General features: G+C 52.4%; 3 protein-coding genes and 2 gene segments (V, D, J or C); 3 read left to right on the top strand and 2 right to left on the bottom strand.

Moving 5' to 3' along the window:
• Nucleotides 1-2814: 2814 nt before the first annotated feature.
• Nucleotides 2815-3661, top strand: LOC141732865 (feather keratin Cos1-1/Cos1-3/Cos2-1-like). The gene is made up of 2 exons (XM_074562309.1): nucleotides 2815-2875; nucleotides 3345-3661. The coding sequence occupies exon 2, from the start codon at nucleotides 3347-3349 to the stop codon at nucleotides 3659-3661; it is 315 nt and encodes a 104-aa protein (XP_074418410.1). The 5' UTR covers nucleotides 2815-2875; nucleotides 3345-3346.
• Nucleotides 3662-4351: 690 nt separating this feature from the next.
• On the bottom strand, nucleotides 4352-6869 carry LOC141732615 (T cell receptor alpha variable 1-2-like). The segment is given in 3 exon segments: nucleotides 4352-4456; nucleotides 5613-5908; nucleotides 6798-6869. Coding segments are annotated over 3 exon segments (450 nt in total).
• Nucleotides 6870-21755: 14886 nt separating this feature from the next.
• Nucleotides 21756-22061, top strand: LOC141732754 (feather keratin Cos2-3-like). The gene has a single exon (XM_074562092.1). The coding sequence runs from the start codon at nucleotides 21756-21758 to the stop codon at nucleotides 22059-22061; it is 306 nt and encodes a 101-aa protein (XP_074418193.1).
• Nucleotides 22062-26653: 4592 nt separating this feature from the next.
• LOC141732614 (feather keratin Cos2-3-like) lies at nucleotides 26654-26956 on the top strand. The gene has a single exon (XM_074561883.1). The coding sequence runs from the start codon at nucleotides 26654-26656 to the stop codon at nucleotides 26954-26956; it is 303 nt and encodes a 100-aa protein (XP_074417984.1).
• Nucleotides 26957-34320: 7364 nt separating this feature from the next.
• Nucleotides 34321-35998, bottom strand: LOC141732613 (T cell receptor alpha variable 8-4-like). The segment is given in 4 exon segments: nucleotides 34321-34378; nucleotides 34690-34763; nucleotides 35293-35453; nucleotides 35953-35998. Coding segments are annotated over 4 exon segments (339 nt in total).
• Nucleotides 35999-62191: the final 26193 nt, after the last annotated feature.

Below are 62191 nucleotides of genomic sequence, written 5' to 3'. Positions count from 1 at the left end.
GATGCAGAATCTGTCATTTGGACTTGTTAAATTTCATGCCATTAATGATTGCCCAATGCTCCAATTTACCTAGATCCCTCTGCAAGGCCTTTTGTCCCTCCAGAGACGCGTCAACACCTCCCAGTTTGGTATCATCAGCAAAATTGCTCATGGCACACTCAACTCCTACATCCAAATCACTGATCAAAATATTGAACAGAACTGTCCCTAGAATTGAGCCCTGAGGAGCACCAGTGCTGACTGGTCATCAGCCAGATGTAGCCCCATTCACTACAACCCTTTGAGCCCTGCCTTTCAGCCAGTTTTTCACCCAGCACAGCATATACCTGCTCATCCCACAGTTGACTCTCCAGAACTTCTCACTTTACTTCCCAACTTTTCCAGAAGGATAGGGACACTATTAAAAGCCTTAGTAAAATTCAGAAAAACTCCATCCACCACCTTCCCTTCATCCACTAGGTGGGTGACCTCATCACAGAAGGATATCTAATTAGTTCAACAGGACTTTAGTCAAGTGACCATCTTCAACATGTATTTGTTCAATGTTTTCTTTAGACCTCCTCTTGCTGTCTACGTACTTAAAAATCCTTTCTTGTTGACTGACACAAGACGGGCCAACCCTCAACTCTCATTGAGCCTTGGCCTTTCCTGCCTTCTCCCTGCATATGTGAATCGGAGCTCTATAACCTTCCTGCGAAGCCTGACCTTCCTTCCAGAGTTTGTACAATTTCTTCTTCCTCTTCAGTTCCATGAGGTCTTCTGCCCCGTCTGCTTAGCTTGAGACACAATGGAATTGCCTGTTCCTGTGCTTTTAAAAGATGGTTCTTAAAAACTGAATACTGCTTGCAGACTCCTAAAAGCAGATTCTCAAGGCACAATCCCAGGATGAATGCTGGTTTACAAGTACATAATAGGTTCATTGCCTTCAAAGAGAAGAAACGTGAGGAGTTCGAGATGAGTGGGCAGTTGCAGGGCTACGATCATGTTGGGATCATGGAGACAGGGTGGGATGGCTCCCATGACTGGCATGTTTCAGTGGAGGGATACAGGCTCTTTCAGAAGACAGACTGAAAAGATGAGGAGGAGGACTTTCTCTTTCTGTGAGAGAGCAGCAGGAGTGCATGGAGCTCTGCCTGGCGATGCGTGATGTGCCAACCGAGAGCTTGTGGGTAAGCATTAAAGAGAAGACAGATAAAGACACACTGTAGTGGGTGTCCCCTATAGGACACCTGATCAGAAAGAACCAGCAGAAGAGACCCTCTACAGGCAGGCAGGAGCAGTCTCATGTTCACTGGCCTTGGCCTTCATGGGAAAATTCAACCACCCCAATATCTGCTGGAACAACAGCACTGCAGGACATAAGCACGTTTCCTCAAGTGCATGGATGACAACTTCATCACCCAAGTGATAGAGGATCCCATGAGGACAGGTGTTCTGCCGGACCTCATAGGTATCAAGAAGGAAGAGCTTGTTGTGGATGTGAAGATCAAAGGCAGCCTGGGTTGCAGTGACCGTGAAATGGTGGAGTTCATGATCCCAAGGGGACTGAGGAGGGTAAATAGCAAGCTCATAACCTGGGCCTTTAGGACAGCAGGCTTTGGTGCCTTTAAAGACCTGCTTGGAAAATTCCTGTGGGGTATAGCCCTGGAGGCAACAGAGGCTTAAGACATCTGGACCACTTCCTCCAAGCTCAAGAGCAGGCCATCCCAATGAGCAGAAAGTCAGGAAAGCATGCCAGGAGGCCTGCATGGATGAACAAGGAGCTCCTGGCCAAACTAAAACACACGAAGGAAGTGAGCAGAGGAAACTAGGGAGGACTCCAGGGACACTGTCCAAGCATGCAGGGATGAGGTTAGGAAAGGCAAAGGCCAAGTGGAACTGACTCTGACAACAGATGTCAAAGGCAACAAGAAGGCCTTCTCTAAGGACACAGGTGACAAAAAGGGTGTGGTCAGCAGGTCAAGGGAGGTCATCACAGAATTACAGAATGATGGGGGTTGGAAGGGACCTCTGGAAATCATCTAGTCCAACCCCCCTATCAGACCAGATTCACCTAGAGCAGGTTGCACAGGAACGCATCCAGATGGGTTTTGAAGGCCTCCAGAGACGGAGACTCCACCACCTCTCTGGGCAGCCTGTTCCAGTGCTCTGCCACCCTCAAAGTAAAGAAGTTCCTCCTCCAGATGCAGCCTCGGCAGGGCAGAATAATATCCCAGTGGTGGTAGAGGGCCCACATAACTTTGATTTTCAGCAGCATTGAAATAATGGGGGAAATAACTTTTACAGCTCTTTAATACCCATAGCTTGGGGAAGGCTGCTTAGTTTCCTGAGTAAAAGATTAAAAGAATCCATGAAACCCAGCCCACCTCCACCCTACAAGTGACCACTGGAATGAGTTGGGAGGGAAAGAAAGAGGGAAAGGCACATCCTTGGGAGACCAACCAAGGATTGCAGGGTTGGGAGTAGTTTGGCCCCTTCCTGTCAATGCAGCCACAGACCACCCCACCAGTGTGCCCCAGGCCAACATCACTTGCCCGCACTGCACCCATCCAGCACTTGAGCTGAAGCTTCTGCTATCGATGACACATTCCTGCCCCAGAAATCATGGGGTCTCACAATCCCAGCACTCAGAAGAAGCCTCCGTGAGGGATGGTGGACAGCATAAGCCAGGAAATGAGAAGGTGGCATTGGAAAAATAGCTACCCAGCCCATGTCATTAGCTGGGATGTTTTCTGTTCACCATGAGCAGCTTAGACAATTGCCACTGCCATAGAACCTACCTCTGGGCCCAGGGCAGGTCAGGGCCACCATAAAAGCCAGCCCAACTCCTTGTTCTCCCATCCACTTCTCTCTCCTCCTCCTCCTTGGGAACCAGGTCAGTCTGAAACCCATTCCCTGAGTTGTTTTCTGCTCATGCAGGTGTGTACTCCTCCCTCCTATAGCGGGCTGTGGTGCTGCTCTCCATGAGAAGGGGAAGAAGGGTGAAGATCTGAGTCAGAGAGTGTCTGGGACTTGGTTGAGGGAGCTGTTCTCTTAAGAGATAGGCAGCAGCCTCCTTGGGCCTGGAGACACTTTGCATTATCTTGAAAGAGGACTTGGCACTTGGCTGAGGTTGCCCTTCACTGCAAAGATTGGCAGCAGCCTGGTTGGGCCTGGGTGATCCTCACAGTACTGTGTCTGGTAACCCTTTTGCCTCACTGCACAGTTTCTAGCTCCTGGCTCAGCAGGTGCCTTCGACACGCTTGTGGTGGAGTGACAGACTCCTGGCAGACTGTTCCTCAAATATGTATGTGCTCTACTGCCTCTCTGCCCTCTCTCACAGGTGCGTCTGCAGCAGACAAGAGTCATGTCCTGCTATGACCAGTGTCAGCCCTGCCAACCCTGCCGGCCCTGTGGCCCCACCCCACTGGCCAACAGCTGCAATGAGCCCTGTGTCAGGCAGTGCCAGAACTCCACTGTCGTCATCCAGCCCTCCCCTGTGGTGGTGACCCTGCCTGGCCCCATCCTCAGCTCCTTCCCGCAGAACACCGTTGTGGGATCCTCCACCTCTGCTGCCGTTGGCAGCATCCTCAGCTGTGATGGAGTGCCCATCACCTCTGGGTGCTGTGACCTCTCTGGCGTTTCCAGCTGCTACTATGGCAGAAGGTGCCCCCCCTGCTAAATGCGCTGGTGACAGCCCTAACAATGACCCCCAGGAATCTTGAAGCTGTTGCCTCCGTGAGGACAGAGCACCTGACCATCGATTTCAGAGAGGCTGAGCATCCAGTGCTGCCCTTCCAAGGGAGGAAGACTGCTGGGTTTCTCTGAAAATGTGGCCAAAGTCTAACTTCCCTGCCTTATTTTCTCTCCCTTCTCCTTGTCTTCTGTTTTTTGGGATTGTAAGACCTGCAAAGCCACCATGGGGTATTTGCTGGCCCCTCTGCCTCTGTGGGACAGGCCTGTGGGATCTCAACTGCGGGCCATGGGCACAGGCTTTCAGCAGCTGCTGATCCTCTCCCTGCTCTGGCCAACTCCTCTACAAGTGAATTTCTTTCCCACTTCAGGGTCATTAAAGTTTTCTGCATGCTAACCTCTGCTTCCATGTCATCCTTTTCATGGTGGACCTTGTCTTGTATTGCCAAGGAAGAAAGGCATTGCCTTGAGTAGCAGAGGATAAGGTGAGGGCACAAACAGAACAGGAAGCAAAGGGTGGCCTACAGAGCAATGGGTTCCTTCCAGTCACTGTCCCTTGGAGCTGAGGAAGATATACTCATCTCCTCCACAGCCAGTGGGCATCAGGCCCTGTACTCCAGCATCTCTGCTCACATACTATCCCCTGGTGTCAGAGCATATCCAGCAATAGGGAGACTGATCACTGCTTTCCCTTGGAGAGTGCTCCCCAGTGCTGCTGGAGGCTCTGAGAGGCCAGCAGCTCACAGTCCTGTGCAGAAGGGGATTCCTCCTGCTCTGGAGAGCCCTGTGGCAGGAAATGAAGCTCAGTCAGAAGGTGGCCCCAGAGGATGCAGGAGTAAAGATGGTGTGAGAAAAAGCCTTCAGAACGACCCCTGACTTTCTCATCCTCATTCTCCCACTTGTCCCCTGAATGAGGGAGCATGGTCTGCACCCAAGGGCAAAGGTAGTAAGGGCAGGACACCTATACACCCTCTACTCCCTCTGTTCCCTGCACAGTCCAGCAGTTACACGGATGTGCAGGGCTAAGGGGACTCACAGGTTGATGTTGAAATCAGCATGGCCAGGCAACACACCAGGGCATTCATTCCTCTCACACACACCCAGCTCCCATCAGACAGGGCACCCCAAGGGCAGCAACCAGTGCCAAAGCCCCCATGGTTGGTCTGGGGTGCCTGGCCTGGGGTGCCTGGCCTTCTTCTAGGCATGAAGTATCTTTCCCCAAGGCCAGTTCTTCTCCTGGTAGGGCCTGTTGCTCACCTCTGCTTGGCGGGTTTTCCACCTCCCCAGCTTTGTAAACCTGGTCCAACTGCAGAAGAAATGGTGCAGGGCTGCGGGAAGCCTATGAGGTATTGCATGAGAAGGGCTCCAAGGATGGGCAGAGTGCACTGGGGAGAGCAGGTCCTCCAGATCCCAGCACATGACCATGCAACAATTGGAGGGTCCACAACGTGGTTCTGAGTATTTTCAAAAATTCTTGTAATCATGTAATTCCAGGAAGGAGCAAGAGGGAAATAACACAATGGAACCAGTTTTAAGGTGTCTCTATCTCAAGAGAAGACAAACCAAATTGGTGTCGGGGATGATGAATGTGCCTGCAGTTATTAATAGTGGTCAAAATTAATAAATCACTAACCTGTATGTGCAATGGCTCACATGTGTGCTGCTTGTGTTTTACCAGACTTCCAATGCATTGGCTACAGGAAGACTGTGCCTTCATTTAGTGTGCTATGGGAATGCTTGAGGCCATCGTTGCATAAATTGATGTGTGGAATGGACAGAAAACATTCCATCACAGGATCTTGTCCTGCAGACCCCTGGGTGTACAGGGGGAGCAGCGCTGCCAGGGGACACCTGAGGGCCCCTTCCCTCACCCTCAGCCTTGCACAGACACATCCCCTCCTTCCCCTGGTCTCTTGCACAGCCAAGGAAGCTCCCTGCACCACGGTGTCTTGCACAGCACAGAGGTACAAGGCACTGTCAGAGAGCCCAACTTCCTCCAGCTGCAGGAGGCTGTATTTCTCAGTGGTGTTCAGCACGGTGGTGAGACGGCCACTGGGCTTGCGGCCAGCAGTTGCCTGATAGGAGACCAGCTGGGGACCTTGGCCTTTCCTCTGCTGGTACCAGAGCAAGCCATTAAAGTAGGAGGTCTGGTATGTGCATGTTGTCTGGAAGGTGTCTCCCTGCTTCACTGTGACTTGTCCTTCTTGCTGGGTGACAGCGACCTGGCCCATGGTGCCTGGAAGAAAGTGAAGGTCAGCAGCTTGGCAGGGAAAGGCTCTGGGAAGCAAACCAGGAGTGGATAAAAAACCCTGGTTGTGAAGCTTCCCTCCCTTTCCCTTACCGTGCGGGAATATTCTGAGGCCTGGGGACAGCATGATAGGGAGGAGATTTGGGCAGCACCTTGGAGCTCTCAGCCCAGCATGGACCCTGTGAGAGTTGTACTGTGTCCCTGCTCCTCCTCCCTGCTCCTGTTCCTACTACATAGAGGAGCAGAGAAAAGCCTGTCAGGCCTGATCTTCATGTGCTGGGACCAGCAACCCTCCAGCAGGTAAAGGGGCCCATGCAGCTACGGCAAAAAGATTCACCCTGCTTCCCCATCCATCCCATCTCCGAGGGCTCCCAGCTCCCTGATTATATACAATTGTGAGCTTGAAAGAGGGATCCCTGGCTGTGTCAACATCCAGGAGAAAAGTGGAAGCCACGGCAGACATGTGCCAGCCAGGAGGCAGAATGGGACACCCAGTTAAAGTCAGTGGGATGAGAGCTTTAAAGTCCCTGTAAGAGCTTTGACAGGATCTACTGATTTGCACTGGAAAGGGAGACATGTGAGAGTGAGAGAGAGCGCTGAGATCTCCTGTGGTGAGAGCAGGTGGATCAGAAGAGAGAGGCAGAGAGAAAGGCATTGAAGGTGAGAGAAGAGCAGCGGAAGAGGTCTGAGGTGTCTCTCCTCTCTCCTTTCAAACAGTAAGAGCATCTTGAGAACAGAGATGCAAAACCAGAAATGTGAGCTGGTATTTCACAGTGTTTTCCTGTAATTCAAGAGTAGTTCTCTGCATGATCCTGATCAGGCTGGCAAGGGTTTCCTTGGGGGAAGAAGGATGCATTTATAGAAAGCCAGGACTTACCCAGCAGCTGCCCCAGGAAGGCCGTGAGGATGAGAGATCCGAGCTGCATGTCGACATCAACCCGCCTCTTTGTGGAGTGAGAGAGAGTCAGAAAACCCCCTCCCAGCCCCGAGATAACAGAGCTGCCGGAAACAACGCTGTTGGGGGAGCCAAGGAAGAAGCGGGGAAGAGCAGAGGTCTGTTCTTCCTGTGCCTCAGATGCTGCTTCTGGGTTTCTCCCTCCTCCAGCAGCAACACCTGTGGCTCCCTCAGCCAGTGGCATTCTCAGCATTTCCCCATGAAGAGCCCCTGTGGGCTCTGGGGGCCCCAGTTGTGGGAAGGGGCTGTTCCCAGTGAGCTCACAGTGGAGTCACCTCCCAGCTAGAATTCCCTGCTCTTCTGCACTCCCACTGCTTGGCAACTTATAAGGTCAGGGATTTCTTCCCCAATGAGGCTTAATATCTTCTGCTGTGCTCCCCAGCTCTCTTGGGACACTGCTATTTCCTTTGGGAACAGAATTCTCTTCTGTTTCTCTCACTTCTCCCCTTTCTTTTTCATCTTCCTGGGAACAATGCCTCTCCCGCAGCTCCCCACAGTTAGCAGAGGAACCCTCCTGTGCGGTAGACCAGGGCTTCTTGCCATGTCCTCTTCTGATGAGATAACCAACAGTGAGAGAGAAGAATATGGCTCCAGAACTGTTCTTAGATGCCCCAAACCCAGAGATGACACAGACAACCTATTCCTACTCTATGGGAAAGGGTGAAAGGTCAGCAGGCAACAGAATGAGGGATGAGTGGGTCACCCCCACTCTCAGAAAACACATAGGGCACCCATTGGAGTGCTGCACTGCGAGGGCTGGGGATAGGGCAGTCCTGCACCCACAGCTGAAAGGGCATGTGAAAGGGTGGGGGTACTGCAGATGAGGACTCCTACTCCCACACCTTTGCCACAGGAACTCCAGACTGATCCCATGCACCAGTTGACAGAGAGAACACCCATCCCATGGCACCCATCCCATGGCACCCAATCCATGGCAGACAGAACAAACTCTTCATTGTCGTTAAGTTAACCTGACCTGAGTAGGCCCCGACCTGTGCTGTGCTGAGCTGTATATACCACTTGCCAAACTTGGCAACACTCCAACAAACACGTCCTTGTCTTGATCTAGGAGTGAGGCACTGTGCTTTCATATAATTGTCCTTTTGCTTAACATGAAAAAATTAGTGGTTTATTTCTAAGGAAATGCCATGAAAACTCCAGAGATGACAATGCCAGTGAGTCTCGGCATGGGCAGGATTTGCACTTTTTGTGAAACCCCAACTTGAGCTCTGCCTGATGGTCTATAAATCAAGGTTCTGAGCATCCAAAAGGGCATAACATCACCTGTACCATACCACTTTACCTTCTGTGTTATCTCCAATTAACGGTATTTTTAGTCAGCACTCTGTGGAGGAAGAGTCCCATTGTACCTGTAATCTATCTACAACCATGCTCCACCTTCATCATCCCTGCAGTCACTGGTTCTTTGACCTCTAACACATATACATGCAATGAGGTCCCTCCAGTTGCTCACAGCAAGAGGTATGAGCCCGGGGACACGTTCTTCCTTCTCCAGTTGCTGGCACCCAGGCCTTGCTTACACCCCAGTCCCTCCAGCGCCTGGCACAGAGATCGACAGGGTCTGTGACCAGAGGCCGCTTCTCCAGTTGCTGGCACTGAGACCTTGCAGCACACCCTGGTCCATACATTTACTGGCACCCAGGCCTACAGTCTCCATGGCCATTAGTTGTTTGCCCAGTTACTGGCACCCAGAGCTCTCTTTCACACCAGTCGCTCCATTTACTGGCCCTCAGACCTTGCAGCACACACACATGGGAAAGGAAGGGAAGGTATGCAGAAGGATGATTAAGAAAGGATTTATGAAGAAGGCAGGGGGGGCTGTAGTGATCAGGCACAGGGCTCATCCCAACAAGTGCACTCACCAGCCCCTGCTTACTTGCAAGTACCTCCCTTTATCCTTCCTCCTCTCTATTGCCTCCTCTTGCTACACCCCAGTCCTCTCTTTTCCCCACTTTTGACCCTTCCCCAAAGCATTCTTTAATAAGTGTTGTCTAGTCCCACAGGACCCCCTCAAACACCCATAATCCTCATGCTCCTCTTGTCACTTCTTGTCACTTCCAAAGCTCAGCCTGACCCACTTCAGAGCTACACCTGCAGTTTCCAAATGGCCCATCAATTAGCAGCTGAATGGCTCTGGGCTCCCTCCTTGTCTCCCTTGTCACTTGCTGAGAGATTGGTGTCATTCTGTGCTTTTTTTTTAACACTTTCCCTTTTGCTGCTACTTCCCTTTGAAAGGAAAAGGGACTTGATCTGACAGCCATAGTGAACCAGCCACTCTCACCTTCCACACGCCTTTGCAGTGGCATCTGCTGACCTTGCTCATGTGTGTGAGTTCCTAAAGAGAGAATGTGGGCACAGAATCCAGAGGGACTCAGGGACACAGGAATTCCCTCAGGCCATACAGTCCAGCCAGAGCTGCAGGAGAGCTGTGAAAAGCAGAGGGACAGCTCAAGGGGATGAACAGGGAATCTCGTCCAGTGCTTGGCAGATGGGTCTTGCTCGCACGTCGAGGCTTTCACCGATCTCCAGATGCAGGGCCAGGAAGACATTTTCTCACCTTGTGCTTCTGTACCTGGGAAGTAAAGCTACAGAAGCAGTCATGTCTCCTACCAAGAGCCCCCTTCTCCAACAGTGGCCATTGGTGGCCATTGGTGGGAAAAGTAAGAGCTGGACAAGCAGCTGGGATGCTTCTCCTGAGCACTCACTGCTGTGTCCTGCTCAGTTTCAGTGGCTCAAAGGTGGCCCTGAGTCTGCTGTGGCAATGCACCCTCATGGCAAGGAAGGCCAACAGCATCCTGGGCTGCAGTAGCAAGAGCATCACCAGCAGGATGAGGGACCTGACCCTCAAACTCCACTCAGTGCTAGTGAGGCCCTTTGTGGAGTACTGGGTCCAGTTCTGGACTCCCCAGTACAAGAAAGGTACTGGAGTGAGCACAGCAAAATAGTGGATGGACTGGAGCATGTTTCCTCTGAGGATGGGCTGAGAGGGCTGGCAGTGTTCAGCCTGGGGAAGAGAAGGCTTCTGGGAGATCTTGGCAATGTGTGTAAATAGCTGATGGGAAGGAATGAAGAAGAGATTCTTCTCAGCCAGGCCTCCTTGGGACTCCACAGCTCTTTGGTGAAGATGATCATTAGGGTGAAAAACTAAGGGAAAGACACCAAACTGTGACCCTTACACTGTTCCAGCTTCACAAGGGCTAAAGGGAGTTTTTTCAGCACTTGGTGGTTCTTTGGGCAGTCAGGCCACAGCCAGGCTTCTCACAGCCCCCCATGTCACAAGGTGCTTGAGCTTCCTCTCAGGCAGACATAGCCTGGTGTATAAGTGCTGCCTCTCAGCTCCAGGTCACACTGCCGAAGGGGCCTGGGGCACCGGAAAATCCCTGTAGGAGCCTGAAGGAGGAAACCAAGCAGCCTGCTGTCAGGCAGTAGGAGGCAGGAGGCTGTTTTCCTCATGGGATGAAGTGTAAAGGTTTCTTCTGGATTGTGCAACGCATGGGATGTTTAGGAGAAGCAGGAGAGATGGGGAACAGGGAGACAGGGAAAAGGAAAGACCAAAGCTGTTTGGCCTGGAGCAAGCATGGGAAGACAGATAGAGACAGGGATGAGAGGGGCCAATCCCATGCAAACATGCGTCTGATGTGTGTGTTGACCTGGCCATGCCTGTTGCTCTGCCTTGTTTGTCACCTGCCAGGAGTTCCCTGGAAACACAGTCATCAAGTCCAAATAAAATACGGAGTCCAAATAAAATAAGGATCCTTCACTCAGAAGGAGTGCCTTGGAACCTCTGACCCATGTCAGAAGGTGCTTAAGCATCATTTCAGGCATAGTCTGGTGTAGAAGCGCTGCCTCTCAGCTCCGGGTGTTTCTACATCCCCTTATGGGATCAAACCCCTTATGGGATGAAGTGGAAAGTTTTTTTTTCTGGACTGTACATGACATGGCATGCTTAAAATAAGCAGCAAACACAGGAAAACGGAAGGATCAAAGCAGTTTGGGCTAAAAGAAGTGTGGGAAGACAGATGGAGAAAAGAATGAGAGGGACTAAAAGTGTGTGAACATGTGTCTGATGCATGTGCTGGCCTGGCCATACCTGTTACTCTGCCTTCTTTGTCACCTGCCAAGAGTTGCCTGGAAACACATTTCTCAAGTCCAGCTGGAACAGGGAGCAGGGCTGATCCTTCCCTCTGTGCCTCAGAAGCCTCTGCCCATGGGGTTTGACCACCTCTGTCAACTATTTGAGTCACACAGGGTTCCCAGGGACTGGCTGGAGCCCACAGTCTCTTGCCAGAGGCCTCCTGCCAGCTCTCACTCCCCTCAGACCTCCAGCCCCTGAGGGCAACTCAGCAACTCCCTTTCTGACTCACTCCTCCAGGAGGAACCTGGCATGCCTTGAGGCTGCGCTCAGTGTGTCCAGGCCAAGCATTTTGCCCTGTCTCCTGGGCACCAACTCCAAAGGTGCTGAATCCTGTCAAACAAGCTCATGGTCTCACCACTGAGCCCCTGTGGGGCGCGCTTGAAGGTGCCTCTGACCTCGACATGCCCTTCTCCTGCTGCTGGGGAGCTTCAACTCCTGACTCCACGGGATGACTTTGTAACACTAGCAAGAAGATTTGGGCAGATGTGTGGAATTCTGGAGCTGGCAGACTCAGTTTCCCATTGTATACCTGAGCTTTTAAAGAGTAACGAAATGAGAAACCCTTTCTGGCTGTCCTTTCCTAAGGCAGGTTTGACATTGGCAACTGCGCCCTGGAGTCCCCGTGGTTGCAGAGCAGACGAAAGCAGCTGCTCAGGGCTCGCTTGGCATCCTTGTGGGGAAAGTCAAGAGGCTCAGAAGAGGCCCTGTATGTTCCATGTCAGCAGTGGGCGGTCCGTGCGGCAGGAGGGAGGGCTGGGCGGCTGCCCGTGGTGTTGCGTGAAACAGGGCCAAGCGGTTTTGGCAGAAGATAAACCCCCTTGCGTTCTAACACTCCTCACCGAGGTGGGAGGCTAGGTGCGGCTAGGTTTAAATTCTGAGTGATGCCCAATTCAGCACTATCAGTCCAATCGCGTTTAATATGTATTAAACTATTACGATTTGGATACACTAATAGTGGACTGCACCTTCAGTCTAGTCCTGCTCCTGAACTAGCACAGCCTCTCTCAAGTTTTGGTCGCGTTCAGTGAGAAAGCGAAACGACTAGCTACTTAAACAGTGCAGTTTATTTAAACAACAGATATACAGGTTCTTTAGGATTGCCGGTGATAAATACACTGTCTGCAAAGCACGTGCAAATAAGGATATTGTTAAGTATACAAACGCGCGACAAAATTATAAACGATACAGCCTGGCTATAAATGTAGGGTAGAGATTCTCTAGAGAAATTTCTAAGTTCCTGAGAAAGTACTTGGTGTAATCGAAGTCTTACCCAAAGGTGTCCCTATGGGAGGGAAGAGAAGCTCAGCCCGTCAACTGATCCCGGAAGTCAGTGGTGGAATTCTTTGCGATGGTGTCTTCCCTGACATCCCCTCTCTCTTGGGCTATTTTTATATTATTCTTTTATCTTCAAAGTGGAGTTTGAGTGACTTTAGTCATATGTACTTTTATTATGATTAATGTATTCAAGGAGGAGTGTTCACACCTCAGGGGCGGATAGCCTCCAGGATGGAGGTGTGTTTTGGTACACTGTGGTGAGCAAAGTTCGCACAAAGGACAGCATTTCATCAACATTAGACGAAATGTTGGCTTGGGTAGCGTGTAGGCCGCTTATCAGTTCCGCAGTACCATCTCGTCCCCATATCTGCTATTCGTCACAAGGGAAGGCCACGGAACAAGCGCGTTCCATTCCATCCCTCGTGTAGTTTCGCAAACAACCTTGTACAGGGAATCACAGATGTTGCATTCTTCGTGTGCTAGCTGCGGCTGTATTCTACCTCAGAAGCCTCTTGATTTTATGACTTTCCTTAATGTGTGAACAATGCTGTATTTTTGTATTCTTGGCAAATTTAGTAATTATTCCACACGTGGGCAGGAGGATCTCTGCCGCCCGCCGCCCTGTGCAGAGCAGAAAGGCGCTGCTCCTGGCCGGGCGCCAGCGGGGCCGGCGGCTGCCATCGCTCCTTGCCGGGCCCCGCTGGACACGGCCAGCGCTCCCGGCGCCATTCCTGCCCCGGCGGCGGCGGCAGCGTGGCGGGGGATTTCTGTGTGCGTCCCGCTGGGAGTGCGGGGTTGCCGGGGCCGGGGCCGGTCGGGCGGGGGAAGCGGCGCGGGGCGAGGGGCCGGTTGGGGCGAGGCGGCCCCGGCAGGCGGAGCGGCAGCGCCCCCTGGCGGGCCCGTCCGGGCCGGTCCCCCCGGCCCCGACACACACGCCCGGCCCCGCCCGCGCCGGTTCCTGCCCGGCCGCAGCCCCGGCTCCTCTCCCCGTGTCTCCCAGGGCGCAGTAATACACGGCCGCGTCCCCGCGCCGGGGCCGGGCGAGCCACAGGGCGCTGGAGCGGCGGTCTGCCGACACCCACAGCCGCCCCGGCGGGTCCCGCAGCTCTTTGGAGTCTTTGAGAGTGCTCAGGAGCAGCGCGGGGCCTCGTCCCGGGAGCTGACGGTACCAGTGGATGGAGTCGTAAGGCTTTATGTTGGGGTGCGAGCAGTTGATGCTGATGCCGATGCCCTCGGTGGTCTCTGCCATCTGCTGCTGCTGTACCTGGGCTCCTCCTGCAGACGCTGCTGGGAAAGGAGAAGGAAAGGACAACATCTGTTAGAGATGGTCCAGCTCTGATGGCTCTTGTAACAGAGGAATTCTCAGGAACTGTAGCAGTGACACAGGACAGGAACAGATGGGGACATGGGCCTACCAACACAGATGGAGAGTGATCCTGGTGTGGGTGTCTGGAGGGATTAGAGAAGGAAAGGTGGGAAGCTGAAATTTATGCATGCGGAGATTAGGTAAAAGTCAGGTTAATGGATGGGAGGATGAATGGATGGCAAGAGAGAAGACCAGGAGGGGAAATGGGTGTTACAGCAAAGGATAGAGGGCTATATTGAGGACAATAAGAATTGCAGAATGAACAGGGGTGCATGCAAAGGTAGACATAAATGCAAGCAGGTCTACCAACAGAAATGATGAGGACATCAGGAAAGTAGGAAGAGGAGAGGAACAAAAGATGACAGAGAGGCAGGAGGGGGAAAGAGAGGCTGAAGAAGGAGAGGGAAGAGTTGGTGCTGGGCTCCCCGGGGAACCCGCCAGGCATAGCCCCGGCCCCATCCACCGCCGCCAGCCCCACGCACCCAGCAGCAGCACAGCCAGCCCCGCCAGCCCTGCGCCCCGGCACCGCCCCATCCCACCGCTCCGCCGTCTGCCCCTCGCTGCCCCCCACCACCCCCGACTCTCTGCTAACAACGCACCGCCTCCTGTCCGCCGCCTCCTCTCCTCTCCCCTGCGCAGCCGCCAGCTCCACCCCGGGGCTCAGCCCCTCCTCTGCGCCTCTCCGGGGCTCTCTCTGGCACGGGCAGCGCTTTGCCCAACTGGGAAATGGACTCTCCCCGTCATCCAGCAAGAAAAAGCCTGCACAGCGCCAGCTGCAGCCTGGCACAGCAGCGGGGCCTTGGCCCAGCATATGGACCAGCTTCCCAGAGCTCTCTCCAAGCCCAGGGGATGGAACCAGCAGCCACTCATTTCCTGCAGCTGGGAGTGAGGAGGCTGAGAGCCTCCCTTCAGCTGCTGCTCTGCAGCCCCAGCACAATGCCTAGGAGTTGTGTTGGGGCAGAGGGAGTGTGAGGACAAATGTGCCCATGGTTGGGCAGGGGTCAGGGAGGGCAGGGGTGGTGGGGAATCCCAGTGTCAGAATGTAGGTGAGAGGGGACCTCCAGAGGTCATCTGCATCAGCCTCTGCTCAGAACAAATCAGGTTGCTCAAGGTCACATTCAGTCCAGCCTTGAACACCTCCCAGGATGGAGATTGCACAGCCTCCCTGGGAAACCCCTTCCTTGACTCACTATTTCTTTTAGCCCACTGCTTCATGAGAACTCCCCATGTTCCAGCTGATGTCCATTGCCTCTACTCTTGTCATTGGGCACTTGTAGAGTCTAGGCCCACCTTTTCTTTCTCCTCTGAACAAGTGGTTCCTGAACCTGTTCAAAATGCTTTACCTATACACAGCTCAGTGTAGCGCCTTTGTCAGTGTTTGCCAAAGCCTTGCTGGGAGTGCCCTCCTTCCCACCTCTCATGTTGCTCATGAAATCAAGAAACAGTGTTGGTCCTACTGCTGATCCCTGAGAGACCCCACTGGAAGCATAAAATCAATTAGGTTGGAAGAAACGCTTGGGATCATTGAGTCCAACCATCATCCCCACTCTACAAAGTTCTCCCTTACACCATATGCCCTAACACCACATCTAAATGACTCTTAAACACATTCAGGGATGGTGATCCCACCACCTCCCTGGGCACCCTATTCCAGTGTCTGACCACTCTTTCTCTGAAGGATTTTTTTCCTAACGTCCAGTTTAAACATATCCTGTTGCAGCTTGAAGCCGTTCCCTCTTGTTCTATCACTACTTACCTGTGAGAAGAGACCAGCAGCAACCTCTCGACAATGTCCTTTCAAGTAGTTGTAGAGAGCGATGAGGTCTCCCCTCAGCCTCCTCTTCCTCAAACTAAACGGTCCCAGCTCCTTCAGTCGCTCCTCATCAGATTTATTCTCCAGGCCCTTCACCAGCTTCGTTGCCCTCCTCTGCACTTGCTCCAGCACCTCGATATCTCTCTCATATTGAGGTGCCCAAAACTGGACACAGTACTCAAGGTGTGGCCTCACCAGTGCTGAGTGCAAGGGGACAATCACCTCCCTCCTTCTGCTGGTCACACTATTTCTAATACAAGCCAGGATGGCATTGGCTTTCTTGGCCACCTGGGCACACTGCTGGCTCATGTTCAGCTGCTTGTCAATTAGAACCCCCAGGTCCTTTTCTGCCAGGCAGCTTTCCAGCCACACTGCCCCAAGCCTGTAGTGATGCATGGGGTTGTTCTGGCCCAAGTACAGGACCTGGCAGTTGGCCTTGTTGAAGCTCATACTGTTAGTATTGGCCCATCGATCCAATCTATCCAAGTCTCTCTGTAGGGCCTCCCTATCCTCATGCAGATCAACACTCCTGCTTAACCTGGTGTCAGCTGCAAACTTGCTGATGATACACTGTATGTCCTTATCAAGACCATCAATAAAGATGTTAAACAGAAATGGTCCCAACACTGAGCCCTGAGGAACACCACTTGTGACTGGCCGCTTGCGGGATTTAACTCCATTGACCACCACTCTTTGGGACCGTCCATCCAGCCAATGCTTGATCCAGCAGATCGTATGCTCTTCCAGGCCATGAGCAGCCAGTTTTTCCATGAGAATTCTATGCGGAACAGTATCAAATGCTTTTTGAAAGTCTAGGTAGACAATATCCACAGCCTTTCCCTCATCCAATAATTGGGTCATCTTATCGTAGAAGGAGATCGGGTTTGTCGGGCAGGACCTACCTTTCATAAACCCAGGCTGACTGTGCCTGATCCCCTGGTTGTCCATTATATGACTTGTAAAGGCACTCAAGATGATCTGCTCCATGACCTTCCCTGGTACCGAGGTCGGACTGACAGGTCTATAGTTTCCTGATCCTCCTTTCTGCCTTTCTTGTAGATGGGTGCTACATTTGCTCCCCTCCAGTCCATTGGGACCTCCCCAGTTAGCCATGACTTCAGGCAAATAGTGGAAAGCGACTTGGCGAGCACGTCTGCCAACTCTTTCAGCACTCTTGGATGTAACCCATCCGGTCCCAAGACTTGTGTGCATCCAAGTGGTGTAGCAGGTCACTGATCACTTCCTCTTTAATTGTGATGACCTCGTGCAGCTTCCCCTCCCTGTCTCCCAGCTCTTGAGACTGGGTGCCCAGGGAACAGCTCGTTCCACTGCTAAAGACAGAGGCAAAGGAGGCATTGAGCACCTCAGCCTTTTCCTCATCCTTTGTGACTATGTTTCCTTCTGCATCCAATAAGGGAGGGAGATTTTCCCTAATCCTCCTTCTGTTGTTAATGAATTTATAGAAACATTTTTTGTTATCCTTAACAGCTGTAGGTAGGTTGAGCTCTAGCTGCGCTTTGGCTCTCCTAATTTTCTCCCTGCATAGCTTCACTACATCTTTATAGTCTTCATGAGAGCCCTGCCCCCTCTTCCAAAGGTCATAGACTCTCCTTTTGTTCTTGAGGTCCAGCCAAAGGTCCCTATTTAGCCAGGCTGGTCTCCTTGCCTGCCTACTTGTTTTTCGGCACACAGGGACAGCCTGCTCCTGTGCCTTTAAGGCTTCTCTCTTGAAGTAGGTCCAGCCTTCCTGGGCTCCTATATCCTTCAGGGCAGCCTCCCAAGGCATTTTGTCAAGCAGTCTTCTGAACAGGTCAAAGTTTGCCCTCTGGAAGTCTAAGGTGGCAGTTTTACTAACCCCTCTCCTTGTTTCTCCAAGGATCAAAAACTCAGTCATCTCACGATCACTGTGCCCTAGACGGCCACCAACCTTTACTTCCCCCACAAGTTCTTCCCTGTTCACAAGAAGCAGGTCCAGGAGGGCACCTTCCCTGGTCAGCTCACTTACCAGCTGTGTGAGGAAGTTATCCTCCACACATTCCAGGAACCTCCTGGATTGTTCCCTCTCTGCTGTGTTGTATTCCCAGCAGATACCCAGGAGGCTGAAGTCCCCCATGAGAACAACGGCAAGTGACTGCAAGATTTCTCCCAGCTGCTTACAGAAAGCTTCATCCACCTCTCTGCTTTGGTTGGGAGGTCTATAGCAGACTCCCACAGCGATATCAGCTTTTTTGGCCCTTAACCTAATCCAAACACTCTCCACCCCGTCATCACTATACTTGATTTCCGAGCTCTCATAGCATTCTCTAACATACAGGGCCACTCCACTGCCTCTCCTTTCCTCCCTGTCCCTCCTGAACAGCTTGTAGCCATCGATTGTGGCACTCCAGTCGTGTGAGGCATCCCACCACGTTTCTGTGATAGCCACTATGTCACAGTTTTCCTGGTGCATCATGGCTTCAAGCTCCCCCTGTTTGTTGCTCATACTGCATGCATTGGTATAGATGCACTTCAGATGAGCTAATGATTCCAACACCTTTTTGTGAGTGTGGGCCCCATTTCCTACCAGACCCTTCTCAGGTGCTTCCATGATTTCTAAACATCTCTCCCTTCTCTCAAATGAAATGGCAGCATGACAGTCCTCACTAGTCCACCATCCTTCAAGCCCTGGCATGCTTCCCTCAGGTTTACTCCTGACAGGCCCAGTTATCTCCCCTTCCCCCCTCATATCTAGTTTAAAGCCCTGTCAATGAGCCCTGCTAACTCCTGCCCCAGAATTCTTTTCCCCTTCTGGGACAGGTGCATCCCACCTGCCACCAGCAGGCCAGGTGTCTTGTATTAGTAGCCTATGATCAAAAAGCCCAGAGCCCTGCCAATAACACCAGTCCCAGAGCCACGAGCTGACCTGTTGCCTCTTCCTGTTAATTTCCTCATTCATGATTGCCACTGAAGGGATAGAGGAGAATACAACTTGCATTCCTGATCCCTTAAGCAGTCGTCCCAAGGCTCTAAAATCTCTTCTAATCGATTTTGGGCTCCTTCTACCCACTTCATCACTACCCACCTGAAATACTAAGAGGGGGTAGTAGTCAGAGGAGTTTACTAGGGCCGAAGTTTGTCCAACACATCCCTGATCCGTGCCCCAGGGAGGCAGCAGACTTCCCTGTGAAGTGGGTCAGGAGGGCATATCGGCCCCTCTGCCCCCCTCAGGAGAGAGTCACCCACAACAATGACCCATCTGCTTTTCTTTTTGGAGACAGTTGTGATGCTGGGTCCATGGCAACTTGGTCTTTCTGACATTTCTGGCCTGGGTGTATCGTCCTCCTCTCCAACAGCCAGTTCCTCCTGCAGGACTCCATACCTGTTCTGCAAGGGTAACTGGGAAGCTGGGAGGGGCTGGGAGGGGATTCACCTGCTTCCCCAAGCAGGGACCTGTTTCCATTCCCCCCCTTCTCTGAGATCCCCTCCTACTGCCTGGTGATGAGAGGGGAAGGGGTCCTCTGATTTGTGTGGGGCCTCAACCTGTTCCCTTTCTCTCAGGGAGTGGGTCCACCAGTCGATCTCCCTCTCACATTCCCTGATATTCCTCAGCCTCTCCACTTCCTCCTTCAGCTCAGCCACCTCACTGAACAGATCATTTACCTGTTCACATCTGACACAGGTGTTGTCTCTGCTGCCCTCCATTGCAAGTGCCAGGCTCTGGCACTCTCTGCAGGAGGAGGCCTGGACACCCACGTGTTTGCATGGGACCTCTGTCTGGGTGCCCGCAGCTTTTCTAACAATAGCCTTCGACTGGGTAGCAACCATGGCTGGATCTCTACAAGCAAGTGACACCTTGTGACTCGAGGGTCAGTTGGTATGAACGCCCTCGTCCTCTGACCACCTAGAGGGATTGAATTTACCTCCTGCACTGGCAGAGGCTCGGCACCCTGCCGTACAAGCTGCAGCTAGCTGGGGCACGCACGAGCACTGGTTGCTTGCTTCCTCTGTACTCTGTTACCTCCTGAGAAAGCAATGAGCTTGGCCATCAGTTTCTCAGCTCAGAAGCACCTTCATGGAGAGGGAAACCAGCCCTGGATGAGCTCTCCCAGGAGAGCTCCCTGGTACTCATCTCTATGGGGTCACTACAGGGAAGTGGAGGACCACTCGGCTGCCTTATCTCCAAGCTGGATGTGAGTCCAGGCAGACAAACCTTCAGGCAGGGATATGGGCTCAGGAAATTTCTGTACTGTGCGTAGCCCTTGTTCGAATGAGGGTGTCTCTGGAAACCCCTGCAGGACAGCAGAGGGCTTTGGGGAGTGTGGCCTTGGATCCAATGTCCTTCCCTCCCAAGGACAGTTGCTGGGTGCTCAGACTGAGAGATTCCAGTAGGGGACATGAACATTCTGAGCAAGAACATCAAAGCTCTCATCAGTTCTTTGGCTCCTCCTGTGAAATCCTCAGAGTCTGTTTTGCTCACAGCGCAGTGATATCAGACTGTGTTCCTTTCATTCAGGACCTGTTTGCGAAAAGGTCTTGGCCCCTGCCTGGCACAGCACCAGGCCTGTGAAGAGCACAAGTACTTCCCAGAAACCACCGACACTGCTTTGGAAGAAGATCCACTCAGGGATGGCCAGCACATGGTGGGCAGGATTCCTCAGCCTTTCTCCTTCTCCAGAAAGCAATCCCCATCCTTTGAACTCTCTAGCACTGTAGAAAGCAGCTGTGTCCTGGCCTGGAGAGGCAAGAAGTGGGGACTGCCAGCCATGCTGAGGCACTCTCAGTATTGTCACATTGAATTCAACTAGGGATCAAGGTTAGAGTGGATCCATCGTTGTTGTGGCCTGAAATGGGCAGGAGTGGAGCGTGAGCTCTGCAGGGGCAGGAGAAGGAGGCATCAGGAGGCAGGGGCTGCATTTCAGTACCTCTTCCCTGGACGCATCTCCAGCAGGCTGGTGCCATCACCACTCCGCTGAGGTCGGGCTCCTTTTGACCCTGGGAGCCTGCTGCACTTCAGCACTCATGTGACTGTCCCCACCATGAGCAGCACATTCCCTTGTGATGAGGAACGCACAAGGACACACACACTCACACATTAATGCACAACAGCATCAAGTCATCCACAAATTTGTGCTCCCACACTCATCCACACAAACATGGCTGCACACAAGTGCACATAAGACAAGAAGACAAGTAGGGACACAAGCAAGCGTGGAGTCTGCCAAGGACAGATGAGGTTGTTACAGAGTTAGAACTTTCTGTGGAAGCACAAGGCCCCAGACATGCCCATGCCATTGTTTGTGTACTCACAGACTCCAGGGAGTGGGCACCATTCCAAAGCAGCCAGAATTTTTTGCTGAGGTCAGTGGTAGTCAGGACAGGTTCAAAACGTAGCAGCACAACGCACACACCTGGGGAGGCAACAACAAGTGACCACTGGAGGGAGTAGAGGAGGGAGAAAAGCGTCCTCATGCATGGGAGCCCATGGGCATCGAGCTGAGGATAGCTGAATTTTCTTCCTGAGGAAAACACTTCAAACAGCCCCACCAGAGTGACCAAGGCTGATGTCACTTGCCTGCTCTGGACCACTCCAGCACTTGAGCTGACTCTTCTGCCTTGCACTGCTGCATTCCTGCCCTGGAAATCCCGGAGTCTTTCCTTCCAGCACTAACAAGAAGCTTTCATTTGGGAATGGGCATGGCACAGATCTGGAAATGAAAAGGCAGCAGTGCAGGAAACCAAAGCATAGCCCTTATCATTAGCTGCGATGATTTGCATTCAAGATGACTGTGTGCAAAAATTGTTACCTCTGCAAAGGGTGCCTCTGGTGCTGCGGCAATGAAGGGCAGGTATAAAAGCCAGCCCAAGTCCCTGCTCTCTCGTGTACTTCTCTGGCCTCCTTCTCCTTGAGAACCAGGTGAGTCTGAAGTCTCTTTACCTCTTCCAGAGTGAGATCTCTCCTTGATGGACATCTCAGCTGATATTGGCTATGTCCTATCCTTGGCTTTGTGACTTCTTGTCATGATAGAGGGAAGAGTGGAGAAGGTCTGCTTAGCAAGAGGCTGGGATGTGGCAGAGGGATCTTTTGGTTTATGTCCAAGGAAAGGCTTCCCTGGGCCAGGCTGCTTTTTGTAGTGTAGTATATACAATGTGACTCCAGGCAGAGCTACCAACTCCCCACTCAGTAGTGGCCTTGGCTCCTTTGTGACAGGGTAACCAGGCTGCTCCTCACACACCCTTGTGCTCTCTTTCCTCCCTGATCCTCTCACAGGTGCACCTCCAGACCCTTGAGACATGTCCTGCTACAACCAGTGCCAGCCCTGCCAGCCCTGTGGCCCCACCCCACTGGCCAACAGCTGCAATGAGCCCTGTGTCAGGCAGTGCCAGAACTCCACTGTCGTCATTGAGCCTCCTGCTGTGGTGGTGACCCTGCCTGGCCCCATCCTCAGCTCCTTCCCACAGAACACCGTTGTGGGATCCTCCACCTCTGCTGCTGTTGGTAGCATCCTCAGCTGTGATGGAGTGCCCATCACCTCTGGGTGCTGTGACCTCTCTGGCATTTCCAGCCGTTACTGTGGCAGAAGGTGCCTCCCCTGCTAAAGACTCTGGGGGAAACCCCAAGGAGACACCCTGAGGAATCACAACATGGTGCTGGGCAAAGGTTCAATGTTTTCAATGCTGCTTTCAGCATAGCTGAATGATTTTGCTTTTCTCTCCCTTTTCCTTGTTTGCTTCACATCCCCTTAGCAGCAAGGTTCCCTCAAGGCCAACCTGGTGGGGACCATCTGTTTTCCTCATCCTCCATGGGGCAGGAATACAGACAGACATGATGAAGGAAAGTCTCCACAGCCAAGGGCCGCACCCTCTCAGATGACCATGTGGGGCCTCAGAGATGACCATGGAGTCATAGGGCTCCATGAACTGGCACCCCCCACTTGGAATGACTTTCTTTCCCTCTTCTGACTCATTAAAGATCTGTTGCATTCAAGCTTGGCCTCCATGTGGTCCTTTCCTCTGTGGACACTCCCCATCCTGCCAAAGGAGAAGGGGTGGAAGGGGTTGAGAGCACAAGGAAACCCTGCTCCAGTTACAGACAAATGAGCAGTTCAAACACCCTACATTGGCTTCTCTTTTGGGAAGCATCCCTTGGAGCTGAGGAAGACATCCCTAGCTGCTCTGCTGCCAGTGACCATCAAGCCTTGCCCTGCTGATATCTCTGCCCACAAATGCCCAGAAGGCAGGAGATCCTGAGGGCTCAGCAGCCCTATGAGCTCTTGAGGAAGGGTGTTCCTCTCACTATGGCTGGAGCTGCTCTGGGGTGGTGGGGTGAAGGGTGTGGGGCTCTGGAAGACGATTTGCTTGCAGAATAGAAAGCAATAATTTCCTGCTGCTGGAAGTGAGGAGGCTGAGAGCCTCCCTTCAGCTGCCGCCCTGCAGCCCCAGCACAATGCCTAGAAGCTGTGTTGGTGCAGAGGGAACGTGAGGACAAATGTGCCCATGGGCGGGCAGGGGTCAGGGAGGGCAGGGGTGGTTGGGAATCCCAGTGTCAGAATGTAGGTGAGAGGGGACCTCCAGAGGTCATCTGCATCAGCCTTTGCTCAGATTGCCCAAAGCCACATTCAGTCCAGCCTTGAACACCTCCCAGAATGGAGATTGCACAGCTCAGACTGAGATTCCAGTAGGGGACATGAACATTCTGGGCATGAACATCAAAGCTGTCATCAGTTCTTTGGCTTTTCCAATGAAATCTCCAGAGTCTGCTCTTCCGCTCACAGCGCAGTGATATCAGACTCTGTGTTCCGTTCATTCAGGACCTGTTTGCGAAAACGTCTCAGCCCCTGCCTGGCACAGCACCAGGCCTGTGAAGAGCACAAGTACTTCCCAGAAACCACTGACACTGCTTTGGAAGCGGATCCAGTCAGGGATGGCCAGCACATGGTGGGCAGGATTTCTCAGCCTTCACCTTGCCCAGAAAGCAATCCCCATCCTTTGAACTCTCTAGCACTGGGGAGAGCAGCTGTGTCCTGGCCTGGAGAGGCAGGGAGTGGGGACTGCCAGCCATGCTGAGGCACTCCCGATATTGTCACACTGAATTCAACTAAGGATCAAGGTTGGAGTGGATCCATCCTTGTTGTGGTCTGAAAGTGAGCTCTGCAGGGGCAGGAGAAGGAAGTGTCAGGAGGCAGGGACTGCATTTCAGTGCCTCTACCCTGGACACATCTCCAGCAGGCTGGTGCCATCACCACTCCCCTGCACTCAGGCTCCTTCTGACCTGGGAACCTGTTGCTCTGTGGTGCTCATGGACAGAGCAGTGGACAGTATCCCTGCCACAACCAGCACATGACCTCTTGATGAGTGACACACAAGGACACATACACACAGGCTGAGGCATGCTGGCATGGAATCATGCACAAATTTGTTCACATTTTTTCAGAAAAACCTGACTGCTTACAAGTATATACAAGACAAACACACATAGGAACTCCATGAATCATGGACTGTTCTGAGGACCCCTGGGAACTGGGCAGTTTTCAGTAGGGTGGGATCCAAACCCGGCAGTGCAACATCTGGGGAAGCAACATCAAGTGATCACCAGGGTGAACTGAGAAGGAAGAGAAGGCATACGAGGAGAAGGCTGAGATACTTAATGCCTTCTTTGCCTACATCTTCAATAGTCAGAGCAGCTATCCCCAGGGTGCTCAGCCTCCTGAGCTGGAAGATAAGGACGGAGAGCAGAACAACCCACCCATAATCCAGAAGGAAGCAATCAATGATCTGCTTCTGCACCTAGACACACATAAGTCTATGGGGCTGGATGGGATTCACCCAAGAGTACTCAGGGAGCTGGCGGGAGAGCTTACCAAGCCCGTCTCCATCATTTATCAACAATCCTGGTCAACAGGGCAGGTACCAGATGACTGGAGGGTGGCTAATGTGACGCCCATCTACAAGAAGGGTCGGAAGGAGGATCCGGGGAACTACAGGCCTGTCAGCCTGACCTCGGTACCAGGAAAGATCATGGAGAGGATCATCTTGAGTGAGCTCTCACGGCAAGTGCAGGGCAGCCAAGGGATCAGGGCCAGCCAGCATGGGTTTAGGAAGGGGAGGTCCTGCTTAACCAACTTGATCTCTTTCTATGACCATGTGACCCGCCTTCTGGATGCGGGGAAGGCTGTGGACGTTGTCTGTCTGGACTTTGGTAAGGCCTTTGACACCATCCCCCACAGCATTCTCCTGGAGAAGCTGGCAAATCATGGCACAGACAAGTGTACTCTTCGCTGGGTTAAAAACTGGCTGGATGGCTGTGCCCAGAGAGTTGTGATTAATGGGGTGAAATCGTCTTGGTGGCCAGTCACCAGTGGTGTCCCTCAGGGCTCAGTTTTGGGGCCAGTTTTGTTTAATATCTTTATCAATGATCTGGATGAGGGGATTGCGTGCACCCTCAGTAAGTTTGCAGATGACACCAAACTAGGTGGGAGTGTTGATCTGCTTGAGGGTAGGAAGGCTCTACAGAGGGACCTGGACAGGCTGGATCGATGGGCCAAGGCCAACTGTATGAGGTTTAATAAGGCCAAGTGCCGGGTCCTGCATTCCGGTCACAACAACCCCAAGCAATGCTACAGGCTTGTGGAAGAGTGGCTAGAAAGCTGCCCAGCAGAAAAGGACGTGGGGGTGCTGGTGGATGGCCAGCTTAACATGAGCCAGCAGTGTGCCCAGGTGGCCAAGAAGGCCAACAGCATTCTGGCTTGTATCAGGAATAGCGTGGCCAGCAGGAGTAGGGAAGTGATTGTGCCTCTGTACTCGGCCCTGGTGAGGCCTCACCTCGAGTGCTGTGTTCGGTTCTGGGCCCCTCTGTACAAGAGGGACATAGAAGTGCTGGATTGTGTCCAGAGGAGAGGTACCAGGCTGGTGAGGGGTCTGGAGAACAGGGCATATGAGGAGAGGCTGGGGGAGCTGGGCATGTTTAGCTTGGAGAAGAGGAGGCTGAGGGGAGACCTCATTGCCCTCTACAACTACCTGAAAGGAGGTTGTAGAGAGGTGGGTGTTGGCCTCTTCTCCCAGATGAATAATGACAGGACCAGAGAAAATGGTCTGAAGTTGCGGCAGGGGAGGTTTAGATTAGATATTAGGAAGAATAAGAATTACTTTACTGAAAGAGTGGTCAGGCACTGGAACAGCCTGCCCAGGGAGGTGGTTGAGTCACCATCCCTAGACGTGTTTAAGAAGCGTCTAGATGTGGCACTTCAGGTTGTGGTCTAGTGGCAGAGATTGTAGGTTGTTTGGTTGGACTCGATGATCTTAAGGGTCCTTTCCAACCATGAAGATTCTGTGATTCTGCGATTCTGTGAAGGGAAAGAGGACATGGCAGGTCCTCATGCACAGAAGCGTCCAGCTGAGGATAGCTGAAGATTTGTCCTGAGAACGGCACTTCAAACAGCCCCACCAGAGTGACCAAGGTTGATGTCACTTGCCTGCTCTGGAACCATCTAGCACGTCAGCTCAGTCTTCTGCCTTGCACTGCTGCATTCCTGCCCTAGAAATCCTGGTGCCTTTCATCCCACTGATCATAGGAAGCCTTCACTGGGGAATGGGCATGGAACAAACCTGGAAATGAAAAGGCAGCAGTGTTGGAAACCAAAGCACAGCCCTTATCATTAGCTGCATGGTTTGCATTCAAGATGACTGTGTGCAAAAATTGTTACCTCTGCAAAGGGTGCCTCTGGTGCTGCGGCAATGAAGGGCAGGTATAAAAGCCAGCCCAAGTCCCTGCTCTCTCATCCACTTCCCTGGCCTCCTTGATCTTGGGAACCAGGTGAGTCTGCAGTTCCTTCTCCTTCTCTTCCAAAGTGAGGTCTCTCCTCGATGGTCATCTCAGCTGACATTGGTTCTCTCCTTTCCTGTGGTTTGCATGTTCTTGTCATGATGGAGGGAGGTGTGGAGAAGGTCTGCTTAGCGAGAGGCTGGGATGTGGCAGAGGGGGTTTTGGCCCACACACTAGGAGAGAGCCACTCCGGGCCAGGCTGCTCTTTGTAGGGTGATAAAGACTGTGTGTCTCCTGGCCAAGATTCCAGCTCCCCACTCAGTAGTGGTCGTGGCTCCTTTTCTGACAGGGTAACCAGGCTGCTCCTCACACACCCTTGTGCTCTCTTTCCTCCCTGATCCTCTCCCAGGTGCATATCCACCCTTGAGACATGTCCTGCTACAGCCAGTGCCTGCCCTGCCGGCCCTGTGGCCCGACCCCACTGGCCAACAGCTGCAATGAGCCCTGTGTCAGGCAGTGCCAGAACTCCACCGTCGTCATCGAGCCTCCTGCTGTGGTGGTGACCCTGCCTGGCCCCATCCTCAGCTCCTTCCCACAGAACACCATTGTGGGATCCTCCACCTCTGCTGCTGTTGGCAGCATCCTCAGCTGTGATGGAGTGCCCATCACCTCTGGGTGCTGTGACCTCTCTGGCATTTCCAGCCGCTACAGTGGCAGAAGGTGCCTCCTCTGATAAAGATGCTGGGAAAGCCCCAGGGAGACACCTCGAGCAACTCAGAACATGGTGCTGAGCAAGGGATCGAGATTTAGGACGTGTTTGCAATGTAGCTGAATGGCTTTGCTTTTCTCTCCCTTTTCTTTGTTTGCTTTGGTTCCCCTTTGCAGCAAGGTGCCACTAATGCCAGCCTTCTGTCTCCTCTCCCTCTATGTGGCAGGCAGACAGGTATCATGCAAGAGCTCCCACACAGACAAGGACCGCAGAGCCTCTGCTGCTGCCCGTGGGGCTCCATGAACTGTTGACCCCCACCTGGAGTGACTTTGTTTCCCTCTTTGGGCTCATTAAAGTTCTGCTGCATTCAAGCCTGGCCTCCATGTGGTCCTTCCCTCTGTGGACACTCCCCAGGCTGCCAAAGGAGAAAGGTGTTGCTCTGGGGTGGAAGGGGTTGAGGGCACAAGGAGACCTGTCTCCATTCTCAGAGGAGTGGGAGGCTGGGACAGCTTGCAGGGGCTCCTCTTTTGAGCACCGTCCCTTAGAGCTGAGGAAGATATCCTGGGCTGCTGTGCTGCCAGTGACCATCAGGTCTTGTCTTGCTGTGATCTCTGCCCACAAATGCCCAGGAAGACAAGAGTCCCTGAGATATCAGCAGCCCCATGAGCTCTTGAGGAAGGGCGTTCCTTGTGGTATGGCCGCAGATTCGCTGGGCTCTCGGGGGGTCAGTAATCGGCTGCCATTCTGGGGGGAGAGGATTTTTTTGCATGTTAATCTCAGCACTTCTTGTTGGAGGAAATGTCACTTGGTAGCTACTATGGTCTGATATCCTATTTCCTGAATGAAAATTTAGATGTCTTGAGAAAAGTCTACAAGTGGAAGGATGGAAATCCCCACACCTATGTCCTTCATCAAGAGGAAATTATGGCTAATGCAGCATATCTCAGAATGACTGGAGGCCTAAAGCTTTATAAGGGCATTTCGCTTGCATCCCTGAAATCTTTTTTCCCTAGTCATGCTATTGATAACCATCCTCAACAGCAGGACAGTTGGACTTCCTAACTCTACTGCACTAAGCCTTGTAATAAGCAGAAGGTACCTCAGATTCTTCACAATGATGATACCATCTGCAATTGTCTGTGCAGAAAAGGGAGGGATGGTGTTTCTTCTGACAGATGAGGAAGCCCTTTGGCCAAAGCACCACCAGAGCCCTGCTACTGGCTCTTGGCATGAACTCTAGTTTGTGCACGTGAGAAGATCTTGGAAAGGTAGAAAAAGGACACAGGATCCATGCAGGTTTTACACTTCAAATTAAGGGCACTGTTGACAGAGATTGTTCTTTTTTCACAGTGATTTTAATCATGCTGGGGTTCTGCTTTGCAGAAGGCAGGCACTGAGCTATCGCAATCTGTGCTTCCCATTTCACTGCTGTGGCCTGTTTCGATGGCCCGTGTGTCTTCACCTACATGGGAGGCCCCTCCAAAGGGTCACTAGGCAGAGCAGTGGCTCTTCTTTACATCATTCTTACTCCCCTGCGCAACCCCTTGATTTAGACCCTAAGGAAGAAGGATGTTGTTGTGGTTTTGGACAAATTGCCCAATGGCCATTGACAGATTCTCCCCTCCCCCACCTCTCACACATGGAGAGGAGGAGAGATAAAGAGATTTATGAGTTTAGAAGAAACTAAACTACTTTAATGAAATATTAATAATAAAATAAAAAGGAAATTATGAGATAGATACAGTATATACAAAACCATATTAAGCTCCCAGGACGATGTCACCAGCAGGCACTGGGGAAGTCCCAGACTGGACTCAGTGATGTGTGCAAACTGGATTCCAAAGCTGGAGTCAGGAACACATGGATCGGGATCAAAGGCAGATGAGCAGACAGCGTCCTCCTCAGACATCGGCTATTGAAGAAAAGAGACTGACCCTTTGATGCCTCAGCTTTTCTACCGAGCGTGGGGCAGATGGGATGGAATACCCCTGTTGGTCAGTTTTGGGTCACTTGCCGTGTCCGCTCCTCCCTGCAGGTGGGATCCCTCTATGCTTTTCCGTTTCCGACCCTCCAATGGGGCAAATAACCACCGTAGCTGACCTTGGGTGTTATAGCAGTAAGTATAAGCAAGAGCCTCTCTGCATACCATTCCTTGGCACTAATTGTAAACACTGGTCTTATCACTCTGAGAAGGAACTGGTTTTGGCACAATACGCTGTTACATTCAGAGAGTTAGAAGAGGCCTAGCTAAGAAGTAAAATTAATGAACAGAAAGTTGGTTCTACTTTAGCTCAAACCAGGACAGATGTGAAAGCTGCTCTGAGGAGGTTCTAGAGTTGGTATATCTTCACATGAAGTAAACAACTGGCAGGGTACTGTCACCCTAATACTAAGATCACTGTACATCAAGGAGTTAATGATCCATGTAACCTGAGGAGGCCCTGGCCTCTGCTGTGCTGTGCTACATGCAGAGCTTGGCCTTCACAGCCGTCTTGTGCTGCACAAATCCCTTGGCCAGAGGACAAACTCAGCCACTCGATTGTAACCGATGAGCCTGTAGGCAGCTCCTGCTCGGTGCCAGTGATTGCACTACCTGCATGTCCTTGCCTCTATCTAAGTATACGGTATGAGGTTCTCGTGTAAACATTGTTTCTGTTTGAAAGCAGAAATGATGAATAGAGCTGTTTTCTTTTACGAAAATCCGCTAAAAGCTTGATGGACTGGAATGGGGTAACCCTTTCATGGGCAGGATCTGCATGGCATGCTGTGCCCTGATTAGAGGTGCCGATTTGACAGCACATAGGGCTCCTAGCATCCGAAGGACATAGGATCCTCTATACTGCCTTCTCTTTCTTCATAGTCTTAGTTTGAGAACTGGCATTTTAAGGGATACTTTTCAGAGTCTGAGTGACTTTATTCTGCGAATCAGAACAAGTGAGCAGCAAAATATTTGGTGTAGTCAGCAGGTCCCAGTGGGAAATGCCTCTGCAGAGAAAGGACAGTGAAGAAGAGACAGACCGAATGCCTGGCTGGCCCCACACACAGTCATGGGGGGCCATCACAAGACACTTGGCCTAGGTGGTTTTCCTGGTGAATTGGAAAATTGAGGAGGAATTTGCTGAATGTCCCAGCCCACCTGAAGTACTAAAGTGTTTCAAGAAACATGGGGTAGAGCAAAGAAAAGAGAAATTGGTGCTGTGCTTGGCTGATTGTACCATGCTTGAAGTGGACGTGGGGATGTTTGGAGCTGAAGCAGCAGCCCTGTGTGAGACGCAGGTGCAGCAGCACAAAGGGGTGTGGGCAGCAAGTGGTGCGGGGGTGGGGTGGGGAGCAGGTGAACATGATGGCATCCCCCTTCCCTTGAGCAAACAAGCCCAGGGAAGGGGCATCCCCTCTTCAGCATGGGGACAGGAATGAGGCCAGGGATTGGCATGAGTGGGAATGAACCCTTATGTTCTGCAGGCAGCACCCTCTCGCTACAGGCAATGACACACCCTGCACCTGCATGCAAAACACAAGAGGAAAAAAGGCCAGCACAGCTATTAAAACTGGGGAAAATATCAAGAATGCATGAACATTCCCAGGGTAGCCAAACCATGTTTTCTTCTGCTCTGCAAATGAATGTTGCTTCTGCCTTTCTCTGCCTTTTGAAGAGAGGGTATTTCCCTTCAAGTGAGTCTGGAGACAGGTTCACTACTCCATCACTTCTGATGTCCCAGCCTCAGTGTCTGTAGCCTGAGGGGAGGCTGGCTTGTCCCAGAGACATACCCTTCTGCTGCCACATGAGTGTGTCACTGTGGCACTGCTCCCTTTGCAAGGGCAGAGGCTGGGCCCAGACCCTTGAGCAGATCAACAAGGCCAGGCAGGAGCTTCCAACACTGCAGGATATATTTTTTTTTTGATTGTAATGTGGGAATTCTTTGTTGGGCTGCAGGAATGGGGATGTTCTCTAGCTTTTATCTTTTCCTTCACACGCAGACCTGAGACGTGGAGAGGCTCAATGGCTGGAAAGGCCATGACAGCTTGGAGTCTGCTGTGGCTTCTCTGTGTCTTACAGTGAGAAAGAAGCTGACTGAACCCCTGCCAAACCCTTGAGCTCACTAAAGGTGATGGGGCTGGCCAGTGACTCATTCGCTCATACTTACCTGTAGGGTCTGAAGGACTTGCCTGGAGTCCTCTCGAGGGGCTGAGAGCTGTTGTCAGGGGTCCTGCTTCTCCGTGGAGTGTGTGCATGATTGTGCTCAAGTATATGTTCCTCTGGCTGTGCTCATGTCTGCATTCGCACACACATGTGTAATACACATGCAAATATGAGTGTGCACAAATGGTCTGTGTGTGTGTGTGTGTATGTGTGTGTTTGGGCAATTGTGTCCATGAGTGTGTATGTGTTATAGCACACACACGTGCCTTCATGCAGGAGAGCATGAATGTGTGTGACTGCTCTGCGTATGTGTAATTGTGTGGGCGTAGGTGTGTGCAGATGTGTGCTTTGGTGCATGTACATCTGTGTAGAGGAGCATGAATGTCATCTGTATGCAAATGCATGCGTGCAGGAGCATGCATACATATAAACATGTATGTGTGTGAATATCTGTGTGTACCTGTTGGTGGGGGGAGTGGCCATGCATGTTGCTATGGACATGGGCTCCTTTGGAAAAGTGTGTGCACACACCTCGTTATAAGTGCACAGGAATGAGTTGCTCTTCGGGTGTGTGTAAGCTGACGTGTGTGGTTGTGCTCATGTGTGTTTGTGTGTGCACTGAAGGGGAAATTCAACTTGTAACTGCTCAGCAGTGGTAATTTGTGACCAAGGAATGACCTGCCACAGAGGGCACAAAGGCCCAAATGCAGCAGGGGATAAAGTGACTGGCAGCAGGAATGCAGAGACAGAAGGACTCTCTGGAAGGGAGAGCAGTTTCCCTTGGTGATGAGATGAGAAACAGCTGCAGCATTGTCTTGTAGCAACCGTGGAATGGGAATGGTGAGTGGCCACCTTTGGGCAGCAGAGCTAGTGCTGGGGGATAGACCCAATGTCAGGCTGAGGTGTCCCATGCACCATTCACAGGACTGGTGCTGCTGCCAGTGTATGTAAGGAATCGGCTTCTGACACATATTTCCAGACTCCTTGTAGAACTGCTTATGGTGGTAGGACTCTGGCCAATACATAAGCATGTGTTTCATTTGCCTCAACTGGTACAATAAAATTCCTCAACTGCAGACATATTTGTATCTGCATGCCTGTGAGTGTGCATACCTCGGTGTGCATATGGCTGTGCATGTGTGTGCACCCATGAGGGTAAGTCAAAGGTCTTGATGAAGTCAAGGTACACCCCAGGCAGTGCCCCTCCCCTTCCCACAGTGCCTGTCACCGTCTCATGGAAAGCAGTGAGGTTGGTGAGGCATCATTTGCCCTCAGTAAAACCATGTCAGCTGCTCCCAATTCCCTTCTTGCCTTTCATGCATTTAGAGAAGGTTCCTGAGAGTATTGTCTCCATCTTCTTTCCAGGGACTGAGTAGAGGCTGTCCGGTCCGATCCTTGAACACTCTTGGATCCCAAGTGATCCCATGAACTTGTGTTTGTCCATATGGTAGTAAAAGATCCTTAATTCCTTATTCTTCTACCTTGGGTGCTGCTTCATTCCCATAGAGTCTGTGGGGAGGTTAAGGGATGTGGTTGGCCTGAGGAGAAACCATACCAGTAAAATGTGAGGTGAAATAGAGACTAGGTATGTCAACCTTTTACCTGTCATTTGTCACCAAGTTGCCATCCTCACCAAGGAATAAGCCCACATATACTTAGCCTTCCAAGCACACCCATCCTATGGTGAAACCCCATGTCCAAGGTACTCGAGGATAGTGGTGGAAGGGTGGAAAGGCTGAAGCTGGGCACATTACTCTCACTCAGCTGTATCTCCCCTTCCCACCAAGTGCAGATCAGTCTCCCCTCAACCACACTGATGCCTTGGACACAGGACTTGCAGAAGATGCAAGTCCAACACCTGTGTTGTGATCCTGGACAGCGTAGACAGCTTCTCTTTGGGAGAGAGTCTTCTCAACTAACTCCAGATGCGTAGAGACCTGTATAAGTGTGTGTATGTGTGTGTGTTGTCTAGTCTACCAGCTGTCTAGTCCCCCTTGTCAACAGAAGAAAAACAGGTGTTTGGAAGGCATGGATTGCCTGCTGTGTATGAGACAGGATGAACTGAGGCTTGGCAGTGTCTATTTCTCTCTGCTAATGATCAATGAAGCTTCAATTCTAATGCTCCCACCTCCCTCTGTTCCCTCCTGGGTAAACTCAGAATGCCTCCCAGTGCTCTAAAGACCACCACTTGGAAAGGCTCACAAACCCCATCCAGAAGCAGCTCTCCAACAGAACACTGGAGGAGTGGTCCTCCCACACGTTTGTATCCCAGGGTGCCAAGTGCCTCATTTTGTCAGGGATTCACCTGTGTCCCTAAATAATTCCCAGCAGCTGGCTCACTGCTTTAGGAAAGGGGCATGTATTTCTCAGTTTAGTTTGACATTTTCTGGAAGGATTTATGCCCCACTCTTGGGGCTGTTTCAGAGAATCATGCTCTGGTTCAACAGAAAATTTGGCAAGTTCTGGTATCTCAAAAGCCATTACTTCTAACAGAAGCCAGTCAACAAAATTTACACTCCTCTTCCTTCCCACTATACAGTATCAGAAGGTACTTTGTTCTTTCTAATTAAAAATATGCAAATCACTATGCTTCATACTAGATGTGGCAGGACATTTCCACATCTGAAACTCCACATCAGCTTTTAACAGTCCATCGTGCCACTCATTTTGGGCTTTGTTGTGGAAACACTTCAATGAGATTGGCAAAGTCCCCAAACTGCAGAACTGTGAAAGGCTGGCTGGGCAGCAACTCTCTCCTCTCACTCCTTGGGAGGACGTCAGCACTTCCAAAGGGCACTTGCTTGTCCCCCTTCCAATTTTCATTTGAGGCATCATGTTCTCAAAGCTCTTCTTTCTGCACAAGGACACTGAAGGGGGTCCATGTCACCACTTCAGAAGGAGGAGGCATCAAGATGGCAGACACACCTTTAAGATCAGTGTGGGACTGATTTCACCTGAGTGTAGAGCTCTCCATTGAGATGATTGAATCCATACTGAACATCCTCTCCTCCCTTCTGGAAGCAGTGGTGCTTCTGGAGGTGATTTTCCTGTGTCCACCTGTCCTGGGCACTTGGCTCTTAGACCTTCAGCCAGGCCCAGGCACCAGTGCCAAGGACAGGCTGATGCCCGCCCCTGTCAGCTGTGCTCTCTTTCTCAGGGGCACTTGGGAAAATCCCTGCGACAGCCCACTGAGGCTGGAGAAAAGAACCTGAGCCTGGGTGTGTCCTCAAGTAGCCATCACTGTTTGTCATTCCTTGCTTTTGGGGGAGAACTGTGTCTGTGGAGTGTTGAAGCACTCTGCAGCCCTGGAGAGCAATCAAAAGCAGGATCAGAAATGTCCAAGGGACCTCAGACACAAAGGAGTGTGGGACACTGAAGGCTGCTGTCAACTCCCCATCAACACTGCCTAAAGCCCTCTGAGATAAACAGGGGCATTCAAAGCCTGCAACAGGGCTGTCAGAGCAGACCCACATCACTTGGGAGAGGCAGGCCATCCTGCAGCAGTACTAGGACAACTACAATCTAGCCTAGGCTTTCTCAGGTGCAGTGGATGATGCTTCATGAGCAACCATTGTGTTCCCTATGGAAGCAAATGAGATCACTGGGATGTGGTTACCAGTTGTTGGACAGAGAAACCAGCATGAACTCAGGGACATAGGGGTTCCTCCCAGTTGAGCACTGGTGGTTTTCCTGAGAAGGAAAAGAGACATGAAAAAGAGTGGGACCACTCTCTGGCAGTGGATGAGTGCAGGAAGGGTTTAACCAGAGAATCTTGTTCAGCATCTGGCTGATGGGTCTTTTACACTTGATGACACTCAGATGCAGGGCAAGGAAGGGCTCTTCCCTTCCAGAGCTACTCATTCTCCAGCTGTGGCCATCAGTGGAACCACAGGGAAAGGGAAGAAGCACACAAGCTGATAGGTTACTTGCCCTGAGGACTCATGCCACTGTACCAGCTATTCTAAGCAGAGGGCATTTACAAGCCTGGTTTGGCTTCTTTATGGTTTAGCCTCCAATGGGCCTGCCCAAGTCAGGTTTCTTGGTTCTATTCATCACCAAAGACCCTGGATCTAGACACAGCTGTAAAAGTCACATTGGCATGTGCTTCACAGCAGCACAGGCTGGGGAGGCAGAGGCCCATCCTCACTAGAGCCCCAAGTGCCACTGCTGGGCAGGCTGAGCTCAGAGCCCCATGCAAGCGAGCTCTGTACTTGCTCACCCATAGCAGCATCTGAGGGGACTGTGTCTGGTGCTGCTTGTACCAGAAGATGTAGGGATTGGAATCGCTGGTGGAGAAATTGCAGTGCAGCGTTGCCTTGTGTCCCACCTGGATGGTCATTTCTGCTGGGAACTGGAGCACAGAGTCCTTTTGGGCATGACCTGTAAAGCCAGAAAAGGCTTTCAGCTTTGCTTGCCAATGGACCTGTCTATCACTTCATCAGTTTGCTCACTGTCCCCACTGTCCATCTCACTTTTCCTTGCCTCAGAAATGATGAGCTGTTTGCCCTTGTTTGTTCTGCAGCTTCTTGTTTGTAGCCATCCCTATAGAGATTGGTAGCATTGTATCCAATACATGGAGCAAAGAAGCTGCTCTATGCCACGTTGGTCCATTCCCCAGCACCTTTCCCTCTTTTCAGGCTTAATATGTATTAGCAGCACATTCAGGAATGCTGAGCAGCTGCAAAGTTCAGGTGAGGTCTTGTTCCTCCTTTGACGCCCATTACTCCTGACATCTCCCAGATTATTTGCTGTACCCATATGCAGCCCCTGATCTCCCTACAGAAACACTCTGAGGCATCAGCGCTCACATCTCCTCCCTTCCACCACCAGATGCACAAACTCTTGCCTCAATCTCCCCAGCCTGAAAGTCACATCTCACCAAAGTCAGCCAGTCCCACCAGGGCTGACAGGAAAATCAGGACCATGTCACGCTCTCTCTTCAGGGGGTGCCCAGGGACCTGCGAGCATGAGGGACCTGAGGCTTGCACCTTCACCTCTTCTTCTACCTCTGCCCGATCAAAGAGGCCTCCAAACCACAGCCCAGAGGGTGGAGCAAAACTCTCTCCCTCCTGCTCCAGCCAGGCCTCTTTGGGCCTGTCCCCCGACCTCTACCACAAGGCAGCCCTCTAGAGACATAAAAGAACCATGGTTTGAGTAGTGTCCATCTAAGGGACAGGGATCCCTCGAGAACTTCTCCTGACACCCACCACCTAGCCAGCTGCACAGTCCTGCACCCAGCTCTGCAGGAGAGAGACAAGGTAACCCTGCACCCACCCATGTCCACCATGTCCCTGGGACTAACAAGGACTCTCTCTCACTCCGCGATGCCCACGGTCCCTGCTTGCTTGTCTCTACCTGGATCTTGCTTCGGAGAATATCCGGTCTGTGAGGTATCGACATTAAACTTGTTCTTTGCCTTTCATCTGTGCTTTTGTGGTTGTTCCTGCATCCTGCCTGCATCGTCTCACACACACTGTATCAGTTGTGTCTTTCTGTTCTAAGAGAGCCTGGCGACATGAGTGGGGTGGAAGAGATCCCCAGCCCCTGCCCGTGGAGCAGCAGCAGTGGGCGGTCCGTGCGGCAGGAGCGAGGGCTGGGCGGCTGCCCGTGGGCAGGAGGATCTCTGCCGCCCGCCGCCCTGTGCGGAGGGGAAAACGCGGCTCCTGGCCGGGAGCCAGCGGGGCCGGCGGCTGCCATCACTCCTTGCCGGGCCCCGCCAGACACCGCGACCGCTCCGTGCGCGATTCCTGCCCCGGCGACGGCAGCAGTGTGGCGGGGGATTTCTGTGTGCGTCCCGCTAGGAGTGCGGGGTTGCCGCTGTCGGGGCCGGTCGGGCAGGGGAGGCGGCGAGGGGCGAGAGGCCGGTTGGGGCCGTTTGGGGCGAGGCGGCCCCGGCGGGCGGAGCGGCAGCGCCCCCTGGCGGGCCCGCCCGGGGCTGTCCCCCCGACCCCGACACACACGCCCGGCCCCGCCCGCGCCGGTTCCTGCCCGGCCGCAGCCCCGGCTCCTCTCCCCGTGTCTCCCAGGGCGCAGTAATACACCGCCGCGTCCCCGCGCCGGGGCCGGGCGAGCCACAGGGCGCTGGAGCGGCGGTCTGCCGACACCCACAGCCGCCCCGGCGGGACCTGCACTGGTTTATCTCCGGTGAAACCTGTCACAATATGATGCGGTGCCTGGTCTGGAAGCTGACGATACCACTGAACGTTCATGTTCCCCTGAATATTGGGGTGTGAGCAGTTGATGTTGATGCCGGTGCCCTCGGGGGTCTCTACCGTCGGCTGCTGCTGTACCTGGGCTCCTCCTGCAGCTGCTGCTGAGAAAGGAGAACGAAAGGACAACAACTCTTAAAGATGGTCCAGCTCTGATGGCTCTTGTAACAGAGAAATAGTCAGGAAGAATGGCAGTGACACAGGTCAGGAAGAGATGGCAACATGGGCCTATCAACACGAATGGAAAGTGACCCGGGTGTGGGTGTCTGAAGGCATGAGAGAAGGCAGGGAGGGACATTGAAATTTATGCATGCAGAGATTAGATAAAAGCCAGATGGATGGATGGATGGCAAGAGAGGACCAGGAGGGGAAGTGGGTGTTACAGCAAAGGACAGAGGGCTATATTGAGGACAATAAGAACTGCAGAATGCACAGGGGAAGGAAAGGGTGCATGCAAAGGTAGACATGAATGCAAAGCAGGTCTACCAATAGAAATGGTGAACACATCGGGAAAACAGCAAGAGGAGACTCGTAGGCACAAATGATGGCAGAGAGGCAGGAGGGGGAAAGAGAGGCTGAAGAAGGAGAGGGAAGAGTTGGTGCTGGCTCTCCGGGGAACACGCCGGGCACAGCCCCGGCCCCATCCACCGCCGCCAGCCCCACGCACCCAGCAGCAGCGCGGCCAGCCCTGCGCCCCGGCACCACCGCATCCCGCCGCTTGCGCCTCGCTGCCCCCCGCCAGTACCCAACTCTCTGCTCCGGACGCTCCGCTCCGCCCCCTCCCCTCCCCTCCCCTCCTCCGCCAACTCCACCCGGGGCTCAACTCTGTGCTGGCGCCGCTCGGGGGCTCACGTGGGCTCAGAGCACTCACAGGCTCTTCCCGGCACAGGCAGCACTTTGCCCAACTGGGAAATGGACTCTCCCCGTCCTCCAGCAAGAAGAAGCCTGCACAGCGCCAGCTGCAGCCTGGCACAGCAGCGGGGCCTTGGTCCAGCACATGGACCAGCTTCCCAGAGCTCTCTCCAAGCCCAGGGGCTGGAACCAGCAGCCACTCATTTCCCGTGGCTGGGAGTGAGGAGGCTGAGAGCCTCCCTTCAGGGGCTGCTCTGCAGCCCCAGCACAATGCCTAGGAGTTGTGTTGGGGCAGAGGGAATGTGAGGACAAATGTGCCCATGGGTGGGCAGGGGTCAGGGAGGGCAGGGGTGGTGGGGAATCCCAGTTTCAGAATATAGGTGAGAAGAGATCTCCAGAGGTCATCTAGACCAACACCTGCATTGAATAGTTCCCATTATACCAGGCCACTCCAGGATGGAGATTGCAGAAACCCCCAGGGAAATCCATTCCTGTTCTCAACTTGTTTAGCACGTTAGTGAATTTGAGCTCGCCATGCTCCAGCTACTGTCCATTACCTCTACTCCTGTCATTGGGTGCTTCCAGAGTCTAGGCCACCTTCTCGGTTTCCTTGAAACAGGTACTTCATGGACCTGCTGGGAACAATTTGGCTTACAGAGATCAGTGTCCTGCCTCTTCCCTGTACTTGGGTGTCATCCCCAAACTTGCAGGAAGTGCTGACCTTCCCACTACTGTTCATGAAAACACTAGGAAGTGTTGGTGCTACTGCTGATCCCTGCGGGACCCCACAAGGTCGTGTCTGCCAGCTGGGCTTTGCACCACTGCTCACAGCTCTTTCTGACTGACATTCCACTCTTACCTTACCATCCTCTTATTGAGCCCAATTACCTCCAATTAGGTCATAAAAAGGACAGGAGAGGCTGTCAGAGGTCCTGCTATACTCTAGATACTCATCTCCACTGCCTTTTCTTGTCCACAGTGCTCATCACCTCCTGAGAATGCAATGAGCTTTGCCCTCAACTACACTAGAGTCTCAGCTCAGAAGCAGCTCCACAGAGAGGGAAGTCATCCCTGGCTGAGCTGTCCCAGCAGAGCTCCCTGGCAATGAGCTCACCAAAATACATGAAAGGGAAGGGGGAAGCCTTGGCTGCACTGTCTCCTGGTTGGGCCTGAGTCCAGGAAGACAAACATTCGGGAGGGGAGATGGGCTCAGGAACTCCATACACCCTTGACACCCCGTGTCGGAAAGAGGGTCCCTTTTGGAAACCCTGTAGGACAGCACTAGGCTTTGGTGGATGTGGCCTCAAATCTAATGTCTGTACCCTCCTGCGGCAGTTGCTGGGCACTCAGACTGAGATTCCAGTGTGGGACATGAAGGTCCTTGTAGGCTGAAAGACCAAAGCAGTTGTCAGCTCTTTGGCTTTCCTTGTGCAAGCCACAGGGTCTGTCCTTCCACTCACCAGTGACCTCAGGCTTCATGTTCCTTTCATTCAGGACCTGTTTGATCCAAGGTCTCAGCCCCTGCCTGACATGGCATCAAGTCGATGTGCTGCAGAAGCCCATTTGGCATTGACATGGACATGAGAGAGGACCGTGTCCCACCCCAGACACCACCGACACTAGTGTTCATTATGGGCATGAACATCAAAGCTGTCATCAGTTCTTTGGCTTCTCCTATGAAATCCACAGAGTCTGTTCTTCCAATCACAGCGCAGTGATATCAGACTCTGTGTTCCTTTCATTCAGGACCTGTTTGGGAAAAGGTCTCAGCCCCTGCCGGGCACAGCACCACGCCTGTGAAGAGCACAAGTACGTTTGGCATTGGCTTGGGCATGAGAGAGGGCTATGTCCCATCCCAGACACAGTCAATAGTGCTTTGGAAGCAGATCCACTGAGGGATGGCCAGCACATGGTGGACAAGATCCCTCATCCTTTCTCCTTGCCCAGAAAGCAATCCCCATCCTTTTGAACTCTCTAATACTGGGGAAAGGAACTGTGTCCTGGCCTGGAGAGGCAGGGAGCGGGGACTGCCAACCCTGCTGAGGAGCTCCCAATATTGCTAATATGAATTAAACTAAGGAGTCAAACAGGAGTGAAACTGTTCTTGTTCTTGTTCACCACTCAGCTGCATTCAGGTGTCTTCTGAATCTGGGAATCTGCTGCTCTCTGGTGCTCATGGAGAGAGCAACAGAGAATGTCCCTGTCATGAGCAGCATATTGCTTCTTGAGGAGGGACACACAAGGACACACATGCCATGAAGTTATACACTAATTTGTGATTCCACATTCATCCACACTAACACAGCTGCTCATAAAGCACAGAGGAGAAGAACAGATGTAGGAACACACCCAGGTGTGGATCCTGCTGACTGTGGCTTTACTTGTGTACTCACAGACTGCACAGAGTGGGGACGGGTCAAAACAGGCCACAGTTTTTTTCCTGAAGACAGTGTTAGGCAGGATGGGGTCAAAAACCTAACAGCACAACGCACACACCTGGGGAGGCAACAACAAGTGACCACCGGGGTGAGCTGAGGAGGGAAAGAAAGAGATGGATGTGTCACTTCCTCATGTGCGGGTGCACTTGGGCTTCCAGATGAGGATGGCTGGAGCTTCTTCCAGAGAACGACACCAAACAGCCCCATTGAAGTGACCCAGGCTGGTGTCACTTGCCTCCTCTGGAACCGCTCAGCACTTGAACTGAGTCTTCTGCCTACACTGCTGCGTTCCTGCCCTGGAAATCCTGGGGCCTTTCATCCCAGTGATCACAGGAAAGTTTGATTGGGGAATGGGCATGGTACAACTCTGGAAATGAAAAGGCAGCAAGTGCAGGAAACCAAAGCACAGCCCATATCATTAGCTGTGATGGTTTGCATTCAAGATGACTGTGTGCAAAAATTGTTACCTCTGCAAAGGGTGCCTCTGGTGCTGCGGCAATGAAGGGCAGGTATAAAAGCCAGCCCAAGTCCCTGCTCTCTCCTGCACTTCTCTGGCCTCCTTCTCCTTGGGAACCAGGTGAGTCTGAAGCTCCTTCTCCTTCTCTTCCAAAGTGATATGTCTCCTCGATGGACCTCTCAGCTGGTATTGCCTCTGTTCTCTCTGTGTCCTGGAGCTCCTTGTCATGCTAGAGGGAAGTGTGGGGAAGTTCTGCAAAGAGAGTAGCTGGGATGTAGCTGTGGTGGCCCTGATTTACAAATTACGAGACCCTCCATGGGCCAGGCCCCACTTTGTAGACCATCGATGACGATGTGGCTCCTTGGCACATATTCCGTCTCTCCACTCAGTAGTGGCCTTAGATCCTTTGTGACAGGGTAACCAGGCTGCTTCTCACCCACCCTTATGCTCTCTTTCCTCCCTGCTTCTCTGTCAGGTGCACCTCTACCCTTAGAGACATGTCCTGCTACAACCAGTGCCTGCCCTGCCGGCCCTGTGGCCCAACACCTCTGGCCAACAGCTGCAATGAGCCCTGCATCAGGCAGTGCCAGAACTCCACCGTTGTCATCGAGCCCTCTCCCGTGGTGGTGACCCTGCCTGGCCCCATCCTCAGCTCCTTCCCACAGAACACCGTTGTGGGATCCTCCACCTCCGCTGCCGTTGGCAGCATCCTCAGCTGTGATGGAGTGCCCATCACCTCTGGGTGCTGTGACCTCTCTGGCATTACCAGCCGCTACTATGGAAGAAGGTCCCTCCTCTGATAAAGATTATAGGAAAGCCCCAAGAAGAGGCTCCCTGAGGAACTCAGAACACGGTGCTGGGCAGCGGATTGATCTTTTGAATGTTGTTTTCAACACAGCGGAATGGCTTTGCCTTTCTCTCCCTTTTCCTTGTTTGCTTTGGATCCCCTTGTCCCCCTAATGCCAGCCTGCTAGGGACTGTCTGTCTCATCTCTTTCTGTGGGCCAGGATGACAGACATGATGTGGGAACTTCTCCATAGCCAAGGACAGCAGACTCACAGCTGCCCTTGGGGCTCCACACATTGGTGGCCTCCATGTGGAGTGACTTTGTTTCCCTCTTTTGAATCATTAAAGTTCTGTTGCCTTCGAGCCTGGCCTCTATGTGGTCCTTCCCTCTAGGGACACTGCCTGGCTTCCAAGGGAGAAGGGATGGAAGGGACTGAGAGCACAAGGAGACCTGTCTCCATTCTCAGAGGAGTGGGAGGTTGGGACAGGTTGCAGGGGCTCCTCTTTTGGGAACCATCCCTTGGAGCTGAGGAAGACATCCCGGGCTGTTCTGCTGCCAGTAAGCATCAGGCCTTGCCCTGCTCTGTCTCTGCTCATGGGTGCCCAGGGAGGCAGGAGGCCCTGAGGGGGCAGCAGACCTATGAGCTCTTGAGGAAGGGTGTTCCTCTTGCTATGGCCGGAGCTGTGCTGGGGTGGTTGGGTAGTGGGTGTGGAGTTCCAGAAGATGAAACTGCGCACCCAGCACGCGGGTAGCCTACGTGGGTCACCCAGGGCGGCACCGCAGTGCAAGCGAACGAACAAGGAGCAGCATTTCGTACGGTGGGTCACTGGAAGCCTTGAGTCTAAGGTAAGCAGAAGCTGGGCAACCACAAGCAGAAGAACATCGGCGTGCAAGGGCACCGGCTCAGGGCGCGAGGGAAGCAAACAGCAGAGATCCTCCATCTCCCGGTACGAGAAAAGAACATGGCCGCAAAACAGTCAAAAGCTTCTGCGAGGAAAAACATGGGAACTCAGACTGAGCTCCTCTGCGAGCATGTGGCTGTGCAGGTCTCGGGCTGTAATGAATGCCTGAGTCTGGCACTGCTCCCACAGGGTTCCAGAGACACTGTGTGCATACGGTGCGATCAAGTAAATGATCTGCTCAGGAAGGTGGTTGAACTGAAGGAAGAGGTAGAAAGGTTAAGAAGTATTAGGAACTGTGAAAACGAAATAGATTGGTGGAGCCATACCCTGAGGCAAAGGCAGCAGAAAGAGGCTCTATCAGAAGTGGATGATCCACTTCCCTCCTGTCACCAGGCAGAAGGAGAGGACTCAAGGGATAAGGGGGAGTGGTGTCAGATCCCTCCTCGGAGAGGTAAGCGAAACCTCTCACGGCCCCCCTCACCATCCCAACTGCCCTTACGTAATAGGTATGAGGCTCTGGAAATTGAGGACCAGGCGATTGAGGATGGAGGAGCTGATCCATCCAGTGAAATGCACAGTGCTCATCACTCACCCCCACGCCTCAGGAATCCTCAACAAAGAAAGAAAGAAGGGTTATTGTAGTAGGTGACTCCCTTCTGAGAGGAACAGAGGGTCCTATCTGTAGACCGGACCCATCCCACAGGGAAGTCAGCTGCCTCCCTGGGGCCAGAATTAAGGACATACGGAGGAAACTCCCTTCCCTGGTCCAGTCATCAGATTACTATCCGCTACTGATATTTCAGGTAGGCAGTGACGAAGTAGGTACCAGAAGTCTGAGGGCAATGAAGAATGACTTTAGGGCCCTGGGACGGCTGGTTAAGGGATCGGGAGCACAAATAGTGTTCTCCTCTATCCCACCATTTGCAGGGGTAGACGAGGGGATAAATAGGAGGAGCCAGCAAATTAACTCCTGGCTCTGCGACTGGTGCGTCCGGCAGGACTTTGGCTTTTTTGAACATGGGCTGATCTACAGGAAACCAGGCATGCTGGCATCAGGCGGGGGAAGCCTAACCCGAAGGGGAAGAAAGAGACTGGGACAAGAATTAGCAGGGCTTATCCATAAGGCTTTAAACTAGGTTTGATGGGGGATGGGGACGAAACCAGGATCACAAAAGTGGTGCCTGGGAGCAACATAGCACTGCTCATGGGTAAAAGTGATAGCAGGGTCTTGCAGCCTGCCTCAGCGATGGTGGGGGATAGTGAATTGTGTGGCAGCATAGACACAAGGAGTAGTGATAATTTGGTAACTACAGTAGTGTCCGAGAATGACCAGGTGCAAATCAGGGCCTGTCCCCCCAAGAAAGTGGTAGGACAATTAACCCAACTGAAGTGCATCTACACTAATGCACGCAGCATGGGGAATAAGCAGGACGAGCTGGAGGCCATCGTGCAGCAGGGAAACTATGATGTAGTCGCCATCACAGAAACGTGGTGGGATGACTCACATAGCTATAGTGCTGCCATGGATGCCTATAGGCTCTTCAGGAAGGATAGGCAAGCAAGGAGAGGCGGGGGTGTGGCCCTGTATGTCAGGGAGTGTTACGAATGCTTTGAACTAAATGATGGTGATAATGGGGTTGAGTGTTTATGGGTAAGAATCAGGGGCAGGGCTAACAAGGCAGATATCGTAGTAGGAGTCTGTTATAGACCGCCCAATCAGGATGAGGAGGCAGATGAAATATTCTGTAAACGGCTGGGAGAAGTCTCAAGATCGCGAGCTCTTGTCCTCGTGAGGGACTTCAATTTGCCGGACATCTGCTGGGAATACAATACAGCAGGGAGGGAACGGTCTAGAAGGTTCCTGGAATGTGCTGGGGATAACTTCCTGACACAGCTAGTGAGAGAGCCAACTAGGGAAGGTGCCCTGCTGGATCTGTTGTTTGTAAACAGGGAAGGTCTTGTGGGGGATGTGAAGGTTGGAGGCTGTCTTGGGAACAGTGACCATGAAATGATAGAGTTTTCGATTCTGCGAGAAGCAAGGAGAGGGGTCAGCAGAACTGCTACCTTGGACTTCCGGAGGGCGGACTTTGGGCTTTTCAGGAGCCTGTTTGACAAAGTCCCCTGGGAGGCAGTCCTCCAGAGCAAAGGAGCCCAGGAAGCCTGGATGATTTTCAAGAAGGAAGTCTTAAAGGCGCAGGAGCAGGCTGTCCCCATGTGCCAGAAGACAAGCCGTCGGGGAAAAAGGCCGGCCTGGCTAAACAGGGAGCTAGTGTTGCAACTTCGGGAAAAAAAGAGGATCTATGGCCTCTGGAAGGAAGGGCAGGCCACTCAAGACGACTACAAAGAGGTAGTTAAGCTATGTAGGGAAAAAATCAGGAGGGCCAAAGCCCAGCTGGAGCTAAACCTGGCTTCTGTTGTCAAGGACAACAAAAAAAGTTTCTATAAATATATTAGCAATAGGAAGAGGACTAAGGATTATCTCTGTCCTCTAGTAGATGGGGCCAGCAACATAGTGACCAAGGATGAGGAAAAGGCTGAGGTACTTAATGAAGTCTTTGCCTCAGTCTTCAGCAGTAGGACCAGTTGTTCCCTGAGCACCCAGACCCCTGAACTAGAAGACAGGGATGGGGAGCAGAATGAAGCCCCTGTAATCCAAAGGGAAATGGTGAGGGACCTGCTTCAGCACCTGGAGGTGCACAAATCTATGGGGCCGGATGGGATCCACCCAAGGGTATTGAAAGAGCTGGCGGAGGTGCTTGCCAGGCCACTTGGTATCATTTATGAGCAGTCCTGGACAACCGGGGAGGTCCCAGCTGACTGGAGGTTAGCAAATGTGACACCCATCCACAAGAAGGGCCGGAAGGAGGATCCGGGGAACTACAGGCCAGTCAGTCTGACCTCGGTGCCTGGGAAGGTCATGGAACAGATCCTCCTCAGTGCCATTACACGGCACATGCAGGAGAACAGGGTGATCAGGCCCAGTCAGCATGTGTTTGTGAAGGGCAGGTCATGCCTATCAAACCTAATATCCTTCTATGATAAGGTGACCCACTTAGTGGATGAGGGAAAAGCTGTGGATGTTATCTACTTGGATTTTTGCAAAGCTTTTGACACTGTTTCCCACAGCATTCTCCTGGAGAAACTGGCTGCTCATGGCCTGGACAGGTGTACTCTTCGCTGGGTAAAAAACTGGCTGGATGGCCGTGCCCAGAGAGTGGTGGTAAATGGAGTTAAATCCAGTTGGTGTCCGGTCACAAGTGGTGTCCCCCAGGGCTCGGTGCTGGGGCCGGTTCTCTTCAATATCTTTATCAATGATCTGGATGAAGGGATCGAATGCACCCTCAGTAAGTTCGCAGATAACACTAAGCTGGGTGGGCGTGTTGATCTGCTTGAGGGTAGGTTGGCTCTGCAGAGGGATCTGGACAGGCTGGACCGATGGGCTGAGACCAATGGTATGACGTTCAACAAGGCCAAGTGCCGGGTCCTGCACTTGGGTCACAACAACCCCATGCAGCGCTACAGGATTGGGGCAGAATGGCTTGAAAGCAGCTCGACAGAAAAGGACTTGGGAGTGTTGGTTGACAGCCGGCTGAATATGAGCCAGCAGTGTGCCCAGGTGGCCAAGAAGGCCAACAGCATCCTAGCCTGTATCAGGAATAGTGTGGTGAGCCGGACTAGGGAAGTGATCATCCCCCTGTACTCGGCACTGGTGAGGCCCCACCTCGAGTACTGCGTTCAGTTTTGGGCCCCTCGCTACAAGAGGGACATTGAGGTGTTGGAGCGTGTCCAGAGAAGGGCTACAAAGCTGGTGAGGGGCCTGGAGGACAAACCTTATGAAGAACGACTGAGGGAGCTGGGGTTGTTTAGCCTGGAGAAGAGGAGGCTGAGGGGAGACCTTATTACCCTCTACAACTCCCTGAAAGGAGGTTGTAGAGAGATGGGGGCTGACCTCTTCTCCCTGGTGACAAGTGATAGGACGAGGGGAAACGGGTTCAAGTTACGTCAGGGGAGGTTTAGATTAGATATTAGGAGACATTTTTTCACTGAAAGGGTTATTAAACATTGGAATAGGCTGCCCAGGGAGGTGGTGGATTCACCATCCCTGGAGGTGTTTAAAAAAAGGGTAGATGGGGCACTGAGGGACATGGTTTAGAAGTGGCTCTTGTCAGGGTAGGCTAAAGGTTGGACTCGATGATCTTAAAGGTCCCTTCCAACCTCAACAATTCTATGATTCAATTCTATGATTCTATGATTGGCTCCGCAGAATAGCAGGAGTGGTAATGCAGGGAACAGGCTTTGGGGTGACCTCTCTCCTCCATCACCAAATCTCGGGCCATGGCCTGGAGGCATCAGCAGGGAAAAGTCACTCATTCTGCTGAATGAATTGAGGCTGGAAACTGGAGCTAAACCTGTGGGAACTGTGGGCAGTCAGCACAGAAATGGGGACAGTGAAACGGTGTATTTCTGAGGGAGATCAAATTGTTCTCATAAAGAGCATGCAGGGGAATGAGAAGATCAGCAAGGATAAGGGGACTGGGTGCACTTTCCAAGAGAGGTGTAGGTAAGTGCAGAGCCCGTGACTGCTTTGTTGGTCCCCACAGAAAATCTGTGCTCAGGGACTGGTTGCCATTCAGGGAGGAGAGGATGTTAATCTCTTCCCTTCTGATCAGTGAAAATGTCTCTTGGCAACCACTACACTCCCATATTTTATTTCCTGCATGCAAATCCAGATGTCTTGACAAAAGTGTACAAGTGGAAGGATGGAAATCCCCACAGCCATGTCCTCCACCAAGAGGGAATTACAGCTGACGATGTCCAGCTCAGCACAACTGAAGACAAAAAGCTTCTCCTCCGGTGTCTTCCTTCCAAAGGTGCTGGAGGGCTTCCTCAGGCCAGGGAACAAACCCATCTCCTTGCAGTGCTGCATGGCCCAGCTGTACTTCTCCCATGTCCTGTGGCCACTGCTTGGCTCTCTGCAACCCATTGTGCTACTGGGCCGTCACACACCAGCTGTGTGCATCTGGGTGCTGGCAGTGACAGGACTGGCCAGTTCCCTGTGTGCTCTGCCTACAATAATCATGTCCCATTTGGTTTACTGTGCACCCAGGCACATGCACCAGTTCAGTCATCTGCCACCCCTCCTCCTGGACATGGCTTGTGCTGGCACTTCTGCCAACAAGGATGTCATCATGTTTGGTATTTGTGATGTGACCCTCTGCTGCTTCCACTTCATCCTCACTTCTCTACAGATGCAGAGCAAGAATCTTCCTGTAGCTCTGCTGTGCAGAAGGCAGGCACTGAGCTGCCTCAACCCGTGCTTCCCATTTCACTGCTGTGGCCTTTTTCTGTGGCCCGTGGTGTCTTCACCTACATGGGAGCCCCCTCCAAAGGGTCGCTAGGCAGAGCAGTGGCTCTTCTTTGCATCTTTCTTACTCCCCTGATCAACCCCCTTGATTTACACCCTAAGAAACAAGGATGGGAAAGCTGCTCGTAGTTGTTCACATGCAATAAACAACTGGCAGAGTTGTAGCGTTTGACAGTTGAAATGATGAATGGAATTGTTTCCTTTGAAGAAAATGCTCTAAAACTCAACGGACCAAAATGGAGCAACGCTTCTGTGAATGGGATCTGCTCAGTGTTCCCAGCGTCTCGAGGGATGTAAGGTTACCTATATTATCATCTCTTTCTTTCTAGTCCTGGCACTAATAAATGACATTTTTAAGGAATGCTTTGAAGAGGCAGAGTGCCTTTCTTACTGGGATCAGTTATAATTTCAGGTGCCCCAGCCTCAGTGTTTGCAGCCTGTGGGGAGTCTGGCTTGTCCCAGGTGTGCCACACTCTGCTGCCCTGTGAATACTCATCACTGAGGCACCAGTGACTTTACAGAGCTGGGACTGGTCCCACACCCCCACGGCACCCTTAGGGAGATCACTTATGACAGTTGACACCTGTGCTTCTGCAGAAGATGCTTCTCATCTTTGCAGATTCCTTGCAGAACTGCTTATGGTGATAGGACTGGCCAATAGATTGATCATTTGGTGGTCGTTTTTTAGTTGGTTTTTTTTTTTGCTATTTTTTTTTTTTTTAATCTAAGGATGGGCAAGTGTTTCATTTGCCTCAAAAGGTACAATAAAAATTCCCCAACAGCACACATATTTGTGCGTGTGCATGCCTGTGAGTGTGCATAGCTTCGTCTGCCTATGGGTGTGCATGTGTGTGCACCCATGAGGCTATGTCAAAGGTCTTGCTAAAGTCACGGCACACCCCAGGCAGTGCCCCTCCCCTTCCCACAGTGCCTGTCACCTCCTCATGGAAAGCAATGAGGTTGGTGAGGCATCATTTGTCCTCAGTAAAACCATGTCAGCTGCTCCCAATCCCCTTCTTGCCTTTCATGCATTTAGAGAAGGCTCCTGAGAGTATTGTCTCCATCTTCCTTCCAGGGACTGGGTAGATACTGTCCAGTCAGCTCCTTGAATGCCCTTAGATGCATCCCAATTGATCCCATGAACTTATGTATGTCCAAATGGTAGTACGAGCTCCTTAATTCCTTATTCTTCTACTGTGGGTGCTGCTTTATTCCCATAGAGTCTGTGGGGAGGGTGAGGGATATGGTAGCCCTGAGAAGAAGCCATACCAGTAAAAGCTGAGGAGAAAGAGACATCGAGTACATGTCACTTGTCTCCAGATCCACTTCCTTACCAAGTAATGAGCCCAAATCTACTTAGCCATCCTGTTGCTGCCAATAGGCCCAGAAATACCTTTCTTGATTCCCTTCACATCTCTTGCAATTTTCCACTCCAGCTGTGCTTTTAAATCCATTTTGCAGAGGACCATCCTTGTGCTCTGAGGAGGCTCTCCTTGAAGGTTAGTCAGCTCCTCTGGGACCTCCCTGCCTTGGGGAATTTTCCCAGGGCATCTTGCCAAGCCGGTCGATTCCTTACCACTTCAAGATGCGCTTTTCTGAAGTCCTTTATGTTCAACAATTACTAAATTGGCCAAAGAATACAAAAGTACAGCATTGTTCTCACATTAAGGAAAGTCATAAAATCAAGAGGCTTCTGAGGTAGAATACAGTCGCAGCTGGCATGCAAAGAATGCAACATGTCCAATCTCCTGTAGAAGGCGAAACTATATGAGGGATGGAACAGACCGTGCTTGTTCCGTGGCCTTCCCTTGCGATGTAAAGCAGATATGGGAACGAGATGGTACTACAGAACAGATAAGTGGCCTATACGCCACTCAGAGCCAACATTTTGTCAAATTTTGATGAAATGCTGTTCTTTGTGGGAACTTTGCTCAATATAATGTCATTATAATACCAAAACACACCTCCATCCCGAAGGCTACCCGCCTCCAAGGTGCGACCACTCCTCCTTGAGTCTGCGCCCTGAATTTCTCGTAAACTATACCTTTAATTGTGAAGCGAGGAAAATTTACACCAATCATGATAAAAGTATGTATGACTAAAGTCACTCAAACTCCACCTTGAAAATATCAAATAGTATAAAAATAGACCAAGAGAGGGGGGATACCCAGGGAAGACACCATCGCAAAGAATTCCATCACTGACTTCCGGGATCAGTTGACGGGCTGAGCTTCTCTTCCCTCCCATAGGGACACCTTTGGGTAAGACTTCGATTACACCAAGTACTTTCTCAGGAACTTAGAAATTTCTCTAGAGAATCTCTACCCTACATTTATAGCCAGGCTGTATCGTTTATAATTTTGTTGCGCGTTTGTATACTTAACAATATCCTTATTTGCACGTGCTTTGCAGACAGTGTATTTATCACCGGCAATCCTAAAGAACCTGTATATCTGTTGTTTAAATAAACTGCACTGTTTAAGTAGCTAGTCGTTTCGCTTTCTCACTGAACGCGACCAAAACTTGAGAGAGGCTGTGCTAGTTCAGGAGCAGGACTAGACTGAAGGTGCAGCCCACTATTAGCGTTTCCAAATCGTAATAGTTTAATACATATTAAACGCGATTGGACTGATAGTGCTGAATTGGGCATCACTCAGAATTTAAACCTAGCCGCACCTAGCCTCCCACCTTGGTGAGGAGTGTTAGAACGCAAGGGGGTTTATCTTCTGCCAAAACCGCTTGGCCCTGTTTCACGCAACATGCCCCCAGCGAGAACAGGGGAATGAAGACCAATGGATGCCCCATGCTGGGATCTGCCTAGGAGAAGAAAAGGCACAGCATCTCTTTACATCAACCGCCATGGCCAATGTTCCAGAGAGAAATAACAAAATGGAACCAGCTTTAAGGTGTCTTCATCTTGAGACAAGACAAACCCAGTGGGTGTCAGGGAGGATGGATGTGCCTGCGGTTATTAATAGTGGAGAAGATAAACAAATAGCTAATATATAAATGCAATGGTTCAAGTGTGTGCTGTTTAATCAGACAGCAGAACGTCCAAAGCATTGGCAATAAGAAGAGTGTGCCTTCATTTAGTGTGGTATGGGAATATTTAAGGCCATTGTTGCATAAATTGATGTGTGGAACGGACAGAAAACATTCCATCACAGGATCTTGTCCTGCAGATCCCTGGGTATACAGGGGGAGCAGCGCTGCCAGGGCACACCTGAGGGCCCCTTCCCTCACCCTCAGCCTTGCACAGACACATCCCCTCCATCCCCTGGGTTCTTGCACAGCAAAGGAAGCTCCCTGAACCGGGGTGTCACGCCCTGCACAGAGGTACAAGGCACCGTCAGAGAGCCTGACTTCCTCCAGCTGCAGGAGGCTATATTTCTCCATGGTGTTCAGCACGGTGGTGAGATGGCCACTGGGCTTGTGGCCAGCAGTTGCCTGATAGGAGACCAGCTGAGGACGTTGGCCTTTCCTCTGCTGGTACCAGACCAAGCCATAAAAGCTGGAAGTCTGGTAGGTTCATGTTATTTGAAAGTTGTCTGCCTGCTTCACTGTGACTTGTGCTTCTTGCTGGGTGACAGTGACCTGGCCCATGGTGCCTGGAAGAAAGTGAATGTCAGCAGCTCAGCAGGGAAGGGCTCTGGGAAACAAACCAGGAGTGGATGCAAAGCCCAGGCAGAGAAGGCTGCTTCTCCCTCGCCCTGCAGGAAAATCCTGACTTCTGGGGACATCCAGGTGGAGAGGAGTTTTGGGCAGCAGCTCGGAGCTCTGAGCCCAGTGTGGAGCTTGAGAGGAGCTGTGCAGTGTCCCTGCTCCTCCTCCCAAGTCCTGTTCCTCCTCCCTGCTCCTAGTGCCCAGAGAACCAGGGAACAGCCTGTTACTCCTAACCTTTGTGTGCTGGGACCAGCACAACTCCAGCATGTTGAGGCATCTATGGAGCTATGGCAAAAAGATTCATCCTGTTTCACTATGCCTGTCATCTCCAAGAGTTCCTAGCTCCCTGACGAGCGGCAATGCTGAGATGAATGGTAGAAAGAGAGATACCTGGCTGTGTAAACAGACAGGAGAAAACTGGAAGGCTCGTCAGGCATGTGCCAGCCAGGAGGCATAATGGGACGCCCTGGTAATGCCAGTGGAATGAGAGTGTAAATGTCCTTCAGGCAGCTTTGACAAGTTCTGCCAATTTGCATTGGAAAGGGAAAATGTGAGAGTGCAGAGAGAGATGAGATCTCCTGTGTTGACAGCAGGTGGATCAGAAGACAGAGGTAGAGAGAAATGCATGAAGGTGAGAGAAAAGCAGGTATTTCTTTTCTTTCTTTTCATATCCAAAAGAAAGAGGATCTTGAGAGAACAGGTTGAAAACCACAAATATGAGTCAGTATTTCCCAGCATTTTCCTGTAATTCGAGGGTAGTTCTCTGCATGATCCTGATCAGGCTGGCAAGGGTTTCCTTGGGAGAAGAAGGATGCATTCATAGAAACCAGGACTTACCCAGCAGTTGCCCCAGGAAGGCCGTGAGGATGAGAGATCCGAGGTGCATGTCGACATCAACCCGCCTCTTTGTGGAGTGAGAGAGAGTCAGAAAACCCCCTCCCAGCCCCGAGATAACAGAGCTGCCAGAAACAACGCTGTTGGGGGAGCCAAGGAAGCAGCGGGGAAGAGCAGAGGTCTGTTCTTCCTGTGCCTCAGATGCTGCTTCTGGGTTTCTCCCTCCTCCAGCAGCAACACCTGTGGCTCCCTCAGCCAGTGTCATTCTCAGCATGTCCATGTTATGAGTCCCTATGGGCTCTGGGGGCCCCAGTGGTGGGAAGAGGCTGTTCCCAGTGAGCTCATAGAGGAGTCCCCACCTCCCTAGCTAGAATCCCCTGCTCTTCTGCACACCCACTGCTTGGCCATTTGGGAGGTCAGGGGTTTCTTCCTCAATGAGGTTTCATACTTTCCTCTGTGCTCCTCAGCTGTGTAGGGTGTTGTTGCTTCTTTTGGGAACAGAAGTCTCTTCTATTTCTCTCACTTCTCCCCTTTCTTTTCTCTTCTGCCTGGGAAAAACGCCTGTCCTCCAGATCCCCCCCCCCAGTTAGGAAAGGAACCCTCCTGTGCAGCAGCCCAGGGCTTCTGGCCGTGTCCTGTTCTTGTGGGATAACACACAGTGTGAGAGAGGAACCTGGCTCCAGAACTGTTCTTAGATGCCCCAAACCCAGAGATGACAAGGACAACCTACTCCTCCTCTAGGTTGAAGCGTAAGGGATGAGTAGGGAACAGAATGAGGGATGAATGGGTCACCCCCGCTCCCAGGGAGCACATAGGGCACCCATTGGAGTGCTGCACTGCGAGGGATGGGGATAGGGCAGCCCCGCATCCACAGCTGAAAGGGCATGTGAAGGGGTGGGGGTACTGCAGGTGGGGACCCCTACTCCCACCCCATGCCACAGGAACTCCAGAGTGATCCCATGCACCACTCATGGCAGAAAGAACTAACTGCTCATTGTCGTTAAGTTAACCTGAGCTGAGTAGGCCCAGACCTGTGCTGTGCTGAGCTGTATATATCACTTGGCAAACTTGGCAACGCTGCCACAAACACGTCCTTGTCTTGATCTAGGAGTGAAGTACTGTGTTTTCATATATGTGTCCTTTTGCTCAGTAGTGGAAATTAGGAGTGGTTTATTTCTAAGGAAATGCCATGAAAACTCCAGAGATGACAATGCCAGTGAGTGTCAGCATGGGCAGGATTTGAACTATGTGCTAACTCCTAAGAAAGAGGTCTCTCTTAAGCTTCTCTTTTGAAGGATTAAGACAGCCATTTTTAGTCTTTCCTTGTGTCTCGTCACAGAATTGTTAAGTTTGGAAGGAACCTCTACAGGTCAGTGGGTCCAAACGCCACCTGAGGAACTGACCTAAAGCTGGTTGCAAAGGACCATGTCCAGATGGATTTTGTATTTCTCCAAGGATGGAGACACCACAAGCTCTCTGGGCATCCTGTGCCAGTGCTCCCTCACCCTCACAGTGAAAAAGGGTTTCCTGGGGTTCGGATGGAGCCTCCTTTGCTTCAGTTTATGCAAATGTTTCTTGTCTTGTCACTGGACACCACGGAGAAGAGCCTGGTTCCAGTTTCTTCCCAGCGTCCTTCAGATATTTGTACATATTGATGAGATCTCCCCTGAGACTTCTCGGTGCTGAATAGACCCAGTTCTCTGAGCATTTCTCCATAGAAGAGGTAGTCCAGTGTATCCATCATCTGAGATGCCGCTCACTTGACTGTCTCCAGTATGCCTGTGACATGCACTTCCCTAGTCAAAACGCACACACCCTCACCCTCTAGAGTCATAAGCACAGCCACATTTCTGCATGTCTCAGATATCAGCACAGGTCCTCAACCCGTCTACTAGCCCTGCTTGCAGCCTGGGCCCTCTTACCCAGTCTCCTGCTTCTCTCTGGCCAGGCCAGCGTGATGTTCACTAGCAAACTCCCCCCAGTCCCCCCAGCTGCTGGCACAGAGATCAACAGGGTCTGTGACCAGAGGCTGCTTCTCCAGTTGCTGGCACTGAGACCTTGCAGCACACCCTCATCCATCCAGGCACCAAGGCCTACAGGCCCCATGGCCATTGGTTGTTTGCCCAGTTACTAGCACCCAGAGCTCTCTTTCACACCAGTCGCTCCATTTACTGTCACTCAGACCTTGCAGAACACACACATGGGAAAGGGAGGGAAGGTACGCAGAAGGAAGATTAAGAAAAGATTTATGAAGAAGGCAGGGAGGACTGTGGTGATCACGCACAGGTCTCATCCCAAAAAGTGCACTCACCAGCCCCTGCCTACCTGCAGGTACCTCCCTTTATCCTTCCTCTTCTCTATTTCATCCCCTTGCTCCTCATAAGATGCCTTTTCCCCCCTCACCTTTGACCCTTCCCCAAAGCATTCCTTAATAAATGTTGTCTAGTCCCACAGGACCCCCTCAAACACCCATAATCCTCATGCTCCTCTTGTCACTTCTTGTCACTTCCAAAGCTCAGCCTGACCCACTTCAGAGCTACACCTGCAGTTTCCAAATGGCCCATCAATTAGCAGCTGAATGGCTCTGGGCTCCCTCCTTGTCTCCCTTGTCACTTGCTGAGAGATTGGTGTCATTCTGTGCTTTTTTTTTAACACTTTCCCTTTTGCTGCTGCTTCCCTTTGAAAGGAAAAGGGACTTGATCTGATAGCCATACTGAACCAGCCACTCTCACCTTCCACACGCCTCTGCTGACCTTGCTCATGTGTGTGAGATCCTAAAGAGAGAATGTGGGCACAGAATCCAGAGGGACTCAGGGACACAGGAATTCCCTCAGGCTATACAGTCCAGCCAGAGCTGCAGGAGAGCTGTGAAAAGCAGAGGGACAGCTCAAGGGGATGAACAGGGAATCTCGTCCATTGCTTGGCAGATGGGTCTTGCTCGCATGTCTAGGCTTTCACTGATCCCCAGATGCAGGGCCAGGAAGACATTTTCCCACCTTCAGTTTCTGTACCTGGGAAGTAAAGCCACAGGAGCAGTCATGTCTCCTACCAAGAGCCCCCTTCTCCAACAGTGGCCATTGGTGGCCATTGGTGGGAAAAGTAAGAGCTGGACAAGCAGCTGGGATACTTCTCCTGAGCACTCACTGCTGTGTCCTGCTCAGTTTCAGTGGCTCAAAGGTGGCCCTGAGTCTGCTGTGGCAATGCACCCTCATGGCAAGGAAGGCCAACAGCATCCTGGGCTGCAGTAGCAAGAGCATCACCAGCAGGATGAGGGACCTGACCCTCAAACTCCACTCAGTGCTAGTGAGGCCCTTTGTGGAGTACTGGGTCCAGTTCTGGACTCCCCAGTACAAGAAAGGTACTGGAGTGAGCACAGCAAAATAGTGGATGGACTGGAGCATGTTTCCTCTGAGGATGGGCTGAGAGGGCTGGCAGTGTTCAGCCTGGGGAAGAGAAGGCTTCTGGGAGATCTTGGCAATGTGTGTAAATAGCTGATGGGAAGGAATGAAGAAGAGATTCTTCTCAGCCAGGCCTCCTTGGGACTCCACAGCTCTTTGGTGAAGATGATCATTAGGGTGAGAAACTAAGGGAAAGACACCAAACTGTGACCCTTACACTGTTCCAGCTTCACAAGGGCTAAAGGGAGTTTTTTCAGCACTTGGTGGTTCTTTGGGCAGTCAGGCCACAGCCAGGCTTCTCACAGCCCCCCATGTCACAAAATGCTTGAGCACCCTCTCAGGTAGACATAGCCTGGTGTATAAGTGCTGCCTCTCAGTTCCAGGTCACACTGCCGAAGGGGCCTGGGGCACCGGAAAATCCCTGTAGGAGCCTGAAGGAGGAAACCAAGCAGTCTGCTGTCAGGCACTAGGAGGCTGCAGGCTGTTTTCCTGCTTTTTGCTACTCCTGGAGATCACAACCAGCCCAACCAGCCCTAGCATGGGAGCAGGGTCCATGGTGACCTGCTCCTGCCATGCAGTGCCCAGCCGGAGACAGGGGCCTGCACCCACCTGAAGAAAGACCCATTTGTAGCCACTCATGTGGTCCCTGTTCCTCCGTAGTGCCTGAAAAGAGGTAGAACCAGGAACAGACAAGACACACCCAGAAACATCTGTGTTTCTTTTGCCACAGGAGTATTCTCTCCCTTCTCCCCAGGCCATGGATGAGGCCCTTCAAGGGAAATGTCTGTGGGAACAGCACTTGCTGTAACCATCCCACCCACAGTCAGACAAAACACCTCTCTCTGGCTGGAGGACATCCAGCACAGCCCTCTGCTTCACGATGTCTGTGCCCATCCCTTCAGGTATAACAGTCTGCCCCTTTGCCTGAATATGACACCCTCCAGAAGGGTGAGAAGAGAGGATCATCTTATAAACTCAGGGATGTTTCCACCTTCAGGGGGATCAAACACCTTATGGGATTCCAGTTCCAGCTCTAGAACCCTCAGCACAAGGACTTTATAGCGGCCTTCTAGTACTTGAAGGGGGCCTCCAAGAAAGCTGGGAAGGGACTCTTTGCAAGGGCATGTAGCAATAGGACAAAGGCCAATGGTTTTAAGCTAGAGCAGGGTAGGTTTAGATTTGACATTAGGAAGAAGTTCTTTACAATGAGGGTGGTGAGACACTGGCCCAGGTTGCCCAGAGCAGTGGCGGAGGCCCCATCCCTGGAGACATTCAAGGCCAGGCTTGATGAGGCTCTGAGCAACCTGATCTAGTTGAAGATGTCCCTGCTCACTGCAGGGGGGTTGGACTAGATGACCTTCAAAGATCCCTTCCAACCCAACACATTCTATGATTCTGTGAAGTGGAAAAGTTATTTTCTAGTTTGTGGAAGACATGGGATGTTTAGGAGAAGCAGCAGAGACAGGGAAAGGGAAGGATCAAGGCACTTAGGCCAGAAGCAAGCACGGGAAGACAGAGACAGGTATAAGAGGGGCCAATCCCATGTGACCATGTGTCTTATGCGTGTGCTGTCCGGGCCATGCCTGTTGCTCTTCTTTATCACCTGCCAGGAGATCCCTGGGAACACAGTTATCAAATCCAGTTGGGACAGAGAGCAGGGCTGATCCTTCCCTGTGTGACTCAGAAGCCTCTGCCCATGGGGTTTGACCACCTCTGACAGCTGCTCGAGCCACACAGGGTTCCCCAGGGACTGGCTGGAGGCTAGAGACCTCCTGCCAGCTCTCATTCCCCTCAGACCTCCAGCCCCTGAGAGCAACTAAGCAAATCCCATTCTGACTCACTCCTCCAGGAGGAACCTGGCATGCCTTGAGACTGCACTCAGTGTGTCCAGGCCAAGCGCTTTACCCTGTCTCCTGAGCCCCAACTGCAAATGTGCTGAATCCTGTCAAAGAAGCTCGTGGTCTCACCACTGAGCCCCTGTGGGGAGCGCTTGAAGGTGCCTCTGACCTTGACATCCCTTTGTCCTGCTGCTGGGGAGCTTCAACTCCTGACCCCATGGGATGACTTTGTAATGCTAGCAGGAACATTTCAGCTCTGTAGCTGGCGGATTCGGTTTTCCATTGTATATCTGAGCTTTTACAGGGGAACGAACTGTGAAACCCTTTCTGGTTGTCCTTTTCTAAGGACCATTTGGCATTGGTAAACTCTGCCCTGGAGTCCCCGTGGTTGCAGAGCAGAGGAAAGCAGCTGCTCAGGGCTCCCTCGGCATCCTCGTGGGGAAAGTCAAGAGGCCGAGAAGAGGCCCTGTATGTTCCATGTCAGCAGTGGGCGGTCCGTGCGGCAGGAGCGAGGGCTGGGCGGCTGCCCGTGGGCAGGAGGATCTCTGCCGCCCGCCGCCCTGTGCGGAGCAGAAAGGCGCTGCTCCCGGCCGGGCGCCAGCGGGGCCGGCGGCTGCCATCGCCCCTTGCCGGGCCCCGCCGGACACGGCCAGCGCTCCGGGCGCCATTCCTGCCCCAGCGGCGGCGGCAGCGTAGCGGGGGATTTCTGTGTGCGTCCCGCTGGGAGTGCGGGGTTGCAGCTGCCGGGGCCGGGGCCGGTCGGGCGGGGGAAATGGCCTGGGTCGTGGGGCCGGTTGGGGCCGGTTGGGGCGAGGTGACCCCGGCAGGCGGAGCGGCAGCGCCCCCTGGCGGGCCCGTCCGGGACTGTCCCCCCCGGCCCCGACACACACTCCTGGCCCCGCCCGCGCCGGTTCCTGCCCGGCCGCAGCCCCGGCTCCTCTCCCCGTGTCTCCCAGGGCGCAGTAATACACCGCCGCGTCCCCGCGCCGGGGCCGGGCGAGCCACAGGGCGCTGGAGCGGCGGTCTGCCGACACCCACAGCCCCCCTCGGCGCGCCCTGCACTGGTTTGTCTCCGGTGACACCTGTCACAATGTGATGTGGTGCCTGGTCTGCAAGCTGACGGTGCCACTGAATGTTCATGTTCCCCTGAATGTTGGGGTGTGAGCAGTTCATGCGGATGGCGGTGCCCTTGGTGGTCTCTGCCGATGGCTCCTGCTGCACCTGGGCTCTGCCCGCAGCCACTATAGAGAAAGGAGAAGAAAAGGCCAAAGATCACTAAAGAGCACCCAGGTCTCTTTTGCCAGAGAAATCGTCAGAAAGAGTGGCATGTGGATAGAGCTGGACTGGAACAAATGGGGACCATGTGGTCATCAAGAGTGATGCTGGTGTGGGTTTGTGGAGCAAGGGGACAAGTCTGCAAGGGACTTTGAAATGGATGCATACAGAGATCGAATGAAAGCCAGGTGGAGGCATGGATGGGTGGATGCATGGGTGGGGATAAGAGGAGGAGACAGGAGAGTTGGATGTATTACAGTGAAGGATGAAGGGTTGAATTGAGAAGAAGAATAAATGCTGAAAGCACAGGGGGATCAGAGGGTACATGGAATAATGACACAGTGCAGAAAAGATAATTTGTGGTTATGGATATGAAGGAAGCAGAGGGAAAGGTGAGAGAGGGGTCTTGGGGACTAGGAAGAGGCTTTGGAGATGGTAGATGCATGATCGGTCAGAAGGTGAGTGGGTGGGTGCATAAAGAGCAGACAGGCATCAGAGTTTGTTACAGTGAAGGAGAGAAGGCTATACGGAGAGCATTAAGAACTGCAGAATGCACAGGGGACGGAGAGGGTGCATGAAAAATCAGGTGTACATGCAAGGAGTCTCGTACTGACAGAGGTGGTGAAGAAAGAGATAGAAGGGGAAGAGGGACTGAGAGGGTTGGGAAGGGGCACAAAAGATGGCAGAGCCAGGAATGGTAAAGAGAGGCTGAAGAAGGAGAGGGAAGAGTTGTCGCTGGGCTCCCCGGGGAACACGCCGGCACAGCCCCGGCCCCATCCACCGCCGCCAGCCCCACACACCCAGCAGCAGCGCGGCCAGCCCCGCCAGCCCTGCGCCCCAGCACCGCCGCATCCCGCCGCTCCGCCACCAGCGCCTCGCTGGTTGCCGCCTGCCCCAGCTCTCTGCTCCGCCTCGCCTCCCCTCCCCTCCCCCTCCCCTCCCCTGCCCCTCCCCCTCCCCCTCCCCTCCCCTCACATGGGCACATGGACCAGCTTCCCAGAGCTCTCTCCGAGCCCAGGAGCTGGAACCAGCAGCCACTCGTTTCCTGAGGCTGGGAGTGGGGAGGCTGAGAGCCTCCCTTCAGCTGCTGCTCTGCAGACCCAGCACAATGCCTAGGAGTTGTGTTGGGGCAGAGGGAGTGTGAGGACAAATTTGCTCATGGGTGGGCAGGGGTCAGGGAGGGCAGGGGTGGTGGGGAATCCCAGTGTCAGAATGTAGGTGAGAATGGATCTCCAGAGGTCATCTGCATCAGCCTTTCCTCAGTACCACTCAGATTGCTGAAAGCCACATTCAGTCCAGCCTTGAACACCTCCCAGGATGGAGATTGCACAGCCTCCCTGGGAAACCCCTTCCTTGACTCACTATTTCTTTTAGCCTACTGCTTCATGAGAACTCCCCATGTTCCAGCTGATGTCCATTGCCTCTACTCCTGTCATTGGGCACTTCCAGAGGCAAGGCCTGTCTTCTCTGTCTCCTCTGAACAAGTGGCTCCTTGACCTGTTCAGAACGCTTTACCTATACACAGCTCAGTGTAGCGCCTGTTCCCCCCTTGTCAGTGTTTGCCAAAGCCTTGGTGGGAGTGCTCTCCTTCCCACCTCTCGTGTTGCTCATGAAATCAAGAAACAGTGTTGGTCCTACTGCTTGATCCCTGAGAGACCCCACTAGTACGTGACTGCCAGCTGGGCTTTGCACCACAGCTCACAACACATTCTGCCTTCCACTACAGCCAATTTTCCTCTCACCTTATCATTCTCCAAACCATTTATCCCTAATTTGGCTCTGAAGGAAGTAGGAGAGAGGGTGTCAAAGGTCTTGCTAAACTCTACGTACACTCCTGCCCTGCCCTTCCCTTCTCCACAGTGCCTGTTACCTCCTGAGAAAGCAATGAGCTTGGCCATCAGCTTCTCAGCTGGGAAGCACCTCCATGGAGAGGGAAACCAGCCCTGGATGAGCTCTCCTGGAAGAGCACTCATCTCCATGGGGTCACTACAGGGAAGTGGAGGAGCCCTCAGCTGCCTTATCTCCAAGCTGGATGTGAGTCCGGGCAGGCAAACCTTCAGGCAGGGATATGGGCTCAGGAACTTTCTATACTGTGCATAGCCCTTGTTTCAATGAGGGCATCTCTGGACAGCCCTGTTGACAGTAGTAGGCTTTAGGGGAGTGTGGCCTTGGATCCAATGTCCCTTCCCTCCCAAGGACAGTTGCTGGATGCTCAGACTGAGATTCCAGTAGGGGACATGAACATTCTGAGCAAGAACATCAAAGCTGTCATCAGTTCTTTGGCTCCTCCTGTGAAATCCACAGAGACTGTTCTTCCGCTCACAGTGCAGTGATATCAGACTCTGTGTTCCGTTCATTCAGGACCTGTTTGCGAAAAGGTCTCAGCCCCTGCCTGGCACAGCACCAGGCCTGTGAAGAGCACAAGCACATCCCAGAAACCACTGACACTGCTTTGGAAGAAGATCCACTCAGGTTTGGCCGGCACATGGTGGGCAGGATTCCTCAGCCTTTCTCCTTGCCCAGAAAGCAGTCCCCATCCTTTGAACTCTCTAGAACTGGGGAGAGCAGCTGTGTTCTGGCCTGGAGCGGCCAGGAGTGGGGACTGCCAGCCATGCTGAGGCACTCTCAGTATTGTCACATTGAATTCAACTAAAGATGAAGGTTGGAGTGAATCCATCGTTGTCGTGGCCTGAAATGGGCAGGAGTGGAGCGTGAGCTCTGCAGGGGCAGGAGAAGGAGGCATCAGGAGGCAGGGGCTGCATTTCAGTGCCTCTTCCCTGGACGCATCTCCAGCAGGGTGGTGCCATCACCACTCCACTGCAGTAAGGCTCCTTCTGACCTTGGGAACCTGCTGCACTTTGGCACTCCTGTGACTGTCCCCACCATGAGCAGCACATTCCCTTGTGATGAGGAACGCAAAAGGATACACACACACACACGTTAATGCACAACAGCATCAAGTCATCCACAAATTTGTGCTCCCACACTCATCCACACAAACATGGCTGCACACAAGTGCACATAAGACAAGAAGACAAGTAGGGACACAAGCAAGCGTGGAGTCTGCCAAGGACAGATGGGGTTGTTACAGAGTTAGAAC

The sequence above is a fragment of the Larus michahellis genome, chromosome 18, assembly GCF_964199755.1.
Source record: "Larus michahellis chromosome 18, bLarMic1.1, whole genome shotgun sequence".
Taxonomy (NCBI): Eukaryota; Metazoa; Chordata; class Aves; order Charadriiformes; family Laridae; genus Larus; species Larus michahellis.
The sequence above is the reverse complement of the archived record's forward strand: the minus strand, read 5'-3'. Positions and strand labels throughout refer to the sequence as shown.

What these genes read in the sequence shown, in the direction of transcription:
- LOC141732865 (XM_074562309.1), top strand. Translation starts at nt 3,347, where the DNA reads ATGTCCTGCTATGACCAGTGTCAGCCCTGCCAACCCTGCCGGCCCTGT.
- LOC141732754 (XM_074562092.1), top strand. Translation starts at nt 21,756, where the DNA reads ATGTCCTGCTACAACCAGTGCCAGCCCTGCCAGCCCTGTGGCCCCACC.
- LOC141732614 (XM_074561883.1), top strand. Translation starts at nt 26,654, where the DNA reads ATGTCCTGCTACAGCCAGTGCCTGCCCTGCCGGCCCTGTGGCCCGACC.